The 72,089-nt window shown below is 45.4% G+C and overlaps 1 protein-coding gene across 4 annotated transcripts; it reads left to right on the plus strand.

Moving 5' to 3' along the window:
- The first annotated feature begins 653 nt into the window (after positions 1–653).
- On the plus strand, positions 654–58,235 carry STK25 (serine/threonine kinase 25). 4 transcript variants are annotated; one of them, XM_073581192.1, is made up of 11 exons: positions 654–762; positions 45,387–45,617; positions 47,079–47,135; positions 47,347–47,455; positions 47,569–47,726; positions 47,810–47,995; positions 48,171–48,316; positions 48,411–48,513; positions 48,911–48,982; positions 56,190–56,320; positions 58,017–58,235. In XM_073581192.1, exons 2-11 carry the CDS (start codon positions 45,396–45,398, stop codon positions 58,033–58,035), a joined length of 1,203 nt encoding a protein of 400 aa, XP_073437293.1. In that variant the 5' UTR covers positions 654–762; positions 45,387–45,395; the 3' UTR covers positions 58,036–58,235. The 4 variants fall into 4 exon arrangements, with proteins under 4 accessions (XP_073437293.1, XP_073437292.1, XP_073437291.1 ...); XM_073581191.1 differs by lacking the exon at positions 654–762 and adding an exon at positions 44,194–44,354; XM_073581190.1 differs by lacking the exon at positions 654–762 and adding an exon at positions 44,194–44,350.
- Positions 58,236–72,089: the final 13,854 nt, after the last annotated feature.

The raw sequence follows: 72,089 nt of genomic DNA on the forward strand, positions 1-72,089 counted from the left end.
CTTGTTGTTGGTTTGTGGCTCACCACCACTGTTGCCGTGCACGCTTGGTTATGTCCGCCATAATTTTTCTGTGTTCATTGTGATGGATTAGGCTGCTGTGCACACACACGGCAGCCCCACCCTGCCCCAAGCTTTATTTAATTGTGCACCTGTGTCTGGACCAACATCGCCCTTCATCTATGTTTGCTGGTCAGGCAATGTGTGGAGGCCATTCCTGATATGTCTGTGTTCAGACCTGGTTGGTCTTCATCTGCACTTGCTTCATCTGGCTTCATGGGAGCGATCCAGCAATGTTCAGGTACAGATTGCACTTGATGTGGTCATGCTCTAAATGTATTTAGGAGGCCGTAATGGCACAGCATTTATTAAAAATATATAGAGTAGGACCCCCCATATGAGATTGCCTTGGCGCGGCGGGGTGGCTCAATTGAATTGATCAATTTTTTTTGCTAAATATCTCATTTTTGAATACAGCTAGACATTATGTGCATATGCACTCCAATTTATGCGTTCTAACCTTAAGCAGTGCTGGCTTCCCCCCCTATTTTCTTATATTTGATAACTGCATCACAACTATCACCTGATCTGGCATTCCTTTCAAGGTTTTCCCTCCAGAAATGCTTCCTCCTTCTTTTAGTTCTGGCCTACTCGGTTTGCTCAGCAGATGGCAACATTTGGTCGTGAGTGCCATAGGACATTGGCGAACTACATCCAGCTCCAAGCATTAATATTAAGACTCTACTCCATTCCAGATATTACAAGGTATGCAAGAAAGTGATAATGTTTCTCACTTACTTCAATGTAAAATTAGACTTATTATTTATAATTTTGGGCAATGAAACCTCTGTAAAAGCTTTGGGCCTATAACATATAAGTTTAAATGTGTTTGTATGTGTATATGGGTTGCTCCCAGGGTCTCGCCAGGTCGGCGAGGTACTCGGAGCCGGGCCCGGTGGATTTTAATAGGAGTTGTCATGGTAGCTGTGACCAGGTCCATGGCCCTGGACGTCCATTGTAAAAGGGGGAAAATGTTGAGTGTGCGGATGATGATTAAAGTTTATTAGTGAATGATTCGTGACGCCACCTGTGGTGTTCGGCAATGAAAATGTTAAGCCGACGCTGCAGACAGATCCTCTGGGATAGGTGGTGTGGTGCAGTAATGATGGTGTAGCCCTCCACAGGCAGGGCTGTAGTCCCAGTGCAGTGTAGATGGAGAGACTGTCAGGAGAAGAGAGCGGTGTGGTGTCAAGCATAGAGATGTAGCAGTGCTGAGAGGGTTGGCGCAAGAATAAACGGAGGACACCAGGGCATGTAGTTGCAAAGTTTTACTCACAGTCTGTTGTGCATACAGGTGCCCGCATCCGTGCCGTGTCCTCCAGGTCAGGGGCTCAGCCAACCTCCAGGCAAGATGAAGTACTCCGTTCCAACACTCCGCCAACATAAGTGCCTTTTCTGAACGTCTCCCTTTTGCGCCTATAGTGAAGTACTCTCAGTACTGAGTTACACTGGAGTTCCTCCTGTCAGATGTTCCTATGAACTCTACTTGTACGGCAGACAGCTGTAGCCTGCTTCGAGTACTCCTTGCTACTAAGTCCCGGCTCACTCTCGTTGCTGTTGTGCCCCCAAGTCTTGTGTGGGACTAAAGTGGCGACAACTTCTATTCCTCCGGTGTCTGCTGCAGGACCATTAGTATCCATGCAACCTCGGGGACCGGACCCTGGCCATGCGCTGTGAACTTGGGAAGGGTTCTGCTCTAACCCTAATCCTTAGTCCTCCTCTCCTTACGTTCCGTACTAATCCTTCCTTCTTATGGAGAGAGTCAGGCTTTCCATTAATGTCTCTTTCTTGTGCCAGCGGACCCAGGTCACTGAGGTCCGCTCCAGCACCTCCTTCATCCATCCCACTCAGGGGGTCTTCACTCTTTCTCTCCCTCTGTCAGACTGCTGACTGACTGACTAAATACTAAACTCTTCCCGCTCTTTTGGTGCCAACTAACTCCACCCGCCTTCCAGCACCCTTAGTGTTCCAAGCAGGGAGCCACCAAAGGGTGCTTTGCTACACTACTATGTTGTGTGGGATGCAGGTGTTGGAGTGTGGTCAGGAGTCTCCACCTTACCTGAATGGTGGGGTACCACACCTCAGGAGGAGGTGCAGTACTTCTGTGGCGACTGAACCCTCAGGAGCGCCACATACTCCCCGTTAAACACAGCACGTCCGCGGGCTGCAAGTGAAACAAAGTTAGACAAATAAAGGAACATACAAAATTTTTGAATGCTGATAAACAATTCTTATCTAAATTTCCCAATGTGGGAGGCACTCACTCTTGAACGTTGCAAAACAGCTTAACAGACTATCTATAATTACCTAATTTTAAAGTACTATGGAAGTAAACTCACTACCAGTTCAAGTACTATCATCAACACGTTTTTCTTCTCTTTATCTTTCACATTTTCTTTTACTGTCTCTGCTAGACATGGGTGACAACCGCTGATGCCTGGTTCGTCACCTGCATTCAAATCTTTATTCAACATTATCAAATTCTGTAAAATATCCATTCCTAATCAAATACCTAAATACTACTATCAGAAGCTTTCTATAAAATCTGTCAACATTTTTATCATCAATAATTCTTGCATGTGCTGGACACCGCTCCCAGACGGGATTTCTTGCAGTGTCCTTGGGTTGGAGCTATGCTCCATGATGAGGTAGTTCTTATTCATAAAAGATCTATGTAAAACCAAGAGAGGGCACCTTGAGAGGTGCAACTATTTACAACACAGTTTGTGGATCATTCATTGTCCATGATCTCTGCAGTTCAGTAAAAATATGCTGCCAACGCAACTAGGCAAAAACTTGTAAAACCAAAGAAAGCATGATAACAAAGAAGGCACAACGGTGCAAATACCCTCCTGAGTAACAACTAGTTAGTGGAATGTTTCTTTATTGTGGGTCCCCTCCTGGGGTGGTAGAAGCTGGCTTCTTTGGCTGCTTCCAGGGGAGAACTGAAGGGCATCCTTTTCTTGTTGATTGTCCACAAATTGTAGGTATTCCTGCTCCCAAGGCGTTAAGTTGGTGGCTGCTGGTGCAGATGGAATGGCAACGGGAGTAACTGTTGTCTGTGAGGGTAGCACTTCAGCTGCTGCTGGTGGTAGCTCTGCTGCCAATGATTCCTCAGGGGTTGTGACAGGTACCAATAGATGTTGTTCCCCAGTTTCAGGTGGTACCACAGTTAGCACTGCCGCTGCCTTGATTTTTGGTCGGACAGCTGGTGCCATTTTTGCCTGTGGCCGCTTGTAGGGTGAGATGCGGGAATCATGAATCTCTGGAAGGCGGAACCCATGATGCATAGTAACACCAATCAGCTGCTCAGACTCCTCCGCTGAGATCAGAAGATGTCGAATGGGGCGCGCTTGCTCCAGCCTTATTCTTTTCAGCAGGGACTTCTTCCATTTCCCCATTGCAGTCAGCTTAGTGCTTTTGAATTGAGAACACAGCTCTTCCATCTGTCCCATGCGGAGTTCGAGCATGCCGGCCGCAGTGCGTGAAAACTCAGGGGGTAACCCGTTGGCAGGGGTGGCGGTCATACCTGGAGCCTCCCGGCGATGCACGATGTTCACCCGAGATGCCCGTCCCAAGATCGGAGACGATGGCGGGGCAGATGGCGGCTCCGGGTCTGCAGGGGCCTCCAGTGGGACCTGCGCAGCCACGCTTGGTCCAGGCCAGAGTCCAGCTTCCTCCTGCTCAGCTACCGGGCCCTCCGGTAACTCCTCCAGGCAGGCGGCGCTCAGTGGCGGTTGCAGCAGGGAGATGGAGACAGGCGCTGCCGATGACATCGCAGCAGCCTCAGGTTCCGCAGGTGCTGCCGGAGAAAGGACCAGGGCATCTTCAGTGGGTACCGGTGGTGCAGGTACCGCGGGCGTAGGTACCGGTGATATAGCAGCGGCGGCGGGTACCGATGGTGAGGGTACCGGTGATGGAGGTACCGACGGTTTAGGCCCCTCCTGCCCTCGCGCTGCCAGTTCAGAGTCCAGAGAGCCTTCTGTCTAAGCCACAGGCATTGTGTCACCTGGCAATCTCGTCCTCCAGCTCCCGGCGGTCCATCATGGAAGCAGGGTCGGAGCCTTCAGCCATTGCGCCGGGGAAGTTCAGCTCAACCTCCTCGCGCTCTTCGGGCCTCCTTCCTTCTCCCAATATAGCATTCTGGCTTCCTTCCACCTTCTTCCCGGGCTCTTTTACCGCCACCGGCTCTCGCTCCTCCTTCTTGGGGCGGCGTCTTCTTCCTACTCCTCCATACCAGGCCAGTATCCGAACCCCTCTGGGGGTGGGCCATGTTGCTGTTGCATAGAAGTTTAGGCAGGGAAGGCCCAGGACAGTTCGCGCTCTTTTCTTAAGACCACCCATGTTGTCACACCCTTCTTCACCGCGCCGGCAGCCATTTTGAGAATTCATTTTACAGTCTATTAATTTGGTTATTCTGCACATTCTCAGCAATGTTTAAGTCCAATAAATCTTCCGCACACAGAACCCGGTGGCACCGGGCTTCGTCATCCTGTTCGTGACGCCAGAAATGGGTCGCCCCAAGGGTCTCGTCAGGTCGGCAGGGTACTCGGAGCCGGTCCCGGTGGATTTCAATGGGAGTTGTCACAGTAGCTGTGATCCGGTCCGTTGCCCTGGGCGTCCATTGTAAAAGGGGGAAAATGTTGAGTGTGCGGATGATGATTAAAGTTTATTAGTGAATGATTCGTGACGCCACCTGTGGTGTTCGGCAATGAAGATGTTAAGCCGACGCTGCAGACAGAACCTCTGGGACAGATGGTGTGATGCAGCAATGATGGTGTAGCCCTCCACAGGCAGGGCTGTAGTCCCAGGGCAGTATAGATGGAGAGATTGTCAGGAGAGGAGAGCGGTGTAGCAGTGCTGAGTGCACAGAGATGTAGCAGTGCTGAGTGGGTTGGTGCAAGAATAAGCGGAGGACACCAGGGCATGTAGTTCCAAAGCTTTACTCACAGTCTGTTGTGCATACAGGTGCCCGCATCCGTGCCGTGTCCTCCAGGTCAGGGGCTCAGCCAACCTCCAGGCAAGATGAAGTACTCCGTTCCAACACTCCGCCAACATAAGTGCCTTTTCTGAACGTCTCCCTTTTGCGCCTATAGTGAAGTACTCAGAACTGAGTCAGACTGGAGTTCCTCCTGTCAGATGTTCCTATGAACTCTACTTGTACTGCAGACAGCTGTAGCCTGCTTCGGGGACTCCTTGCTACTAAGTCCCGGCTCGCTCTCGTTGCTATTGTGCCCCCAAGTCTTGTGTGGGAATAAAGTGGTGACAACTTCTATTCCTCCGGTGTCTGCTGCAGACCATTAGTATCCATACAACCTCGGGGACCGGACCCCGGCCTTGCGCTGTGAACTTGCGAAGGGTTCTGCTGTAACCCTAATCCTTAGTCCTCTTCTCCTTATGTTCCGTACTAATCCTTCCTTCTTATGGAGAGAGTCAGGCTTTCCATCAATGTCTCTTTCTTGTGCCAGCGGACCCAGGTCACTGAGGTCGGCTGCAGCGTCTCCTTCATCCATCCCACTCAGGGGATCTTCACTCTTCCTCTCCCTCTGTCAGACTGCTGACTGACTAAATCCTAAACTCTGCCCGCTCTTTTGGTGCCAACTAACTCCACCCGCCTCCCAGCATGCTTCGTGTTCCAAGCAGGGAGCCACCAAAGGGTGCTTTGCTACACTACTATGTTGTGTGGGATGCAGGTGTTGGAGTGTGGTCAGGAGTCTCCACCTTACCTGAATGGTGGGGTACCACACCTCAGGAGGAGGTGCAGTACTTCTGTGGCGAATGAACCCTCAGGGGCGCCACATATATATATTTTTTAAATAGCTATATCATAGAAAGATACATAAACATACTTCTGCACTGCAAAATAATGTGTCATCCACATTGATGACATCACTGGACTATGACTAGCAAACTAAATCCTTTACAATTACATCATGTTAGATAACATATGGATTGGCTTCTATATACAGTTTGGGCCTAAAAATAACCTGTCATGATGATTTTATTTCCTAAAATGGCATATATGCAAAGCTGCTTTAATGATGAGTAAATCCTCATGTTTCTTTTACTAATCCGTTGGGCTGTTTCAGAGAAATCTATAGCTGAAATTGTATCTCAATGAGTTGTAAGTGCAGAAAGATAAGGATTTACTCAGCATTAAAGAATCTTTACATACATGCCGATAGTTTGGGCTATAAAATTCTGCTGACAGATTCTCTTTAAATAATAATAATGAGTAATTAGCAAAATGGTGAAATGCAGTATTTTGGTTAAAATAAGTCTATCAATATTTTGTTTTGCTTGTAAACTTAAATAGCATTGTATCAAACGTAATCCGCATTCATCTATTCTCTCTGTTAAGTATCACATTCAGAGCCACATGTAACGGAAAGGTTTGCATTCTTTTAAGCTGAAGTATGAACTTTAAAATAAACTTTCCTAAATTAGAAACATACTTTTATATAACACCAGTATATCAAGTGAGGATTAAACGCCAATAAAGTGTTAAATGGAAAAAATCTGCCAGGAGACTTTAGTGGAAGAAACTGGAGACCATGAGGATGAAGTATAGCCACAGCAGACGTTCTGTTAAATATTTAGATAACAAGCCGTCACTGCTAAGCTGATGTCAAGAGAGTATTTAGAGTATGACCCTAATGGTATTCCATAATCCTGGAGATACAATAGCAAAATAAATCCTATACACAACACAGCCACAATCACATCTACTATTATGGTCTACTCTTTAGAAAACATTTTGACTATGCCCTTTTAGTGCACTTCCCTAATAATGCCCCTCATGTCCCCACACAATGCTGTTACCCCCTTTTGGACATCACACAATAACATTGCCTATTTGAAGCCCCAAGCACTAATAGTGCCCGCTTCGTCCTGCACAAAACCTACTTTGTGCCCCCCACAAAATAATAGTGCCTGCTCACAGTAATTACGTCCCCTTAGTGATCCCACATAATAATGAAGTAATGATTTCCCCTTACTACGATCACACATCAATTTTCCCCATTAGTGCCCTCTCTCTTTATTGTATTAATTCCTCCTTAGTGCCCCCCAACATTTATGAAGTCTCCTTGGTGGCAAACCCAACACAGTAATGATGCGACCATGCAGAGCCATTGAAGGGACCATATAGACTAGAGCCACAGAAAAAAAAGGGTGGAGCACAGAGCTGAATGTATCCTGCTCCACCGTAGCCTTGAACTGCATTAGCATCCAAGGAGGGAGATACAGAGGGTACGGACAGTATTCAGACCCTTTTTTCACTCTTTGTTTCATTTCAGCCATTTGGTAAATTCAAAAAAGTTCATTTTTCCAACAAGACAATGACCCTAAGCACACAGCTAAAATAACAAAGGCTGTGGTCAACTCTGTGACCATTCTTGACTGACCCAGTCAGAGCCCTGACCTAAACCCAATTGAGCATCTCTGGAGAGACCTGAAAATTGCTGTCCACCAACATTCACCATCCATCCTGACTTAACTGGAGAGGATCTGCAAGGAAGAATGGCAGAGGATCCCCAGATCCAGGTGTGAAAAACTTGTTGCATCATTCCCAAGAAGATTCTTGGCTGTACAAGCTCAAAAGGTGCTTCTACTCCATACTGAGCAAAGGGTCTGAATACTTATGACCATGTGATATTTCAGTTTTTCTTTTTTAATAAATTTGCAAAAATTTCTACATTTCTGTTTTGTTTTTTTTCAGTCAAGATGGGGTGCAGAGTGTACATTAATGAGACAGAAATTAACTTTTTTGAATTTACCAAATGGCTGCAATGAAAAAAGAGTGAAAAATTTAAAGGGGTCTCGAATACTTTCCGTACCCACTGTACAGTTGCCTGGGATATGGGACACCAGGCCAATGTCTACTGAAACCTAGAATTTCATAGTATTTAAAAACCTATATATTCTAAAAAAGAAAATAAAGAGATAAGAGAATACTGTGAACTACAAGAAAAGGGAAAGGTCCAGGAAAAATCTAACTGTTTTCAGACGGGTGCTGTGGCGGTTTTTGCACAGAAGGAATATGTAGTAGTAATCCAGTAGATATTATGGGTATGTGTGCATGTTGAATATTTGCTTGCAGAAATTTCTGCAAGGTTTCTGAATCTCTTGGCAGCTAAAACGCACGTTTTGTTGCATTTTTTGCGGTGGTTTTAAATTATTTTTTGCGTGCAGTTTTGTACAGCAATGAAGGCTTATTTGAGCTAAATAAAGATATTTTAAAAACTTATTTTGTGATGTAATTTCTTGGTTCAACACCTTTTTCATTCTGATGCAGTGGCATCAGTGTAATTGGATTAGGGTTTGTCAGCAGCTGTCCCTGACTCCAAGCCCTAGGTTTAGTAATGAAGAGATGTCAGCCAGACAGCCTCATTATTAAACCAGTACGTAGTTGACACACACACACTGTCACGAGCCTATGTAGGATTGTTAACAGAATGAACATATATAGGCTGGAACCAAACAGCAACTGTTAATTTTTACAAAAAATATATACATAGATACATAGATAGAGATAGATAGGTATAGAAAGAAATATAGATAGATAGAGAGATAGATATAGAAATAGATAGATAGATAGAGATATAGATATAGAGATAGATATATAGAGATAGAATAGATAGATAGATATAGAGATAGGCAGATAGATAGATTATAGATATAGAGATAGATATAGAGATAGATAGATATATAGAGAGATAGATAGAGGGATAGATATAGAGATAGATAGATAGATACAGTAGATATAGAGATAGATAGATAGATATAGAGAGATAGATAGATAGATAAAGAGACAGACAGATAGATATAGAGATAGAGAGACAGATAGATAGATATAGAGATTGATAGATACAGAGATAGATAGATATAGACATATATAAAAAAACAAAACATAATACTCACCTCTCCTCCTCGGTCCCACACTGATCCCGGCTTCAGTGTCAGGAGCTGCCCCGTCTGCCAGACACATAGCGGGTGCGCGATGTAGTGACGTCATCGCGCACCGGCTGTGAGTCAGCAGAGGGGACTGATGGGAGAGAGAACGTCAGATGACGCTCTCTCCCATTACAATTGAGGGTGGTGCCGGCCCTCACTGTCGCATAGCGGCTTACTTTGCTGTGGGGCGGGGCCCCTGGGGGAGTGGAGATGATGAAATGATATTCACTGCTTTCCACGCCCATGTGGGCGTGGGAAGCAGTGAATATTCATTTCTCTTTAGCAGCGGGGACAGGGGCTCCTGGCTGCTGCTCTGCTGGCACAGGGCCCCTAGCAGCTGCGTGGTGTGCCGCTATTAGCGACACACCACTGGCTGGGGGCCCCTGGAGCAGCGGGGGCCCTAGGCAACTGCAGGCCCTGTATGCCAGCAGGTGCCAGGGCCCACCGGAGAATCCTCCGGTTCTCCGGTGGGCCAGTCCGACGCTGGGGGGATCTCATAAAAACTGATGTAGGGGCCACCTATAAAATCTAAGCAGCAAAGGCTAGGCAGACAGCTGTGGGCTAGCCTAGAAAAGGGCCATGGTTATTGGCCCCCTCCCAGACTAAAAACATCAGTTCTCAGCCACACAAGAAATGGCACAACAGTAAGATGTGCCAAATCTGGTGCTTAGCCTTGCTCTTCCCATTTGCCCTGGTGTGGTGGCAAGTGGGGCGATAGTTCGGGGGGCTTGAAGTCACTTTGTATTGTCAGGTGATATCAAGCCCAAAGGTTCGTAATGGAGAGACATCTATAAGACGCCCCCATTGCTAACTCCATAGTGATATTGTAAAAAAAAACACACACACCCAGAATAAAGTCCTGTATTTGAAATAATGACACAGACTCCTTTATTGAATCTAAATTAAACCATAGTCACCAGATGCCTAATCCACCAAAGCTAAATTCTCCTGTAAATTAATTAAAATAATAAACAACAATATTCCTCACTTATCTGCCGAGAAGATAATCCATAAAGTCCCACGACGATCCTGATCACTTTGAGAGCAATCACTGTGCATTACACATTAACTATAAGATAATAGACATCCATTAGATATGATAATAATTATGCATATGTATATGTGCCCTCTATACAGCAGCCTCTTTCTTGTATTTTCTATTTTTCTTTCTGCTATGTATACATCTCTAGATCATATTGCTTTCTAATAAAATAATATTTTATTGTATCCGGTGACCATTATCTCAGTTTATTCGCTCTTCTGGTTGTATTGTTACATTTTGAGAATAGTTGGTGCTTTTGATACTTTGTTATATTTGCTACATTTATTTTCTTAGGCTAAACCACCAATTCACATTAATATTAGCTATAGTACCAGAGTGCAGCCACTACAAAGTGTGGATTTTCTCTGTGCACTGTCTACATCTGGCCACCAATGGCGATGCCAACAGCTGATCAGTGGGGTTGCAGTCAACACGTGTAAACCCAGCATAGGAGGTCTATAATAATATTTTAACATTTACTGTATGAAAATTGTTCCTTAATGGTAATGGCAAGCAGGGTAGATCGGGTACATGTCCAAAAAGTGCTGTACACACATCTTAAAATTCTACAATGTTCTTCTTTGTTATTGAGACTTTTTGATTTGACAAAAGTTTTAATATTTGCCACTAGGTGTCAGAATAACATAATTATTGATATACCTTCTTATCCTGCAATATTTCGGTTCTGGCAGCATGTCATCACGAAATATAGTCTATAAGTGTCATAACCAACAATTACAGAAATACTGTAAAAACTATTTGTGGTGCTTGCACTGCTGAGCTAGCTGTATTTGTGATCTACGTTTTGTCAAAATATTTTCACCAAACAGAATTAGCTCTTTTCTCATTTTGGGTAAACACATACAGTGGTGCTTGACGGTTTGTGAACCCTTCAGAAGTCTTTATATTCCTGCATTAATTTGACTAAAAAGACTTCAGATTTCTGCACAAGTCCTAAAAGTAGAACAAAATAAAACAAATGAGTAAAAATATTAGACTTTAAAATAGTTTAGAGAGGAAAATAATAGTAATTCTTTTATTTATATACAGCCAACATATTCCGCAGCACTTTACAATTAAGGCCTGTTTCATATTTCCGTTTTTTGACGTCAATCAAAACCCGCCACTTTTAGAAAAAAACGGATCCGCCCCTTTTTTGGCGGATCCATTTTTTTCACCCATAGACTTACATTAGCGGCGGATTTCGACTGACGACCGTCTGTCTCATCCGTTTTTTGACAGATCCGTCAGAATTCCAGCGGTTCCCGGGCGGAGGAGACGGACTCTGAAACATTTTTTCTGAGCGACGGTCCGGGAAGGCCGTGAAAGAAGGAGAAGGAATAAAATCTCTCTCTCTCTCCCTCTCTCTCTCTCTCCTTTTCCAGGCCGCGGTTGCTTTAAATTTCACCCTCTTGCCGGCTGCAGCGGATCCGTATACAAAACGAATCCAGAGGCATCTGTTGGGCCCATGACGGTGACGGATCCGTTTTTTGACCGCCTGGCAGATTTTGACTGACCTTGAAAGACGGAAATGTGAAACAGGCCTAAGCAGGGACATTTACATCCCTGTGTCCCCCTCGCAAGCTTACAATCTGAGGAAATAGGGGGTTAAACTAGGTAAAATGTGCTTTGCATATATGGTCCAATATCACAGATTTGTGAGTTGCAAAAGTATTCACATCCTCTCACTCCCCATACCTCCCTGGGCCTGAGTGGACAGGGGGTGTCTATGTAAAACTGTTCCAAGCTGACCTTACGTGTTGCCAGGGGGTGCAGAACATCACGTTGGTGCAAGTGAGAAGACCGCACTAGGTGATCTCTCCGATGTAATAGTGACTTCAGGCGGGATGGCGAGTTGCGCGTTCGTCACATATGAGGGCAACGGTGGGATCTGTGGGATCTCTCTGCTGCCATTCATCACATGTGGTGGCAACGTGGTGGGATCGAGATAATAGTGTGTGTGTGGGACCCATTCTCAACCCAGACACTAAATACTACCAGCAGTAGCTTTTTGCCGCTGGGGTCTTAAGATCAGCTCAGCAATAGACAGTCAGATTGCAAATACTGTAATATTTGTGAGTACATCAAGTTGCAACTCTGTGTCAGTGACCAAAGATTGCAAGGATGGCCAGTGTCACCAGGGGCAGTGCTAGGGAGATGGCCAAGGCTACAAGCAGAGAAAGGTGATGCCGCTCAAGCGAGGGGGAAGTCAGCCAAGACTCCCCAAGGAGCCAGTAGCGGATAGTCAGCCCAGCAGTGGGCACTCACCACCTGCTTGTCCACCCATCCAGGCATGCTCAAATGCTCTCCTGCAAGATGCCCTGGCTATTCTCCAGGGTGGGGACAAGGCCACCTACACGACCCTCATGGCAGAACATCAGCCTGAGCACCAGCAACAAATGCTTCAGCTCCAATCCCACGCTCAGCTTCTCTCCCCTCTTCTGATGGGCGGGGAAAGTTATACTTAAATCGGGCATGCAATGTATGTGCTACAGGTTGTCAAGAGACTTTCAGAGTTAGGGGCCCACCGGAGGATCCACTGATTTCCCAGTGGGCCAGTCCGAGCCTGCTACTAAAACTTTTTCTCAGTTTAAGGCCGGCGTCACACTAGAGAGGAATACGGACGAGTGAGAGGCAATAAAACAACGCATTGCACACGGATCAGTGATTCTCTATGTAGTAGCTCCCATCAGCCGTATTTTTCTCTCGTATTTTCTATGGTCCGTGCCAATCGCAGCATGCTGCGATTGTCAGCATATTACGACCGTCGTATGCCAATGCAAGTCTATGGGTGCGCAAAAAATCGCATTACTCAAAGACCACCCGTATGACTTGCGAGAAATACGCCAGACTTTTCCTGGTCACAGGAAATGGGCCAATCCATCATCAGGAAGCTTAGACATGCAAATTAGCTCAAAAAGCGCTCCAGACATACAGGAAGTATGCCTCCACGGAGTACAGCATCATTGCACCCTACCAGAATCTGAATGTGGAGCTGCTAATTGTTCTTGTACATGATCGCCCGGAATTATGGGACCAACTGGATGCACATTATTCCGACCGGGCAAAAAAGGAGGCTGCATGGAGGCACATATGTCGCAAAATGTTCCCTGATTTTGGTGATCGGCCACGTGAGGAGCAGCAGCACATAAGTACGTGCACATAAAATATGTATGTCAAATTACCTGCCATCCCAAAAAAATTTAACAAGTAGGCCCCCCACATCCTGTGCTTCTGATATTGGGCTCTTGTGGCTTGTAACTTATTTTTGGACCCACTGTTTGACCCTGAGAGAATGCTACCATGTCCCCAAGCTCCTTCCCCGTGAGGTGCGGCTACGTGTGCGAGGATCCATTCAGATCCTAATTGACGCAAGCACACCCCCCAATACCCCTTATGAGCTGTTTGAGTTTCTGGAGAGGTGGCAGCTGTCACTCAGGAATCTCATGCGTGTTAACCCACACCCCCAAGTGCTTGCTCAATCAGGGTCTGAGGATCCTCCTACATGTGGGCCTACACCCCACACCCTTCCCCCCCTACCCAACATTGGCAACATCATTCCCAAATGTCAGGGTATAACCCAGCACACCAATATGGCCACTTGTTCCCAGCCAATGTTGGAGGCTGGTCCCAATCTGGTTGGGGACGACATGGCCATTTTGGTGGTTTAGACTCACGGCCCTACCAGACTCAACAGGAGAGTCGTCTCCAATATAGTGCCCAGTATCCACCTCAAGCCCATGAGCCGGCCCACTACCTCCATCATGGGCAAGAGTATGCCCCCACACAGGCCGAGGGCCAAGGTGGCCACACTAGCCATCAGGCAACACAGGCTGGGCTGCCGCCTTCTCCCCCCCTACATACTACAATTTATAACTTTGTGTGTGTTTTTGTGGTTAAATGCTGTATTGTAACATTATAAAAATTTGTTTGTGTTCTAAGGGCAATTCTGGCTATTTTGATAACATAAGGCTTCACAAGGCCTTTAAAAAAAGGATGCATAAAAAGTTTTAACTTTCAATTGTTGTTGTCTTTATTAATGATGCACTTACATCACGACATGCTGCCATATGCTTACACATTGATTTATAAACAGAGAAAAGACATACGGGGTTGTAATATATATAGTTTCCCAAAGACCAAAAACAAACATTTACAACATAGACACTGCATGCTCTTTCCAAGAAGTTTCCCCCTCAGGTGACATAAAGTAATTTGTGAAAATATCACGCACTTTGAGCCCAGAGAGTGGTCTACGTTGAGGGTTGATAGGTGGTCTCGCCCTACGTACATTGTCTGACCCACGCCCAACACCAGCAGAGGAGGAACAATCATGTATCCTGGTGAAGTTATGGCCAACGCCACATGCTTTATTTACTTCATTTACATTTTGTTCACTCAGCTGAATGGCAGACTGGAGGACCCACCGTTTGGCCCAATGAATGCCAAAGGAACACTCCACCAGTCGCCGAGCACGAGATAGGCACAAGTTACAAATTCAGCGCCGGTGGTCCAGGTTGCGCCGGGGATATGGCCTCATGACATTGAGCGTTAACTGAAACGCCTCATCTGCCACAAGGACATAAGGGACTGATTCTTGAGTGGATCCTGGTAGCTGGCGTGGTGGTGGTAGATCCAACTGGTTGGTGCTTAGCCGCCAACCCATAATGGAAGTATTGAATACTCTAGAGTCTCCCGCCCTTCCATAGGCCCCAATGTCAACAATTATAAACTTGTATTGAGGGTCAGCCAGAGCCATCAATACAACAGAAAAGTATTGTTTATAATTGAAGAATTGTGAGCCAGAGTTCGGCAGCTTACGCACCCGGATATGTTTGCCATCAAGGACCCCAATACAATTAGGAAACTGGCATGCCTCCTCAAAGTCCCTTGATATCCTCAACCAGTCTTCCATCCTGGGCTGGGGCATGACGAGTTGATGTAGTCTTGACCATATTTCACTACAAGTCGACCTGACTATGCCAGAAATGATAGATCTTCCAATGAGAAACTTATGGTGGAGGGCGGCATAAGACAGGCCAATGGACAGGAAGCTGAAGAACAACAGAAATGGAACATTTTAGAATGCACAAATTAACAAAACACCAGGTACATACATACCAAACTTGTTAGTGATTCATATCTACTAACACACATATATTTTGTCGCACAATCACTACGTGATATTCAGTACATATTACACATAACATTCTGGTCTGTAAGTTTATATATATATCTGGAATAAGATGAGGGCGTTAAACTTAGGACAAAATAAAAACATACTTTGGGCAACACATCATGAACATAGAGAATCTGGTTGTGTAGTACATACCGTGATGTGAGTAGAAGTTGCTCCTCTGCAGATATAGCTTTGCGCATCCTTGTGTCCTGAAAGGTTATCACAGGATCCCAGGGCACACTGTCTCCAAGAGTAGATCAAATGTTGCAAGGCTCATGCGACAGTATTTGTAAAATTTTTCCGGATGATCTCGCAGAGAAGAATAGAGGGGATGAAAATGACCTCTTGTGAGTCATTGCCTCAAAAGTGGATGGACCCACATGCATCTCCTCCTCCTCGGATCCACAATCACTGGGTATGGCTGGCCAAAGCGCCTGGACAAAACTCAGTTGAAGAGAACACGGTCACTTGGGGTGAACTGAATTGTGTCAGACATGTTTGCTAACAACCAGCAAGACACCCACACAAGCAGAGCACCAAAATGGGCAGATTGGAGGCTGCCACCTGATGTTGAGGCAATAAATAGGGTTGGTGCTGATGATTTAAATTATGTGCAGGCCTCAAAGCCGTTAAATGTCCATTTTGCAAGGTTGTGAGAAAAAAACGGTATACGGATGCCATACGGATTACATACGGATGCTTACATGAGAAAAATACGCGGCCAGACCCTGACAACGGAAGACATACGGAGCACCATTTAGGCGTATTAAGTCTCAGAAAACCAGAGAAGTTGGTAACTATGCAGATTGCAGATCCCTGATCTTAACTGCACAACTAGCCGCAGTCGTGGAGCGTTCCTACGTTGGTCCTAGACGCCTCGTCTCAACCAGATAACTTCATAAGCCTAAAGCAGGAAAAGAGGAAAACTAACTGCCCCAGAGCAGACCCCAAGGGAAAGACAGCCCCCCACATGTATTGACGGTGAAACAAGATGAAAATACAAACAAAGGCAGGAAAAAAGGCTGAGCAAACGATGGGGCCTGGCTAACTAAAAAGGACAGAAAAGGAAAGACACTGTCTGCAATCTTCCAAAAAAAACCTACAAAAATATTATCCAACATTCTGATAGCAAAATTAACCCTGAAGTCACTAGACTTCTAAACCTATATCAGCACTCTGAAATATTCTGAGACAGAGCAAAAAAGAGGCCAATCTAATAAGGGACAAAAAGCAGATTGGCAAATACTGATTAATAGGAGTGGAATTTCAGCATAGCCCCAGCAGGGGCAGGCTGATTACACAAAAAACTGAATTGACCAACAAGCGCAAGTGTGAACAATAGCAAAAAACAAACTTAACTTGAGAAGACTGGAAGAGAGCTGAAGTCCAGGACCTGAGAAGCAGACTGAATCACCAGCACCCGGATAGGGCGTCGGCTGTCTTTTATCCAGTCTGATACTCCAGAGATCCAATCGTTATCTTCCTCATCAGGTGAGATCACTACCACTTAAACCAACCGCACTACCTCCTGTCACCACCAGAGGGAGAACGGAAGGGGAACTCTCAACTGGTGGAGCAGAAAATGAGTTCATGACACACTTCTTGGCGGAGAGAGGGCCACCAGTAAAACCGGGAGATGAGGTCCAGTGTCTTTCTAACCCCGACATAACCAGAGATCTTGGAGGAGTGTCCCCAACACAACACTTTTGTCCTATCAGCCTCAGGAACGAAAGTTTTACCTGGTGGCGGAGTAATTAACCTCACGGGAGCCAACGTGATGATTTTGACTGGATCAATGATGTGAGAGGGCTCCTCTTCCAAGTCAGGAGGCTGCAGAAACCATGATAACGCATCTGCCTTGACATTCTTCTGACCAGGATGGAAATTTAACACAAAGTTGAAGCGAGCAAAGAACAGGGACCACCTGGCCTGTCAGGGGTTGAGCCTCTGGGCTGACTGAATGTATGCCAGGTTCTTATGGTCAGTAAAGATGGCAAATGGATGGATGGCCCCCTCCAGCAGATAGCACCACTCCTCCAGGGCCATCTTGATGGCTAACAGTTCCCAATCCCCGGTAGAATAGTTGCACTCCGCAGGAGAGAAGGTCTTAGAAAAGAAGAAAAGAATCGGCAGGAGACCAACTGTCTTGGTCACGTTTGACTGGACACACCGCCTCCAGCAGGGTGAATTTATATGACACGTGTGACACTGGATACACCGCCTCCAGCAGGGCGAATTTAAATAATAGAACGTGCAGCCGGATACACCGCCTCCAGCAGGCGAATTTCAGTGGTACACGTATGTCTGGATACACCGCCTCCAGCGGGGCGAATTTCAGAATAAAGGGGAAAACCAGGAAAACAATTACAATGGTGGCCCTGCGATAGGGAACGGGGACGTGGAGACATCCTGCACTCCCCTGAGTCAGTGTCTCTACACTCCTAACGATCCCTAGGCCGGTTCCGCACCGGGCGCCGATCAGGATACCTGAAATCCCTAGCTCGCCCTGAACCAATCCCTTACTAGTGAAGTGAATGGTGCAGAAACTAATCCCACCACTGCACTAAAAACACATTGAGGAAAGTGACAAACAGGGAAACACCACTTAGCTTTGCTCTGTTGCTAATGCTCCCAGCAACAGAGTCCGACACCTGAGTGCATCTTTTCCTCCAACCGGATCCAACACCTGAGTGCAGCTTTCCAGCAACAGAGTCCCGAATGTGAGTGCAGCTTTCCAGCAACAGAGTCCAGCATCCGAGTGCAGCTTTCCAGCAACAGAGTCCAGCATCTGAGTGCAGCTCTCTTCCAGCAACAGAGTCCAGCATCTGAGTGCAGCTTTCACCATAGCTGCCACTCCACCAAGCTTTGCAAGAACTCCTCGCTGACAACATAGCTGCCACTCCACCAAGCTTTGCAAGAACTCCACACTGACACCATAGCTGCCACTCCTCCAAGCTTTGCAAGAACTCCTCGCTGACACCATAGCTGCCACTCCAGGATTCTGACTGAGCTGCCCAGGACTTCTCTCAAGTTCCTTCCTTCTCCAAGGATGGTTGGAAAAGACCAATATCACCAACAGTGAGTGAACACACCTGACACTCCTTTATAGGAAAGCCAGAGCAATAACACCTGCTAGTGATTCCCGTGTAATAACGCTAGCAACCACCGGGGGCAAACTAGAACAAAAGACACCACTGTGTAATAACCCTAATAGCCACTGGGGGCAAAACCAACCCTGAGCAACCAGCTCAAAGGAAAAAAAAGGTTACTTATTCAAAACCTGTCATATCCAACCTGGATCATGACACCAACCGACCAGAAGAAGACCTCTGAGACAGCACTGTGCCGGCCCCCGTGGAAGATGCGTCCACTTTCAGGACAAACGGTTTGTTCGCCTCGGGCCAATGGAACACAGGCGCAGCTGTAATAGTTTGCTTTAGGCTTAGAAAGGCTTCTTCGGCCTCTGGAGACCAGGTTGCGGGGCTGACTCCTTTCCGAGTGAGGCACGAGATTGGCTTGGTCACAGACGAGAAATGCGGGATAAACTGTCGGTAGTAGTTGGCAAATCCGAGGAAGCGTTGGATAGCCTTTACCCCTACAGGACGAGGCCACAGGAGGATCGTAGACAATTTTTCATCTCCAGTCCAGACTCAGAGACGATATACCCTGAAAAGGGTAAGGAAGGCTACTCGAAGAGGCATTTCTCCATCTTCAATTTAACAAAGCGTATCATACCTATAATTGATCAGTACATTGGAAACCAATCTAAAGGGGGGGCAACTCTATAATAAAATCCAACCTCCAAAGAACCAAATGAGTTAAAAAAAATGCCCAAAAGTCAGTAGTATGTTTTTATAAAATACAATGTTAGGCTATGTGCACACGTAGCGTTTTAAAACGCTTACTAAAAACCGGACTCCTTCCCAGAAATCGCGCGTTTTTTTCACCGCGATTTTACCGCGATTATGATCGCGATTTTGCCGCGATATTCGCGTGCGATATTCAAGCACTTTCCAAGCGATTTGAAGCATCGCTTGGAAAGTGATTGACAGGTTGGTCACACTCGTCAAACATATGTTTGACAAGTGTGACCAGGTTTTTACTATTGAGGCCGCCTATGCGGCATCAATAGTAAAAGATAGGATGTTAACATGCTAAAAAAAAAAATAAAAAATTGGGGTATATTTACCTTCCGGCGTCCCGCTCTGCATTCCCGGGCCTCAGCGTTCCCAGTAATGCCTTGCGAGACCTGTGATGAGGTAGTCTCGCGTTGCTATAGCGATCTCGCGAGACCGCTAGAGTCACGCGAGACTACGTCATCACAGGACCTTGCCGCAAGGCATTACTGGGAACGCTTAGGCCGGGAATGCATCGCGGGACGCCGGAAGGTAAATATACCCCGATTTTTTATTTTTTATTCTTTTTTTACAGGGGGATGGTACCCAGGGCCTGGAGGACAGTCTCCTCTCCTCCACACCGTGGGTACCAACCGCACATGAGACGCTTAACTTCCCGCATGGTGGGCATAGCCACATGCGGGAAGTAAGCGGTTCTCATGCATTCCTATGGGTGCGGAATCGCGGCAATTCTTTGCGATTCCGCACAAAGAATGAGCATGCTGCGATTTTTTCCGCGATGCGATTCCGCCGTGGAAAAAAGCGCAGCATTAGCACAGCATGTGCGGAATGCCATAGGAATGCATGGGGGGCGTTCTGTACACGATTTTTAAGCGTTTTCGCAGCGTTTTCGTGCCGAAAATCGCGGCAAAAACGCTTAAAAATCGCTACGTGTGCACACAGCCTTAAACACACAAAAGCATTGTTTATGCAAAAAGTGTAAACATTTTATTCATAAATACATTTCCATAAAATATCAGTAAATACAAAAAAATTAGTCATACATGGTGGAAGACAACGCGGCCAGGCCGCCCAACACAAATGGTAATCACAGCTACCGTATGGTAAAAAATCAGAGATATCGTTCAGAAAAGGGATAAGGGTTAAATAGGAATAATCCCTGTAACCTAATAAGGCAGGGTTCCCCAACTCCAGTCCTCAAGGCCAACCATCAGATCATGTTTTCAGGATTTCTTTTGTATTGCACAGGTGAAGCAATTATCACCTGAGCAATACTAAGGAAATCCTGAAAACATGATCTGTTGGTGGGCCTTGAGGACTGGAGCTGGGGAACCCTGTAATAAGGCACTATTTGGGTAAAGTTCCCAGTCTCAACACATAATGTATAAGTGCCATGGAGTAGGGACAGATTCCTACAGAAGGCAAGTGCAAGGCTCAATAGCCAGCCACAAATCCCTGACGCTAAACCCTATACCTAATCATTATACCACCGATATAAATGCAAAAGGGGAAAATTTCTTACCCATAGTGGGAGTCGGGAGGTCCAGCCTTTGCCCCATGGTATAATGATTAGGTATAGGGTTTAGTGTCAGGGATTTGTGGCTGGCTATTGAGCCTTGCACTTGCCTTCTGTAGGAATCTGTCCCTACTCCATGGCACTTATACATTATGTGTTGAGACTGGGAACTTTACCAAATAGTGCCTTATTAGGTTGCAGGGATTATTCCTATTTAACCCTTATCCCTTTTCTGAACGATATCTCTGATTTTTTACTATACGGTAGCTGTGATTACCATTTGTGTCGGTCGGCCTGGCCGCGTTGCCTTCCACCATATATGACTCATTTTTTTGTATTTACTGATATTTTATGGAAATGTATTTATGAATAAAATCTTTACACTTTTTGCACAAAAAATGCTTTTGTGTGTTTAACATTGTATTTTATAAAAGCATACTACTGACTTTTGGGCATTTTTTTAACTCCTTTGGTTCTTTGGAGGTTGGATTTCTCCATCTTAGCATAAAGTCGGTTTTCCTGCAGGTGCTGCAGGACCAGGCATATGCTCCTCCTGTGAGATGACAAATCCAGAGAGAAGGCGAGGATGTCATCTAGGTACGCCACAACGCAGGAGTATAGCAAGTCCCGGAATATGTCGTTGACAAATTCTTGAAATACTGCGGGAGCGTTACACAGACCAAAGGGCATGACGAGATATTCATAGTGTCCATCCCGAGTGTTAAAAGCAGTCTTCCACTCGTCTCCGGAGTGGATATGAATGAGGTTGTAGGCTCCACGTAGATCCAACTTAGAGAAGATCCAAGCCCCTCTCAGGCAATCGAAGAGCTCCGGGATTAGCGGCAGAGGATACTTATTTTTTATCGTACTGTCATTCAGGCCTCTGTAATCGATGCACGGCCGAAGAGAACCATCCTTCTTTTTTACAAAAAAAACTGGCACCGGCAGGCGAGGAGGATTTTCGTATAAATCCCTTGGCAAGGTTCTCTCGGACGTATTCAAACATAGCAGATGTCTCGGCCAGCGAGAGTGGATAGATTGGGCCCCTAGGCGGGGTGGTTCCTGGCCGTCGTTCGACTAGGCAGTCATAGGGCTGATGTGGTGGAAGGGTCTGAGCCTCCTTCTTATCAAACATGTCTGCAAAGGACCAGTAGGCGGGAGGCAACCCCACAGGACCAGAAGAGGGTTGAGAGGCGGTGATCGGGCGGACAGACCCTAGGCATCTCTCTTGACACGGATGCCCCCACCGGAGAATCTCACCGGAACGCCAATCCAAAACGGGCTCGTGTGTCCGAAGCCAAGGAAGGCCAAGAAGCAATACATGCGACAAGTTGGGCAGAACATAAAAGGCAATCTTCTTTCGATGCAGGGCCCCAATCTGCAGAAGCACTTTCTCAGTAACCATAGAGACGGACTCTTGCAGGGGTTTACCATCCACGGAGGCAATCATGCAGGGCACTTTAAGGAGATCATGGGACTCCGATATTTCTTCACCTCCTTAAGCCTAATAAAGTTGCCTGCCGCACCCGAATCCACATATGCCACCTCAGAGCCACACCTCTGACCCTGGACAATCAGAGCAGAAAGAGTAAGAGGAGGAGAGGAATCTGGCACACCTAGGGAGTCCACTCTTACCTGACCTAGGTGGAGGCATTTCCCGGCCTCCCTGGACATGAGCGCAGGAAATTAGATGTACCACCGCAATATAAGCACAGGCCCTGTGTTAACCTCTCACTCCGACGTTGTTCCGCCGTCTTAACCCGGTCTCCCTGCATAGGCTCCGGTGCAGAACTGCCGGAGAAGCCCGAAGGCCGAGGGCTGGGTGGTCTGTGACCTGAAGAAGGAGGCCTAAAAGGACTCCTCTCCCTGGCAGCTTCTCGAGAGAGTTCCTGAAAGCACAAATAAATGCATGTGGCAAGTGAAATGAGGTCCTCCAAGGTGGCCGGAGTATCCCGTCCAGAGAGCTCGTCTTTAATCTTGCCAGACAGTCCTCGCTAAAAGGTCCCCACCAAAGCCTCATTGTTCCACCCCAGCTCTGAGGACAAGGTGCGGAAGCATATGGCATATTGTCCGACCGTGAGAGTGCCCTGATGGAGGTTAAAAAGGGACTCCGTGGTGGAGGCGAGCCGCTCAGACTCGTCAAAGACCCTCCGGAAGGTGTCCATAAAGGTCACAATACTGGACATAATGGGGTCGTCTCGTTCTCAAAGAGGATTCACCCAGGAAAGGGCCTCACCTTCCAAATGGGACACTATAAATGCCACCTTAGCCCGGTCGGTGGGGTACTGCTGGGGCAACAACTCAAAGTGCAGGCGACACTGATTGAGAAAACCCCAGCACAGCTTGGGGTCGCCGCCATAGCAAGGCGGTTTACCAAGAAGGGGAGAGGGTGCAGACGCAGAATCAGAGGCCCGGGAGGATACCTGCGAGAAGGCCGACTGTAAGAAAAGCAGGCGGTCATCCACGGAGGCCATATAGGGCAGGATGTGAGCCTGGGCATCGCGCTGCTGGATCAGCTCCTGCTGGAGGCTGGCTAACTGGGAGGCATTCCCAGGATCCATGGCCTGTAAGGCAGACAACCGGGAATCTATTGTCTTCATGAAAGACATGATGCGAGTTTGGTTCTCTCGCAAAAATACCAGCTTCTTCTGGGCAGAGGCCCCGGCAGGGTCCATGGCCTGATTACGCTTACGCCAGAGGCGGCGAGTACCAAGAGTGGACCCACTGGCCCGTGATACCGAAACTCCCCCGAGCAAGCGCACCAGGTTTGACCAACCCTTTTGCAGGGATCGTTAGGGAGCAGGCTCAGGGACCACTAGTACCATGGATGCCAGGACCAGGGGTCATCTCAGGGAAAAAGAACATAAAAAACGGAGATGAGACTGGGTGGAAGGGAGCGGGTAAGAACAGAGCAGGAAAGGAGCAAGAGAGGTACGGAGGCGGTAAGGAACAGATAAGGGGTTACAGGGCTGAGGAGAGCGGAGGTGGAGATGGTAGCTGGACTGAGGAGCGCGGAGGGGAGATGGAAGGCAGGCACCAGGAGGACACAGGGCAGGAGCAGACTCTGGAAGAGAAGGAGGAAAACTAGGGTTAGGATGCAGGCTGTGCAGGACAGAGCAATTTGCACTGTTCTAAAGAATTTTTTTCAGTGTATATGATTTTTTTCGTTATATGCACAGCCAAAAAAACATTTAATTCTTTTATTCCCCATCATACACCAATCATAAAAATCCGTTCTGATGCATTTATTGAAAAGTCGTTATCATAAACTTTTTTTTTGTTATATTTAATTTTTAGTTTATATCTGAAAAAAAAACAAAAAAAAAACTTCATGCACTGAAAAAAACCGTTCTAATGCATATATAGAAAGATTATTGTCATAGACTTTCCCAAATAAATGAAGTATTTCTTAAGTAACTGTACAACATAAAACTATGTCGAATATTTTGGTTTTTGTATTTTAAACATGCAGATTCGAAAAACGGCATGAAAATACAGTTCTGTGCACAAAAAATACCCCATGAAAAACCTAGCAAAAAAACTCTGCCATATTTCCACATATTTTAGTATGTGTTTAATCAGAACATGAAGATTCATTATAAATGTGATAAGATAGATGTTTCAAAGAGGAAAGGGTTAATAAGTGCTAGTCTAATAAAAGAGCATGGTATCTTTTCTTTTATTCAAGCCTCGTGGCATACTGGTGTTTAATTTGAACATCCACCACGCCTCCCTATTCCTAAGCACGGGTTCTAAATCCCCACCTCTAATCCGATTGTGGACTTGTGGATGGTGCTTTTCTGGAAACTATCCTTAGTCCTTTTTTTATTATTTTTTCAATATCTGGATCTTCTTTTAAAATTGCCAAGTTATCCTCAACTATTTTTTTAATATTGGAAAACTGATTACTAAATTGTAACACCATTGTTATAGGATTAGCAGAATTTTTGTACAGTTTGTGCGAGTCTTTAAAACGAGATTTTTTTGAAACAATCTTTTCAGCCCTATCCAGACTCCATCGATCATAACCTCTCCTACCCAAACATTGTCTAATGTCAAAAACTTATTTTTTATAATCAGAGGGACAACTACAATTTCTCTTAGCACGCGTCATTTCACCCACAGGAATACCCTTAATTGTGTGCCTGGGGTGATGACTTTTTGCATGGAGAATTGTGTTCCCAGCTGTCTCCTTGCGATATGTACGAGTAATAACGGATTTGTTAGGTATGCCCGTCAGATTTAAATCCAAAAAATCAGTAGTGGTCTTTTCATGTCGTGTTAGAAATTTTAGGTTCAGAGAGTTGCAATTGATATACGCATCAAACTTCTGTACTGTTATTATATCTGATTTCCAAATGATGACAATATCATCAATGTATCTACCGTAAAACTGTATACAATCAGTGTAAGGATTATCAAGATTGTAGATATGCATTTCTTCCCACCAACTCATAACGAGATTTGCTAGGGAAGGGGAATATTTAGCTCCCATGGATACGCCATTTACTTGTGTATAGTAATTCTCATTGAATATAGAATAATTGTTGGAAATCAACAAAAAAGTGACATCCAAGATGAAATCCTGGAAGTCACACGAGAAATTACTATATTTTTGTAGATGAAATTTTAATGCGCTAATTGCTACTGTGTGTGGAATCGATGTGTAAAGAGAAATAACATCAGTAGTTATCCATGAGAATTTGGAGTCCCAGATTAAACCATCCATTGAATTTAATACTTCTGTACTGTCTCTAATAAAACCAGGGACCCTCTGAACCAAGGGTTGTACAAGCAGATCTAACCATTCCCCTAGTTTCTCACTTACAGATCCTATCCCTGATAAAATCGGTCTCATGGGTGGAGGAAAGCTTTTTTTATGGGTTTCTGGTAACGCATAAAGCGTTGGTGTAACTGGATTTAACACCTTTAGATAATCCCTCTCTCTCATAGTAATAAAACCCATACAAAAGCCTTCATTAATAATCTGAAAAATACGCTCTTTGATATTATGAGAAGGATTCTCTAAAATACGTTTATAAATCATGGGGTCATTAAGCATATTTTCAACCCAGTTCACATAATCATCCCTATTCATAAGGACAATCGATCCACCCTTATCTGAATTCTTTATTATAATATTTTCATTTGCCTTCAGTTCTAACAATGCTTTTTTCAGGGATGGCCTCAAGTTACTGCAGGCACAATTCACACCATGCGTTTTTTCAGATAATAATCTTAGGTAATTTTCAACAGCACTTTGAAACCTATCCATCACAGGTCTCCTTGCTTTAACCGGATAATAGTTTGGATTAGGAATACTCATGCCTTTTGCTAAAGAAGCAGCAATATCAACATTTGGCACGCTTTCATTTTGTAAAGCCTGCAAATTGATAATAGACATTTGTTCTGGAAAGGAATAATTACTATAAGTATTTTCAAAATTCACATAATTTTCCACAAAAATATCAGGGTTATCTTCAAAATGCAATTTCAAAGTAATATTCCTAATAAATCTATTAACATCACATATTGTGGAGAAAAGATTAAAATTACAACTAGGAACAAAAGAAAGTCCAAATGAAAGTAACTCACGTTGATCAGCAGTTAGACTCAATGATGAAAGATTAATAACATCAAAGTCACCTAACGTGGATTCCTCAGATGATATCTTTGCGTTATTCTTGATGTTCCTATGCTTCCTTCCCTTTCTCCTTCTTTTTTTCTTGATCTGTTTCTCTTGTAATATGAGTTTTTTGACTGCCTCGTCACATCCATGTCAGAGTCTGATGTAGCTCCATTCGAAGTTTCAGCATCAGATGAACTGAAAGTCACTTGTCGGGGAGTTTGATTAGCACTGGTGTGTCGTTTAGGTCTTCGTAGTATAGACCTGGGAGACTTATAAGCATTTTCCCATCTCCCCCATTCGTACACCTGCTCTTTGGAATAATCAGATAAATCACGCTCCAGTTTTCGTTTTTTAGTATCCATAATCTTTTCCTCAGTTTTATTAATCTTGATAGTAGTATTATGCAAAAATTCCTCATAAACTTCTTTTGATAATTTATCTTGAACATTTGATTTCAAGATATCAATTTGTTTTTGTAAATCTTGCAAGAGAATTTCTTCATTTCTTATGATTAGGGAGATTTCAAGGAGCAGTCTGATAATATATTATTCCATTCCTGTACAAACCCATCTGAGTACACTGTACTAGGGACTTTTTTAACTCTAAGTCCTCTTGGAATAATGTTTTTATCTCTATAATTTCTTAACGAACTCACATTCCACCATATCCGATTTTCCTTTAGCATAAGTGCTAACAAATCCTCTAGCTCCACATTCAAGCTTGTTGAAACATGTGCAGATTCAGCGGTAAACCCAGCAAACAGTTTGGCAGCTTTATTCTGCCTAGCTTCATTTTCCATGGTCAAATAGCCAAATAAGAAAGTCTTTTATGATGCCAGCACTTACTTTAAAACCTCTTGTGAAATAGAGAAAGGAAGCCTCTGGGTGCACGGAGACACTTGAAGCAATACCCATGGACAAAGCTGCGTATCATGATTAAGAGTGCCTAGCCACTCGAAACGCGTAGATCGATCGCATGCCTTGTAACTCATGCTGGTTTTTAAACCTCATTTCTATTGAGTGAATAAAGAATATTTTTCACTACATCGTGGAGCTGGATAAAGTTTTTTCTCATTTGCCTTGGATTGTGCGCTTTGACACAGTGGTCTCGTGCTCCGATGTTGGAATGCCGTATCTGGTGAGCTGGATTTGTATCCTGAATAGGAAAATATACATGATGAAGTGCAATAAAATATAATTACCAATAATGTGATTTAATGCACAGAAGATAAGTGAATCGTGATGTGACCAAAAGCCTACTGCTTAGTAAGGACAACATAATTATCTATTAGGTCAATGCAGACAATGGGAAGAGAAGTCATCAACAAAGGTGTAAAAGAGGTAAGTACTTCATTTTGAAAGTTAAAACATTCTAAAATGAAATATGTGTGTTCCAAAACAGGAATAAAGTGCAGAAGTGTAAAATTGGAATACATATACAGAGCTTTGCGAAAGTATTCGGCCCCCTGGAATTTTTCAACCTTTTCCCACGTATCATGCTTCAAACATAAAGATAAAAACATAAAAATGTAAATTTTTGGTGAAGAATCATCAACAAGTGGAACACAATTGTGAAGTTGAACAAAATGTATTGGTTATTTTAAATTATTGTGGAAATTCAAAAAATGAAAAGTGGGGCTTGCAATATTATTCGGGCCCTTTAACTGAATACTTTGTTGCGCCACCTTTTTCTGTGATTACAGCTGCAAGTCACTTGGGGTATGTCTCTATCAGTTTTGTACATCGAGAGACTGAAATTCTTGCCCATTCTTCCTTGGCAAACAGCTCGAGCTCAGTGAGGTTTGATGGAGATCGTTTGTGAACAGCAGTTTTCAGCTCTTTCCACAGATTCTTGATTAGATTCACGTCTGAACTTTGACTTGGCCACTCTAACACCTGGATACGTTTATTTGTGAACCATTCCATTGTAGATTTAGCTTTATGTTTGGGATCATTGTTTTGTTGGAAGACAACTCTCTGTCCCAGTCTCAGGTCTTTTGCAGACTCCAACAGGTTTTCTTCAAGAATGGTCCTGTATTTGGCTCCATCCATCTTCCCATCAATTTTAACCATCTCCCCTGTCCCTGCTGAAGAAAAGCAGGCCCAAACCATGATACTGCCACCACCATGCTTGACAGTGGGGATGGTGTGTTCAGGGTGATGAGCTGTGTTGCCTTTACGCCAAACATATCATTTGGCATTGTTGCCAAAAAGTTCGATTTTGGTTTCATCTGACCAGAGCACCTTCTTCCACATGTTTGGTGTGTCTCCCAGGTGACTTGTTGCAAACTTTAAACTACACTTTTTATGGATATCTTTGAGAAATGGCTTTCTTTTTGCCACTCTTCCATAAAGACCAGATTTGTGCAGTGTACGACTGATTGTTGTCCTATGGACAGACTGTCCCACTTCAGCTGTAGATCTCTGCAGTTCATCTAGAGTGATCATGGGCCTCTTGGCTGCATCTCTGATCAGTCTTCTCTTTGTTTGAGATGAAAGTTTAGAGGGATGGCCGGGTTTTGGTAGATTTGCAGTGGTATGATACTCCTTCCATTTCAATATGATCGCTTGTACAGTGTTCCTTGGGATATTTAAAGTTTTGGAAATCATTTTGCATCTAAATCTGGCATTAAACTTCTCCACAACAGTATCACGGACCTGCCTGTTGTGTTCTTTGGTCTTCATCATGCTCTCTGTGCTTCAAACAGAACCCTGAGACTATCATAGAGCAGGTGCATTTATACGGAGACTTGATTACACACAGGTGGATTATATTTATTATCATTAGCCATTTAGGACACGTTGTATGAAAAAGGGATGGCACTCACCGTTCTGAAGAAGTGAATTTATTTTCAGATAAAAAGCATAGGCTCGGGAGAGATGTGTGAACTGTGGACAATGGCCGTTTCACGCCAACTGCGCTTCAACGGGTCTTGGACCCGTAAAGGGGCCGAATAATATTGCACGCCCAAGTTTTCATTTTTTGAATTTCCAAAAAAATTTAAAATAACCAATAAATTTTGATCAACTTCACAACTGTGTCCCACTTTTTATTGATTCTTCACCAAAAAATTTGGTATCTTTATGTTTGGAGCATGATATGTGGGAAAAGTTTGAAAAGTTCCAGGGGGCCGAATACTTTTGCAAGGCACTGTATCAATGGTGAATGGTGAAAGAAGGTACATTTGTGCAGGGGACGTACATTTTTAGGATACAACTGTGCAATATAATAATCTTTTTGTCTCAGCATTGTGCATCCTAATGGCTTACAAATTTGTATATTGTATGCTTTTTTAATCTCTAATAAACTATTGTTTGTTTTTTATCCGTTCTATTCACGTCTCTCTCTAGATGTTCTCACCATACTGTGAGCAACGGCTGTAAGTGCAATCCAATCAACACAATGTAACTCCAAGTCAATCACACTTCTGTGAAATCAAACTGTCCACTTAGGAAGCAACACTGATTGACAATCAATTTCACATGCTGTTGTGCAAATGGAATAGACAACAGATGGAAATTATTGGCAATTATCAAGACACACTCAATAAAGGAGTGGTTCTGCAGGTGGGGACCACAGACCACCTCTCAGTACCAATGCTTTCTGACTGATGTTTTGGTTATTTTTAAATGTTTGTTGTGCTTTCACACTCGTGGTAGCATGAGAAGGACTCTACAACCCACACAAGTGGCTCAAGTAGTGCAGCTCATCCAGGATGGCCCATCAATGCGAGCTTTGGCAAGAAGGTTTGCTGTGTCTGTCAGTGTAGTGTCCAGAGGCTGGAGGCACTACCAGGAGACAGGCCAGTACTCCAGGAGACGTGGAGGGGGCCGTAGGAGGGCAACAACCCAGCAGCAGGATCGCTACCTCCGCCTTTGTGCAAGGTGGAACAGGAGGAGTACTGCCAGAGCCCTGCAAAATGACCTCCAGCAGGCCACAAATGTGCATGAGTCTGCACAAATGGTTACAGTAGAAACTGACTCCATGAGGATGGTACAGTATGAGGGCCCGATGTCCACTGATGAGGGTTGTGCTCACAGTCCAACACCGTGCAGGACGCTTGGCATTTGCCACAGAACACCAGGATTGGCAAATTCGCCACTGGCTCCCTGTGCTCATCACAGATGAATCCAGGGTCACATTGAGCACATGTTGCAGACGTGACAGAGTCTGGAGACACCGTGGAGAGCGATCTGCTACCTGCAACATCCTTCAGCATGACCGGTTTGGCAGTGGGTCAGTAGTGGTGTGGGGTGGCATTTCTTTGGAGGGCCGCACTGCCCTCCATGTGCTCGCCAGAGGTAGCCTGACTGCCATTAGGTACCGAGATGAGAGCCTCAGACCCCTTGGGAGACCATATGCTGGTGCGGTTGGCCCTGGGTTCTTCCTAATGCAGGACAATGCCAGACCTCATGTGGCTGGAGTGTGTCAGCAGTTCCTGCAAGATGAAGGCATTGAAGCTATGGACTGGCCCGCCCGTTCCCCAGACCTGAATCCGATTGATCACATCTGGGACATCATGTCTCGCTCCATCCACCAACGTCACATTACACCACAGACTGTCCAGGAGTTGGCGGATGCTTTAGTCCAGATCTGGGAGGAGATCCCTCAGGAGACCATCCACAACCTCATCAGGAGCATGCCCAGGCATTGTACCGTAGGGAGGTCATACAAACACGTGGAGGCCACTCACACTACTGAGCCTCATTTTGACTTGTTTTAAGGACATTACATTCCATTTAAATTTTGGGGGTGACTCCAAATCCAGTCCTCCATTGGTTAATAAATTTGATTTCCAATGATAATTTTTGTGTGATTTTGTTGTCAGCACATTCAACGTTGTACAGAACAAAGTACTCAATGAGAATATTTCATTCATTCAGATCTAGGATGTGTTATTTGAGTGCTCCCTTTATTTTTTTGAGCAGTGTATATTATATTAATATATGGTATGAGCAAGTGGGGCTTAAAAAGGTTTTCGAGGATGAAAATATTGATGACCTATCCCTTTGTTAGGTCATTAATATCAGATTTGTGGGGGTCCAGCATTCCCTCAGATCTGCTGTTTGCCAAGATGGTGCAGAGGTTGGATAATAGTTGATAATAATAATGATAATAATAATTTTATTTCTATAGTGCCAACATATTCTGCAGCACTTTACATCATAGAGGGGACTTCTACAGACAATAGACATTACAGCATACCAATAAACACATACATCAAAACAGATACCAAGAGAAATGAGGGTCCTGCTCGAAAGCTTACAATCTATAAGGAAAAAGGGGAGACATGAAAGGTGGATGGTAACAATTGCTTTTATTGTTTGGACCAGCCATAGTGTAAGAATCGGGTGTTCCTGTGATGCTGCATGAACCAGTTAACAGTCTAAATAAGTAACAGTACAGACACACAGGGCTATTAAATGCATAATGCATGTGAGAACATGATGTGAGGAACCTGATTATGGTAAAAAAAATTTTGAATGAGCCACAAAGGGATATTTAGGTTAATGCGTTGAGGCGATAGGCTAGTCTGAACAAATGCGTTTTTAGGGCACGCTTCCAGGGGTCATCCGAGAAGAAAGAGGAAGGGACTGACCCGGATTTAACCCTTATGGGTGTGGCGGGCGCCCCATCCCCATGGCGCCCATTGGTCAGTCGGGGCATCCGACCCACTTGTGCATCACCTGGGGAGTAGAGGGAGGGGGGAATTGGCACTACATTGCATCCCTCCAGCTTTCAGTATAGGGGCTCCACAGTCAGAGGCACACTCCTTAAGCAATGCCGTGCCTAGCAGACTACGGAGACCCGTGTGTCGTAAACAGTGCCCCCCCTCCCACCAATCCCGTAATGAGACACGGAGAGACCTAGATGGGTTGAAACAGGTCGGTCACAGTTTATTAAATTACATGCGCAGAGAAAGGCAATTACATTTCATAACGGGCTCATTGCCGAAGGCCCTGTCTACAAAAGACATGCGAGCCGGCCAATGAGGGTTACGAACCTTTGCCCCTCTCCGCATTACCGCCAAGGAGGATCATGTGTATGACCTACACAGGACTCACACCCCAACCATCAGTATTAGGGTCTGTTCGACTCCATCCTGCAAGCCGGACATGAATATGTCAAGCCCGATGTCTGTGAGGTGAATTCCGTCTGGCCTCAAAAGTGCTGAGCTATCTCCTTCCAGTTGGTGGTGGCAAACCATGATGCCGTATCTTGCTGTTACACATTTGCACACGGGGGGAGGGCGAATCCAAACAACAACTAATGGTCCTAATAAAATTGCTTTATTTCACATAGTGAGGCAAGGTACAAATACAACGTGATGAAGAGCCATAAAAATAATAAAAACAATGAATAAGGACACAGGGGCCCAAGTAGCCAAAACTGCACATAAGTACATTAAGAATTACCGTATATACTCGAATATAAGTCGAGATTTTCAGCCCAAATAATTGGGCTGAAAGTCCCCCTCTCGTCTTATATTCGAGTCATATACACCGGGGGGTCGGAGGAGGAGGGGGAGCGGGGGTGTCAGGTCATACTTACCCGTCCTGACGCTGTGTCTTGAGCCCCCAGCTTCTCCCCGTGCTCTCTCTTCCTGCCTTCAGCGGTCACGTGGTGCCGCTCATTAAAACTCATGAATATGCGCATATTCATGAGTTTTAATGAGCGGCACCACGTGACCGCTGAAGGCAGGAAGCGAGAGCGCGGAGAAGCTGGGGGCTCAAGACACAGCGTCAGGACGGGTAAGTATAGCGATACTCACCTGTCCTGCGTCCATGGCTGCTTGCTGCTGTCGATGTCTGTCATCGGTCAGTGACTTCAGACAGCAGAGAGCGCGGTGACGTGGTTAGTGCGCGCCGCGCCCCCTGCAGTCTGAACGTCACTGACTGATGACGTTGCAGATAGCGGGGAGCAGCCATGGACGCAGGACAGGTGAGAATCTGACACCCAGCGACGGAGAGGTGAGTATATCATTTTTTTATTTTTACATGCAGCAGCAGCATGGGGGCAGCATATGGGGGCAGCATATGGGGGGCATAATCTAAGGAGCTTCTTATGGGGGCAGCATATGGAGGGCATAATCTAAGGAGCTTCTTATGGGGGCAGCATATGGGGGGCATAATCTAAGGAGCTTCTTATGGGGGCAGCATATGGGGGGCATAATCTAAGGAGCTTCTTATGGGGGCAGCATATGGGGGAATAATCTATGGAGCATTTCCCACCCTAGACTTATACTCGAGTCAATAAGTTCTCCCAGTTTTTTGTGGCAAAATTAGGGGGGTCGACTTATACTCGGATCGACTTATACTCGAGTATATACGGTACAAAATGTCCATATATACCCAACAAGTAGTAATTATCTATTGTAGTATTCATGACTATCCAAACTGTGGGCATACGGACGCCTGCAAAAGGCAAGATGTTAGTTGAGCAAATCAGGTGTTACCTAGCGAAGCATGAGGATTTCCACCGACCCATTCTCTGCACTTCGGCCTCGGATACTCCTGCTCTAGCTGCTTCGGTGGCGGCCCCAAGTCTAAAGGAATGCGTCCCGTATTCTGCTGGATTAACGCTGACTTTTTCAAGGCACTGTTTAAAAATTGCGTGAAACTGATACTTGGTAAGGGGGGACCCGTCCGTGTGTGAGGAAGAATTTGCTTTCGTGTCTTAAAGTCGCATAGCGTGTGACTAGTTTTAGTGGGCATACTGGGCCATCTGATGAGTTTACCACGACCCACTTACCCCTGACGGTGGGATCGCATTTGGATTTCTGTACGCGAATGCGCAGGGTGTTGCATACGACAAGATCTTCATTGACTAAGCCGCCTTACGACGCATTTTTTTGGCCGTGGCACTAATTCGCTAATGCGAAGTGCCTCGAAAAAGGCGGTAGTGAAAGCTGTAGATACCAGTGCCGCTTCGAATTGTGACTTGCACACCGATGAAGAAACTGCTATGATATTTTGCAATAGACTCAACAAAATAGGGCGATGACATTCTTGACTAGGTTGAAGTCTTTTCCAGCCTTTAACGGCTTGTTTGATGAGAAAGTGTTTAGTTACATCCGCCCATCCCAATAGCTGGAAGAAAACGGCTATGCTCGATAAGCTGTGTTGCGCTGATGCACCCGAGGCGCCTCTTTTCCTGAGCATGTTTAAAAATTTTACTAATAGCTCGCATCTCGCACGATCCCATCTATCGAATGGCCTACCCTGAATTAACAAGCACCAATCCTCCCACGCTTTACCATAAACCTGCCAAGTAGCCATTGGTTTTTGTAGATAGCTGCGAAACCAACACTGACGCTTCCCCCCACTGCTAGCCCTAGATCCTTGCTCAGCATTTCTGGTGCCATGACGCACGTATGACCATTGTAGGATTTTAGTAATGTACTCCAAAATGGTAAGTCTGCTTTCAAGGAATGGGTGACTCTAATTCTATGGCTAGGGTTGATAATGCCCATTGTTGTTAGCGATAATCGGCAAGTGAAGGCTCTGCCGGCCGGCAGTACACTGCAAGCGAAATTGAGTAAACCGAGCAGAGACTGCATCTGTTGAAGAGTGACTTTTTTAACTTCGCAGAAACTTTCAACCATGTGCAGGGTTTTTTGCATTTTATCGGCTGGCAGGCGAAAAACCATTGCATTGGTGTCTATCTCAGTGCCAAGAAAATGCAGCACATTGCATGGACCAAGTGTACAGTCATATGTTAAAGTTTGGGCACCCCTATTAATGTTAACCTTTTTTCTTTATAATAATTTTGTTTTTTGCAACAGCTATTTCAGTTTCATATATCTAAAAACTGATGGACTCAGTTATATTTCTGGATTCAAATGAGGTTTATTGTACTAACAGAAAATGTGCAATCTGCATTTAAACAAAATTTGACCGATGCAAAAGTATGGGCACCTCAACATAAAAGTGACATTAATATTTCGTAGATCCTCCTTTTGCAAAAATAACAGCCTCTAGTCACTTCCTGTAGCTATTATTGAGTTCCTGGATCCTGGATGAAGGTATTTGTGACCATTCCTGTTTACAAAACAATTCCAGTTCAGTTAAGTTTGATGGACGCCGAGCATGGACAGCCCGCTTCAAATCATCCCACAGATGTTCAATGATATTCAGGTCTGGGGACTGGGATGGCCATTCCAGAACATTGTAATTGTTCCTCTGCATGAATGCCTGAGTAGATTTGGAGCGGTGTCTTGGATCATTGTCTTGCTGAAATATCCATCCCCTGCGTAACTTCAACTTCGTCACTGATTCTTGCACATTATTGTCAAGAATCTGCTGATACTGAGTTGAATCCATGCGACCCTCAACTTTAACAAGATTCCCGGTGCCGGCATTGGCCACACAGGCCCAAAGCATGATGGAACCTCCACCAAATTTTACTGTGGGTAGCAAGTGTTTTTCTTGGAATGCTGTGTTTTTTAGCCTCCATGCATAACGCCTTTTTGTATGACCAAACAACTCAATCTTTGTTTCATTCAGTCCACAGGACCTTCTTCCAAAATGTAACTGGCTTGTCAAAATGTGCTTTTGCATACCTCAGGCGACTCTGTTTGTGGCGTGCTTGCAGAAATGGCTTCTTTCGCATCACTCTCCCATACAGCGTCTCCTTGTGCAAAGTGCGCTGCATTGTTGACCGATGCACAGTGACACCATCTGCAGCAAGATGATGCTGCAGGTCTTTGGAGGTGGTCTGTGGATTGTCCTTGACTGTTCTCACCATTCTTCTTCTCTGCCTTTCTGATATTTTTCTTGGCCTGCCATTTCTGGGCTTAACAAGAACTGTACCTGTGTTCTTCCATTTCCTTACTATGTTCCTCACAGTGGAAACTGACAGGTTAAATCTCTGAGACAACTTTTTGTATCCTTCCCCTGAAAAGCTATGTTGAATAATCTTTGTTTTCAGATCATTTGAGAGTTGTTTTGAGGAGCCCATGATGCCACTCTTCATAGGAGAATCAAATAGGAGAACTACTTGCAAGTGGCCACCTTAAATACCTTTTCTCATAATTTGATACACCTGGCTATGAAGTTCAAAGCTCAATGAGGTTACAAAACCAATTTAGTGCTTCAGGAAGTCAGTAAAAAGTAGTTAGGAGTATTCAAATCAAGAAAAGGATAAGGGTGCCCATACTTTTGCACCAGTCAAATTTTGTTTAAATGCAGATTGCACATTTTCTGTTAGTACAATAAACCGCATTTGAATCCAGAAATATAACTGAGTCCATCAGTTATTATATATATATGAAACTGAAATAGCTGTTGCAAAAACCAAAATTGTTATAAAGAAAAAAGGTTAACATTAATAGGGGTGCCCAAACTTTAACATATGACTGTATTTTTTGGGGGATAGTGGAACACCGAATTTTTGAGAGATAAATTGAAATTTTTCCAGGAGGAAGGTGCAGAGTTTAGTGTAATTTGGACCAACAAACAAAAAATCATCGAGGTAGTGAATTGTTGAATCGCTGCCTGTTTCGAAGCGGACTACCCAGTCCAAGAATGTGCTAAAAAGCTCGAAATAGTGACACGAAATGGAGCAACCCATCGGTAAGCACATGTCAAAGTAAAATAGCTGGTCCACCTTGCAACCTAACAAGTGGAAGCATTCGGGATGAACAGGTAGTAAGCCAAATTCAGACTCAATATCTGATTTTGCTAGGAGGGCACCGGGCCCGGCTGTGCGTACGAGTTCTACCGCCTTGTCAAAAGAAGCATAAGTGACAGATGCCTCCTCTGGAAGAATAGCATGGTTGACCGACTCGCCTCTTCGGTGTGAGAGGTGACGGCGAGATTCTGAAGTTTTTGAATGGCGGCAATTTAAAAGGGCCCGCTATTCTACTCATCTCTACCTCTTTTGAGATTTTTTCTTTTAAGATCTCGGGGAATTCACATGCTGACTTTAGATTATTGGCTATTGTTGGTGTTTGACTCGATTTATAGGGGATGAAAAAACATATTTAAAGCTGTAATACAGCTGCTGTGTGGATTCTTTATTGGGGTATAGACTTAGCCATGGGTCCATCGTTGCTACGTTCACCGGGGTTCTGCCTTGTAGGCGGTTTGTTTGCTTGGCGGGTACACCTTGCACTTGGGTGTCCCCCTCCGCAGGCTGAGCAGTTGTGCCTCATATCTACATGACGCCTGGAAGCGGCAATTTCCCTCATTAAATAACAAGCAGGCCCCTGGTCTCCGTACGATCACTGAGTTCTGGCCTGTGGCTGTTGAGAAACTAGTGGCCGTTGATGAAAAGGGGGGGATGTTTTTGTGAAAGCATTAGTCGTAGCCAGACATGTTGCTTTTACTCCCCAGCCTAAATCTGGTTGCAGGGCTAGCCACCTACGGAACTCCTCGTCATAGCGCCTCCATGCGAAACCGCCATGAGATTTGTATGAGTTGTATATTAAATTCTGATAAATAAATAACTCGGAGCAGCGTTCTGGATGTTTTTGACCCATAATGCAGCTGAGGACTGCGAAGGCCTGTAGCTAGTTGTTCATTGTATGGGCTATTTTTTCCCTATTTCTATCGTATGACCATTCGCCTGTCCTCCTCTCCTTATCCACGGTCTGTTGGTCTGCTGATAGAAGCGACCATATATCCACGTAGTCATTATTCCAAATTTTTTGTTTTGTTTCTAGGTCTATGTGTGCCTCCAATGGGCTAATTCCGCAGAAAAACGCGTCTTTATGTAGGCTAGCTGATTGAGATAATGTCCTGGTGTCGGCTGACCTGCCTGGGCGATTCAAGTGCTGAACTAGCGCCCTGATGGCAGATGCTAGTTCGTTCTCTCCTGTGTGGTGTACGGTGTTGTGCTCATCGATTAAAGAAAACTCACTGCTGTCTGGCGCAGACCGAGTGTCTCCTGGGAATGGAGGTACTGTAAACAGAGTACGATTGCCATACATCACCTGTCCGTTCACTGTTCAGTACTTGAAAAAGACCACGATATGGTCGAAACGTTGTATTAATGGCTGATTAAACTATTTCTTCACCTGGATTGGATGCTGTTCCGCTTTCATTTTTCCTGTAAGTTATGGTCCCTATTGGATCCTGGGACTCTTGGAACGTGCATCCTAGTGAACATTCTGTGTGCTGTTGGCTGAAATTGCTGTCTCCACTGTTCAGTGTCTGTCACCAGGTATTTCACCAGAATCTTGACAGCATGCCCACCGGGCGCTGTCATAATTTTGTAGTTAAAACTGACACAGACTGCTTATGTTGCTCTCAAACGTTGAACACCCCTTTAAACACCAGTGTTATCCTAGCCTAAGGGCTACTTTACATCGTAGAAATTCTGCAAAAACTACTACTATGAGCATGATGACAAATGATCAAAGTGATTACGCCAGTATTTTGTCATAAGTCGCTTTGAAAAGTCGCACAATTTCTGCGTAATGCGGAGTTAGTTGTGCTAAACTTTCTCAGCTTTTGATGCTTCCATGTGTATTACCAAATTATATAGATATAGTGTACAGAAGAGAAGCTCATAGAAATAATACTACAATTAAAAGCTAAATTTTTGTCACGGCTCGGTTTCCATCTGGTAACCTTCTGCTGCATGGTTGGTTTCCCACTCTGCTGGGCTACAGTCTTGTTTGTCTTTGTCCAAATGCAGATGAATTCTTTTGTCTTGGTTTAGATTTCTTGGTTGGCTTCTCTCCAGATGTTTTCCATTTTGGCTCTGTCCTACCACATTTTGGGATGGCTTTTATATGTTCACCTTTCACTTCAGTGGCGGATTAAGTGGACTATGGGCCCGGGGCTGTTCATAAAACCTGGGCCCCTGTACCAACCTTCCAACCTAAGCGCTGCGGTCCCCGTGCGGGAATTGACAGCCGTACGGACCGCAGCACTTGGTTTGCTGCGGGTCCATACGGAAAACCCGCCACCATTCCACCACGTGTGGACATGGCCTAAAAAGACGTTGCACATAAGCTGTAGGCCTACGGCCAATACGCACAAAATCGCCCAACGTGATCCTGGCCATAGGGGATCCACTTTAATGTCCCCACTTTAATTTGAAGTCCCCTTACTTCATCCATTGCAGTCCCCTATCACCCACTCACTTCATCTTCAGTGCTGCTTCATCATTTGCAGCCCCTTATCCCCCCTTCCATTTTATCATGTGCAGTCCCCTTCCCCCCCAACTTCTTGTGCAGCCCCACTCCCCCATCATCATGTGCAGTTAATTTTACCCCCACATCATGTGCAGTCCCCCTTACCCCCAATTCATCATGTGCAGTCCCCCTTACCCCCAATTCATCATGTGCAGTCCCCCTTACCCCCAATTCATCATGTGCAGTCCCTCTTACCCCCAATTCATCATGTTCAGTCCCACTTACCCCCAATTCATCATGTGCAGTCCCACTTACCCCTTAATTCATCATGTGCAGTCCCACTTACCCCCCCTTCATCATGTGCAGCCCCACTCACCCCACTTCATCATGTGAAGCCCCCACTCATCCCCCCTTCATCATGTGAAGCCCCCACTCATCCCCCCTTCATCCTGTGAAGCCCCCACTCACCCCCTTCATCCTGTACAACCCCAGTCACCCCCCCTTCATCATATACAGCCCCCAGTCACCCCCCTTCATCATATACAGCCCCCAGTCACCCCCCCTTCATCATATACAGGCCCCAGTCACCCCCCCTTCATCATATACAGCCCCCAGTCACCCCCCTTCATCATATACAGCCTCCAGTCACCCCCCCTTCATCATATACAGCCCCCAGTCACCCCCTTCATCATATACAGCCCCCAGTCACCCCCCCTTCATCATATACAGCCCCCAGTCACCCCCCCTTCATCATATACAGCCCCCAGTCACCCCCCCTTCATCATATACAGGCCCCAGTCACCCCCCCTTCATTGTGTACAGCCCCCACTCACCCCCTCCCCCATTTAATTCATTTTATAAATAAAAAAAGATAAAAAAAGTTCCCCATACTTACCTCACAGCCGGCTCGCTCCCCAGCAGCGCCTCTGCTTTCAGCATCCTCCGGGACATGTCGGCGCGTGCACGATGACGTCATCGCGCACGCCCGACATCTGACCCGGAAGTACAGCCGGAGTTGAGCAGCCGTCAAGGTGACGGCCGTGCACAGCTCCCGGCCCCTCATAGAATGTGACGCGGGCGGCTGTCTGCTGCCGGCGGCGTCACAGCACAGGGCACGGCTGGCCCTGTACAGGTGCTGGGGGAGCGGTCCGGGGGGCATTTGCCTCTCTGCCACCCGGCCCAGCCCACCCCTGCCCCTGCCCCTGGGCCCCCAAAAAACCTTGGGCCCGGGGCGACCGCCCCATCCGCCCCTATTAAGATCCGCCATTGTTTCACTTACATCACTTGCTGTCTATTGTTCCATATAGATTAGTGTATGGAGTTCCAGCTCCTCAGCTAGTGGTTTACCTTGTCCGGTAAGCCCCACTTGTTTTTCCTGCTGCAGTAATGTGAGCTTTCCTCCCCAGCAACTTTGCCTTCTTCTCCACGTTTGGGGTTCTGGGAGGTTTCACTTATTTTGTTTTATTTTTGGTTTGCCTTATTTATCCCTGTCTATCCTTTGTGAAGGTGCTTTAGTTTCTCACCCTGGGTTTTTGTGTCTCCCTGCATGCTTTGCTCCACCTTTGTTGGATTCATGTTGTGGCCAACACTTGGGGACCCAGGAGATACGAGAAAGCCCTCAATGCCTTTTTGGGTAGCCAGGTCAGAGGAGGTGTATTAAGTTGTGCGGCTAGTTTCTTTTCTAGTCTATACAGGAACCCGTTGGGTACAGGGGCGGCTTCTCTCCTTGGTAGTGCTTGCCCTCCTCTGTTACTCATGTGAGCATGATCCTAACAATTTTATTGGATATGCAATAAAAATGTCTGTATAACAAAACTAAAATAATATATAAAAAATCTGGAAAAACAATGTATAGGTCTGTCTAATGTCTCTTTATGAGGGTGAGTAAGGGTGTTATGAGGACAGAGAATAAGTATCCAATAATTGTTAGTAACCGCACACCGAACTGCCCTATAAATCCCTCATAGGAGACACCCTGCCTGACGACGGAGGTTGGCACACTTGTAATGCAAATGGTGCCCCCACACAATGAAGACTGACCCTCTTATAGCCCTAGTAGGCCCTAAAGCTACTAGCATGAGATACGTTACCCAAAAGACCACATATGCTGCGGAGCTATATAAAAGTTCCGTGTTAACAGCCTAGACCAGTAACTATAAATTAAGTGACCACATCAAAGGCGACACCTTAGGGTATGTGCACACTTTGCGGTTTCTGCTGCGTTTCCGCAGCGGTTTTGGCTCTGCAGAAACGCAGCAGATTCTGCTGCGTTGTACAGTACCTTTATTTCCTATGGAAATAAAAAAAAAGGTGTGGACATGCTGCGTTTTTTTCCGCGCGGTTTTCAAAACGCAGCATGTCAATTGTTTGGTGCAGAAACACTGCAGTTTTACACCTCATCCATTATGAGGTGTAAAACCGCAGAGCTAAACCACAGGCAAAACTCTCTACAAAATCCGCAGAGACAAAAAAACTACAGTCATATGTTAAAGTTTGGGCACCCCTATTAATGTTAACCTTTTTTCTTTATAACAATTTTGGTTTTTGCAACAGCTATTTCATTTTCATATATCTAATAACTGATGGACTCAGTTATATTTCTGGATTCAAATGAGGTTTATTGTACTAACAGAAAATGTGCAATTTGCATTTTAACAAAATTTGACCGGTGCAAAAGTATGGGCGCCTCAACATAAAAGTGACATTAATATTTCGTAGATCCTCCTTTTGCAAAAATAACAGCCTCTAGTCGCTTCCTGCAGCTATTAATGAGTTCCTGGATCCTGGATGAAGGTATTTGTGACCATTCCTGTTTACAAAACAATTCCAGTTCAGTTAAGTTTGATGGTCGCCGAGCATGGACAGCCCGCTTCAAATCATCCCACAGTTGTTCAATGATATTCAGGTCTGGGGACTGGGATGGCCATTCCAGAACATTGTAATTGTTCCTCTGCATGAATGCCTGAGTAGATTTGGAGCGGTGTCTTGGATCATTGTCTTGCTGAAATATCCATCCCCTGCGTAACTTCAACTTCGTCACTGATTCTTGCACATTATTGTCAAGAATCTGCTGATACTGAGTTGAATCCATGCGACCCTCAACTTTAACAAGATTCCCGGTGCCGGCATTGGCCACACAGGCCCAAAGCATGATGGAACCTCCACCAAATTTTACTGTGGGTAGCAAGTGTTTTTCTTGGAATGCTGTGTTTTTTAGCCTCCATGCATAACGCCTTTTTGTATGACCAAACAACTCAATCTTTGTTTCATCAGTCCACAGGACCTTCTTCCAAAATGTAACTGGCTTGTCCAAATGTGCTTTTGCATACCTCAGGCGACTCGGTTTGTGGCGTGCTTGCAGAAACGGCTTCTTTCGCATCACTCTCCCATACAGCTTCTCCTTGTGCAAAGTGCGCTGTATTGTTGACCGATGCACAGTGACACCATCTGCAGCAAGATGATGCTGCAGGTCTTTGGAGGTGGTCTGTGGATTGTCCTTGACTGTTCTCACCATTCTTCTTCTCTGCCTTTCTGATATTTTTCTTGGCCTGCCACTTCAGGGCTTAAGAAGAACTGTACCTGTGTTCTTCCATTTCCTTACTATGTTCCTCACAGTGGAAACTGACTGGTTAAATCTCTGAGACAACTTTTTGTATCCTTCCCCTGAAAAGCTATGTTGAGTAATCTTTGTTTTCAGATCATTTGAGAGTTGTTTTGAGGAGCCCATGATGCCACTCTTCATAGGAGAATCAAATAGAACTACTTGCAAGTGGCCACTTTAAGGCTATGTGCACACGCTAGCGTTTTTAAACGCTCAGGAAAAGGATCCCCTTCCCAGAAATCGCGCGTCTTTTTCCGCGCGTTTTTTGCGCGATTTTTCACGCGTTTTCTGGGATCATTGGGGAAGGCTAAAAACGCTCAGCAATGCGGAAATTAATGAGCATGCTGCGTTTTTAGCCGCTAAGCGATTCCTGAGCGGTTAAAAACGCATGCATTGGCACAGAAAGCCAAAAACGCATGCAAATTAATTTGATGCATCTTTTAAGCGTTTCTGCAGCGTCTGAGCCGGCTCAAACGCTGCGGAAACGCTTAAAAAAACGCATCGTGTGCACACAGCCTAAATACCTTTTCTCATGATTTGATACACCTGGCTATGAAGTTCAAAGCTCAATGAGGTTACAAAACCAATTTAGTGCTTCAGGAAGTCAGTAAAAAGTAGTTAGGAGTGTTCAAATCAAGAAAATGATAAGGGTGCCCATACTTTTGCACTGGTCAAATTTTGTTTAAATGCAGACTGCACATTTTCTGTTAGTACAATAAACCTCATTTGAATCCAGAAATATAACTGAGTCCATCAGTTATTAGATATATGAAACTGAAATAGCTGTTGCAAAAAACAAAATTGTTATAAAGAAAAAAGGTTAACATTAATAGGGGTGCCCAAACTTTTACATATGACTGTATGTGTGCACATACCCTTATAGATACAATCAGAGGCCATTCAGATAGATTCCAACAAATGCCCAGGCATCTTCCGGAGTTTCGGTAGCCTTCCCATTGACTTGTAGGCATTTTTTTTTTTTTTAGCAGAAAACCTGAAGAATGATCTGATCTCTTCTTTTAACATAACAGCAAATTCATTCTTAAGTAGAAATAGTCTGGTCAGCGATTTTTCAGACGTTTGCAGGAACGGAGCCACTCAAAAAATGCCTGAAAGAAACCCTTGTGTGAACACAGACTAAAATGTGAAACCACCCTAAATCAGCAGTGCATGGGTTTCTTGTGGTCACGTGATACCAGTTCCCCTTATTCCCTCCCACTTTCCCGGAGCGGTCTCCATAGGCGTGACGTAACGCCTAACTCCGGTCACATGACTTAAATGTCTACTGTTTACGCTCAGGCCTAGCTACTACATCTCCCAGAACACCGCGCGCCATTAGCTTGTGGGATTTGTAGTTCTGGGTGCCGTCAGGACAATAGACACCGGCTTCCGAAATAACTACATGCCCCAGGATCCCGGGCGGGGATGACGTAAGTACGTGTGTGGCATCAGGGAGGACTGTTCTCTGTATAGAGCAGGCCAGCTGTTAGGACCCTGTGGATTGCAGTGCTGTGGCTATGGCTCAGCGCTATGGGTTGCCATAGCTTAGTATAGGAGGGAGCTGCGGATGTAGTGTGCTGTGCTCAGCGCCCCCTCCATACATCCCAGCAGTAGGGACACATGTTATCTCTGCACATTGCAGCCACTGCCTATGAATATTGGTAGCAGAACAGTCTCACAGCTGCTGCTTCGTGTCAGTGTGTTGCATTCAGGGCTGTGCAGATTATAGAGGGGGCGAGCGATGTGGGGCAAGTTGTGTGCGCTGTGCCGCCATCCCCAGTCTACGGGTCACTGATCTGTCGCTGAGCGGGATCAGATTGCTCCAGAATGGCGCACCTGCGGGACTTCCCATCACAGGTAATTCTCACTCTTATTGCAGTACACCGCTATTGGGTCGCCACCAAGAAGCCGCGCTAACTCCGCCAGCCTCCAGGTCTGATGGGTAACGTGGCTTCTTCACGGGTCTGTTTTCGTTGCATCGTGTCTGTTGTGCACTAGTCAGGGTCTCGTCTCGCTTCTCCTGAGCTGCACCTGCACTAACCAGCTCCAGAGTTGCGCACTCAGCACTGATCCACGTACTGCAGTACAGAATGAGCCTCAGGGATCAGCTGAAAGAATGTCGCCTTCAGGCAGTCGTTATTTTTACCATGCGGATTGGAAAGTGAAGACAGTTTGTGGTTGATTTCAGAAAAACAAAATTGATTGTGATTTAATATCAAAGGTGACTGCTGTCTGTACACGGAATCCACCACTGGTTATTGCTACACGAGGAGGACTGTGACCGGTATAACTGCCCGGTGCAGCCTGCATTTCGCCGTCACTCGCCCCGGGCTTTGTATACGGAATTCAGTAAAGGAAATGGGACAGGGGGGAGGGAAGCAGCTGCTGTCATGTGACGGCTCATCTAGAAAGTAAATGGTAAAGGCACTAGGTATTGTGGCTTTCTGATTATTTCTTCCTCTGTAGGGATCGAGAATGGACCCAGAACGCCTCTTCACCAAGCTGGAGCGCATTGGGAGGGGATCATTTGGAGAAGTGTACAAAGGTATAGAGAATCGCAGCAAAGAAGTGGTGGCCATCAAGATCATAGACCTGGAAGAGGCAGAAGATGAGATTGAGGACATTCAACAAGAGATCACTGTTCTGAGCCAGTGTGACAGTCCTTATATCACTCGCTATTATGGCTCCTACCTGAAGGTAACGTCCTAAACCTTTATTAATGCGCTCTGTACTAGGAAACCGAGTCTCGATGGGAGACTTAGGCCGGCGTCCCACTACCGTGGAATATGGACACGTGCTATGCTAGAAAACATTGCATAGCACTCGTTCCAGTGTTATTCTTTGGGGCAGATCACATCTGCGATTATTTTCTCATGCCGAATCGGTCGCAGCATGCTGCGATTGGCAATGAGACTTGGCCGAGTCTCAGCTCACTTGCATCTGTGGGTGCGAGTGACACAACGCACATCACTCGGATATCATCTGAGTGCGGTGCGATATCCGGTGACGCCGGCAATGGAGGAGATGGAGAAACTACTTTCTCTGCCTCCTCCGCAGCTGTGCTCTGATCAGCTCTGTGTGAGAGGATGGGAGTGCAGTAGCAGGACACTCGACTCACACTCGCAGCAGAGCTCTCGCATCGGATGCCATACACTAGTGTGACCCCAGCCTTAAAGGGATTGTTCAGCCCAAAGTGTTGCAAAGCACAAAGAAATTAAACGTTCTTATCCTTGAAGTGTCCTGATTTCTATGTCAGTTCAGGGAGCTTCACTTCCATTTTGAACCAGTAGAGCACTCCCTATCTCTGCGCAACACGTTGGCTAATATTATGAGCAACCAGATCTCTTAAGACAAGCTGAAGGCTGCTATCAAAGCAACCTGGGCTTCTATAACACCTCAGCAGTGCCACAGGCTGATCGCCTCCATGCCACGCCTCATTGATGCAGTAATTGATGCAAAAGGAGCCCCGACCAAGTATTGAGTGCATTTACTGAATATACATTTCAGTTGGCCAACATTTCAGATTTTAAAATATTTTTTTTCAAGCTGGTGTTATAAAGTATTCTAATTTAGTGAGATAATGGGCAGCACGGGCGGCACGGTGGCTCAGTGGTCCCACCAAGGACAACATCTGCAAGGAGTTTGTATGTTCTCCCCGTGTTTGCGTGGGTTTCCTCCGGGTACTCCGGTTTCCTCCCACATTCCAAAGACATACTGATAGGGAATTTAGATTGTGAGCCCCATCGGGGACAGTGATGATAATATGTGCAAATTGTAAAGCGCTGCGGAATATGTTAGCGCTATATAAAAATAAAAATAAAGATTATTATTATAATGACTTTTGGGTTTACATTGGCTGTAAGCCATAATCATCAACAGAAATAAACACTTGAAATAGATCACTCTGTGTGTAATAACTATGAGTTTCACTTTTTGTATTGAAGAACTGAAATAAATTAACTTTGATGAGATTCTAATTTTGTGAGAAGCCCCTGTATGTCAGCCATGACACAGAGAGATGCGCACTTCGATAATAAACGGAGTCATGTAGTTAAGGAGGAGGGTGTGTGTATATGAATATTTTATTATATATTTAAATTTTTTTCAATCATATATTTTTATTACCAACATTAACATATTACAATGTCTTTGTTACAGGGATCAAAGCTATGGATCATCATGGAGTATTTGGGTGGAGGATCTGCTCTAGATTTGGTAAGAGCGCGTGGATTGTTGTTTTTTTTTTTTTGGAGGGGGTTTATACAGCAGACTATTTCCTGCTGTATACCTCCAACAGAAGGATGAATGTAGAAGCAAATAATACTGCGCTACTCTTTTTTTCTTTTTTTTTGCTAGTAACTGTCTGTCGGTGCCGCAGACTGCAGCTACAGCTACCTCATCTTTGTTCTGCTCTCTATTGCTGTAGTTAAAGCCCGGCCCCCTGGAGGAGTCCTACATAGCCACCATATTACGGGAGATCCTGAAAGGCCTAGATTATTTACACTCTGAGAGGAAGATTCACAGAGACATTAAAGGTGAAGCACCGGTGCAACATTTATGGAAAAATTCATATAATGCTTTGTCATGGGGAAAAGTTTTACTTCCAGTGGGTTGTCGGTTCTTATAGTTGTCTTCTTTGTATTTTCAGCTGCTAATGTGCTGTTGTCCGAGCAGGGGGATGTGAAGCTGGCTGATTTTGGGGTAGCCGGTCAACTGACAGATACTCAGATCAAGAGGAACACCTTTGTGGGAACACCATTCTGGATGGCTCCTGAGGTCATCAAGCAGTCCGCCTATGACTTCAAGGTTGGATTCTCTTACAGCTTCTGTGCTTATTCCCTAAAGTGTTTTTTTTTCTTTTTTAAATTTATTTCTTTTTTTTATTCCAGGCTGATATCTGGTCCTTGGGCATCACAGCCATTGAGCTGGCCAAGGGGGAGCCTCCGTACTCTGACCTCCATCCTATGAGAGTCCTGTTCTTAATTCCTAAGAATAACCCTCCTGCTTTGCAAGGGCAGCACAGCAAACCGTTCAAAGAATTTGTAGATGCTTGCTTGAACAAAGACCCCAGATTGGTGACTATTTTTACACTATAACCCCATTCTTTAACAGGCTTAGATTTGAATGGTCATTGGAAAAACCAACACTATAATATATAGTAAATCCATATTTTAAAAAAAAACAACTTAAATTGAGTATTTTGAATTGTCATATTCCCTTCTGCGGTCTCATTTATGTCCTACGTTGTAGAGGCCTACGGCAAGGGAACTGCTGAAACACCGGTTTATCTTACGATACACTAAGAAAACCTCCTTCCTGATGGAGCTCGTGGAGCGTTACAGGCGCTGGAAATCTCAGGGCCACCGCGACGACTCCAGCTCGGACGACTCTGATTTGTGCGTGCAATTAATAAAGTCTGGAGTGTTTGTGCATGATACTTATATAAAAGCTTTGTTGTACAGTACTGATCACTTCTATCTTTATACCCAGAGACAACGAAGATGACAAAAGTCAGTCCCAGACTCCACACTGGTCATTTCCGGAAACCATGCGCCCCTCCTCCATGAGCCGACTACAGTGGGGATACCAGCAGGTGAATGGCTTTCATCTACTTTGAGTTTACTAACTTGTCACTCCGAATATAGAAAAATATCTCAAAATATATATCTAACATTACAGCAAAGATGACGATGTAGGCAGCTAATGGTCTGTCAATGTATTTACCTTCTGTCAGTATGATAGAAGAGCTGTGAGCCAATCTGAATTCCTTTATTTATTCTTTAAGAATCAGCCATAGGCATGGCATTATACTCAAGAACATACTTTTATGGAAAAAAAAAAATTACCACTAAAATTTCCCATGTAAATCTATCTGTATAGTGTTCCTTGTAAAGCAAGTTTGGAGACTGCTATTTGGATTATGTATTGACAATTGTTTAAATGTTTGTGATAAATTTAGGAAAAGACTTACATTGTACTTGTATCTGCAGCCAGCAGAAGCGATAAAACGCTTGCCAAGATCCCACTGCTTATCAGCTCTTGTTGCTCCAGTTTTCCAGGAGGTGAGACTCTTACTTTATGGACTGAAGTGCAAAGGCATAGCCAGTAATGGTGTCCCCTACTGTTTGTGACTCAGTATTGCTTTAAAGCAAAACTAGGTGGCATGCTGCACCTTTGATTCTTCATTCATTCATACGCATTGCTGCAAATTGATTTGCACTAAGTACAACCTATTGCTTTCATTAGTCATGTATATCGCTTTATTTTACCCGTGGGGGCCAGGGTTGTGGAGTCGGTAAGCCAAACCTCTGACCCCACAGCACTGGTCACTAGAGTTGAGCGACTTTGGTCGGATCGGGTTTCATGAAACAAAATTTGTTTCAGATGAAACTGGTCCGACTAGGGAAAAAAAAAGTTGGAGTTTCGTCCGAAACCTGACCCCAATGCAAGTCAATGGGAAATAAAAGTCGGCTTTGAGTGAATGAATGATGACTTTTATTTCAAAGTCGCTCAACTCTACTGGTCACTACTGAGCATGTACATATGAATCTGTGCTGCACTCTCATCTATGACTCCACAGCACTGGTAACCACTGACCATGTACATAAAGTGCAGCACAGATTCATCTCATCTACGACTCCACAGCACTGGTCACTACTGAGCATGTACATAAAGTGCAGCACAGATTCATCTCATCTATGACTCCACAGCACTGGTCACTACTGAGCATGTACATATGAATCTGTGCTGCACTCTCATCTATGACTCCACAGCACTGGTCACCACTGACCATGTACATAAAGTGCAGCACAGATTCATCTCATCTATGACTCCACAGCCCTGGTCACTACTGAGCATGTACATCAAGTGCAGCACAGATTCATCTCATCTATGACTCCACAGCACTAGTCACTACTGAGCATGTACATAAAGTGCAGCACAGATTCATCTCATCTATGACCCCACAGCACTGGTCACTACTGAGCTTGTACATAAAGTGCAGCACAGATTCATCTCCTATATGACTCCACAGCACTGGTCACTACTGAGCATGTACATATGAATCTGTGCTGCACTCTCATCTATGACTCCACAGCACTGGTCATTACTGAGCGTGTACATAAAGTGCAGCACCGATTCATCTCCTATATGACTCCACAGCACTGGTCACTACTGAGCATGTACACGCAAACACAGGTAGCCCCATCACTGTCCCCGATGGGGCTCACAATCTATATTCCCTATCAGTATGTCTTTGGAATGTGGGAGGAAACCGGAGTCCCCGGAGGAAACCCACGCAAACACGGGGAGAACATACAAACTCCTTGCAGATGTTGTCCTTGGGTGGGATTCGAACCCAGGACTCCAGCGCTGCAAGGCTGCAGTGCTAACCACTGAGCCACCGTGCTGCCCACACAGATTCATCTCAACTACGGCCCCACAGCACTGGTCAGTACTGAGCATGTACATAAAGTGCAGCACAGATTCATCTCAACTAAAAGCCGTGATCCTTAGATCAGGAACAGAACAGACACAGACATTTATAGGATATTTTATAACTTTCCCAAATTCTTATTCATTTTTTTACAGCACATCCTACACTGAACTACTGTACCCAATTTATTATATATTTAAGGAGTCAGTCCGTATTATACCAAACTCAAATAGCAAAAGCCAAGATTCATGTCACAGGCATTTGATTTGGCCAAAAGCATGCTAGGATACCTTTCAATTTCTCCGGTCCATTAACTGCATCAGATCAAACTGAATTTACTCTTGGTTGGTTTTTTTTTCTGCCATCACTGAGGGCCCCCATCCCATGTACATGTAGCATCCATTTTTACAAGTACGGAAACACGTATCTACCCATAAACTACTTATGGGGTTGCGCACCTTGTGTCTGTGTGATCCACACTTAGACATGTCCCTTTTTTTTTCCCCCGGCAGCATGGATGACAAGGGCCAATAAAAGTCTAGGGGTCCGTGTAACCACGTATAGCACAAGGGTGGCATCCGTGTGACACGTACCGGAATTGAATACAGAATAGAAATCACAGATTTTTATGTGTTTAAGATATGCAAAGATAATGATAATAGAAATATAAATAGATTTCTGTGAGATATATAATTAGTGCCGTGCGTGTCTGGCTTACTGTACATGTATAACCAAATAAATGTTAAAAACGTCTCCCATTTTTTGATAACCAGCAAAAGTAAAGCAGACAGCTGATATTATCAAGTAGGAAAGTTCCTAGCCTAAAAATACCAGACCGAAGCCACCTAAGAACTGCAGCACTCCAAGAGATGCTCCAATTCTGGTGCATCGTCTTTGCTCTTCCAAATGCCCTGGTGCATTGGCAATAGGGGTATTGGTGCTTGGGATTGATGTCAGCTGTGAATTGTCCAAACCCATAGTTGACATCAAACCCTGGTATTAGTAATGGAGAGGTGTCCATCAGACACCACTTTTACTAACCCAGTAATTAAAAGCAAACGCACAGAAAAAAATGCTTTATTTAAATAAAAACTCCCCACTACTTTCTCTGGTTCATCACTTTATTAAAAAAAAAAAAATTCCACGCAGTTCCGACATAGTCCAGTGAATGGAAACCTGAAAAGAATCCACACAGAAATAAAACACATTCCCTCGTGCAGAATTTAAAAAAAAAAAGTTCCCACGCCAGTCCGATGTAATGCAAGCGAATCCATCAACTCGTCTATACAGACCCTCTAGATATTCGTTCTGAGGCTCCACTTCTAGGTCACGCTTTGCTGCGCAAGAATCGGCGACTCTGAAAAGCGGTGACATCTGTAACTTTACGGCTCATCAGAGTCGTCTGGTCGCGCTGCCCTCTGCGTGACCCGGTGACTGTTGAGCAGTAACCTTACTGATGCAAACGCTTTTCAGTGTTGCCAATTCTTGCGCAGCAAAGCGTGACCCAGAAGTGGCTGTTTGCAAAGACCATGGAGCCTTCGATCGAATATCCAGAAGTTTTTTACGAAGGATTCGATGGGCTTTGCTGAATTTTCTTGGGACTACGTTGGACCTGCTTGGGAACTTTTTTTATTTTAATCAAGTGGTGAACCAGGGAAAGTATCCTTGTTTTTTTTCTGTTTTGTGTGTTCTTTTCAGGTTTCCATTCACTGGACTACGTCGGACCTGCGTGGGATTTTCTTTTTTTTTTTTTTTTTTATAATATGGTAAACAATTGAAAGTGTGGGGGAGTGTTTATTTAAATAAATCATTTTGTTTGTTTCCTTTTTATTACTGGGTTAGTAGTGGGGGTGTCCGATAGTAATGTAGAAGTGTCGAACACCAGGGCTTGATGTCAGCTGTGTTTTTGGACCATTTACCACTGACATCAACCCCAAGCACAATTACCCAGACCACCAATGCAGCAGGGCATCGGGGAGAGCCAAGGTGAAGTCTCACAGTTGGAGTATTTCATGTGATGCCCCAGTTCTGGCGCAGCTGTGGGCTATTATTTTTAGCCTGGGAAGAGTCCAATAACAATGGACCTTCCCCGCCTGATATTTGCTCTCAGTTGTCTGCTTTTCCTTTGCTGGTTACCAAAAATGGAGGACTGCACATCCTTTTTTTTAATTAATTAGGTTTATATATGTACGGTAAGATACACTTGCAAGGCTCAAATTATATATTTGACGGTTATCTATTATCTTTGCGCATCTTTTAACACATAAAAATCTGTCATTTGTATTCTGCATTTTATTCCAGTACGTGGCACACAATGGTACACACAGACGGCCAACAGAAAACCACACGGATACTAAAAACTGACTGTCTCACGTGTATGTTTTTTTAGGCGGACGTGTGTAAGGGGCCTGAAGCAGATTCAGGCTATGGGTACACAGAATTTTTGTAGCGCTACTGGCTGATACAGTTAGGTCCATATATATTTGGACAGAGACAACATTTTTCTAATTTTGGTTCTAGACATTACCACAATGAATTTTAAACAAAACAATTCAGATGCAGTTGAAGTTCAGACTTTCAGCTTTCATTTGAGGGTATCCACATTAAAATTGGATGAAGGGTTTAGGAGTTTCAGCTCCTTAACATGTGCCACCCTGTTTTTAAAGCGACCAAAAGTAATTGGACAATTGACTCCAAGGCTATTTCATGGACAGGTGTGGGCAATCCCTTTATGTCATTCTCAATTAAGCAGATAAAAGGCCTGGAGTTGATTTGAGGTGTGGTGCTTGCATTTGAAAGGTTTTGCTGTGAAGGAAACATGCGGTCAAAGGAGCTCTCCATGCAGGTGAAACAAGCCATCCTTAAGCTGCAAAAACAGAAAAAACCCATCTGAGAAATTGCTACAACATTAGGAGTGGCAAAATCTACAGTTTGGTGCATCCTGAGAAAGAAAGCACTGGTGAACTCATCAATGCAAAAAGACCTGGGCGCCCACAGAAGACAACAGTGGTGGATGATCGCAGAATAATCTCCATGGTGAAGAGAAACCCCTTCACAACAGCCAACCAAGTGAACAACACTCTCCAGGAGGTAGGCATATCAATATCCAAATCTACCATAAAGACAAGACTGCATGAAAATACAGAGGGTTCACTGCACGGTGCAAGCCACTCATAAGCATCAAGAATAAAAAGGCTAGACTGGACTTTGCTAAAAAAAACATCTAAAAAAAGCCAGCACAGTTCTGGAAGAACATTCTTTGGACAGATAAAACCAAGATCAACCTCTACCAGAATGATGGAAAGAGAAAAGTATGGCGAAGCTCATGATCCAAAGCATACCACATCATCTGTGCTGCTGCGGTCCGATTTCTGGGCTGGGCATCTTGGTTACCTCGGAGACCCGGAGGATGATGTCAATATGGAGTGCCGACTGCCTATGTCAGCGTCGGGGGCTTGGCATCATGGCTACACGCGCCGACTGATGTACCCAGCGTTCATATGCTACAGCAAGCTCCTTCACCTTTCATCTAAGGTAATTAATTATACATCTGTGCAGCTCTACAGGACTGCATGTTGATTGCAGCCTAGGACGACACCCTAAGGCTAACACATACCGGCTGCGCTTTTTCTCAGTTGTTCCATAACGTCCTATCCATATTTGCTGTATAAGACACCCATGTTATCATCAAGCCACGCCTCCTGACGAAGCTGCTTTTGGCGAAACGTACGTCGAGGTTGCTGAGTGGGACTCCAGTAGGGGCACCTACCTTCACCTGCTAACACCATGACTTCAGGTATACCTTTTCCCCTATTCTAAAAGGTTTTTTTTGCATTATAGCATAGGTTACCACTTATTAAATGAGAGCAGGCTAATTGTTTCACATAAAATTTTTGTGGTAACCATCTTACCATTTAACCTGACTATCCATCTGATATGCTGTATTTTTCTGGCATCATAAAAATTTTTTGGGATAGCATTGGTGTCTGGGGGATTTGATCTGGTTGTTTTATTATATGGAATTGTGTATTAGCAAACCAGTCATATTGCACTGTCTTTCTGTTGAACCCCAGTAGGTTCATGCTCCTATTTTGTAGTCCCAGTTGTTTATGTTGTCTCATTATCTATCAGCCCTCACAATTATTGTAATCCATTATTAAATATACTGTAAGTATTTTTCTAATAAATTTTGTACTATTGATTAACATCCTTTTATGGTGACCTTATTTCTATGTAGCTAATTTACTCTTTAGATTAAGTGTTCACATCTTGGTTGCTTGATTAACACTCCTGTATGTCCTTGAAGCTATAGCTTCAGATTTAGAGGATTAGCTTTGTTGGTGTATTATAAAGCCAAAGCAACCCAGGAATTTATTAAAGCAAAGAAGTGGAATATTCTTGAATGGCCAAGTCAGTCACCTGATCTCAACCCAATTGAGCATGCATTTCACTTGTTAAAGACTAAACTTCAGACAGGCCCACAAAAAAACAGCAACTGAAAACCACCGCAGTGAAGGCCTGGCAGAGCATCAAAAAGGAGGAAACACAGCGTCTGGTGATGTCCATGAGTTCAAGACTTCAGGCAATCATTGCCAACAAAGGGTTTTCAACCAAGTACTAGAAATGAACATTTTATTTACAATTATTTAGTCTGCCCAATTACTTTTGGTCCCTTTAAAAACAGGGTGGCACATGTTAAGGAGCTGAAACTCCTAAACCCTTCATCCAATTTTAATGTGGATACCCTCAAATGAAAGCTGAAAGTCTGAACTTCAACTGCATCTGAATTGTTTTGATTAAAATTCGTTGTGGTAATGTCTAGAACCAAAATTAGAAAAATGTTGTCTGTCCAAATATATATGGACCTAACTGTACTAAGTGACACATGGTTGCATATGCTTTTTTGCAGTTTTGACAAGTGTTCTCTATATATGGAAAAGTAACTGTACAGGGGGATTCACTTTATCTGGAAAAATTGCTGTAACTTCTAAAAGATGGTCAACCATATTGAAATTTGGACTGTATGTACTTTGATTCATGAGAAGTGAGTGCAATGAACTTCAGCAACAGCGAGGAGAAACATCCTCTCTCCGAGTGGTCTTTTCAACTTATCACCCTACCGGTTGTCTCCACTCTGAGATTAACTTGCTTCACGCCTTTCTGCGTGTCAGTAGTTTATGTGCGTTGCTTGCATTTCACTCCTGCCGAATTCCTTCATTTGTTAACAATGTCCAGATACAGTTTGGAGAGAACGAGTCCTTAAAGAGGTGCCAAAGTGAGCTTCTAAAGAAGCTTGGAGGTGGAAATCTGCCGTCCAAGCAATGTATTGAAGCCACCTTTGATGAAAAGAGTAATCTCCAAGGGAATGTGGCCACCAAGATCGCCAGATTTTTAACTCTGGAGCCATTTGTAAGGTCGAGTGCACAGTATCAATGCTGTAACATACAGAGATAGATTCAGGCTGTGACCCCAGACATCCTGCAGAATACATTTGACAATATGGAACGGTGCGTCCGGGCATGCTTGGATGCAAACGGTGGACATTTTCAACACCTGCTTTAAAACATTCTCATGAACCTAGGTATGTATAGTCCAAATTTCAGTACGACAGATTGTCTCTTTAAAAAGTTAAAACAATTTTTCCGGGTAAAGTAGTGAGTGAATCACCCTGTATTTGACATAATAGTTGCCGCCATCAGCCGCACTCTGTACCCTTTACATCAGCAATTCTTCATTGCTGTTTGGTGAACGGCGCACTGTATAGTTTTCAGGGTTTGCAGCAGTTGCTCCATCTTCATTATACATTAATGTTCTTTCCCTGTGTCCTCATACAGCTGAGGGAACAGCGCTGCGCTGGAGCATTTGGATCCGTACAGGAATTAGAGAACGCTTTTAGCTTAGCGGAAGAGTCCAGTCCTGGAATCACAGACCAGCTCATTTCTCACTTGGTTAAGCGTGTGCAAAGGTAACGTAAAAAAGTGATATATATAAAATCAGATATTGGGTCCCAGACACTAGCGCAGATCAGTGCTGCCCATAGAAATGGCTATCATTCACTCTCCATTTATGACTATAGCATATCCTTTATCATGGATTATGTTCACATCTCGCGTTATTACTATGAGGGGTGTGTTAGAGAAATATTCAGTACTAATATTTGGTTAGTCATAAGTGATTCTTCTGACACTTTGCCGTCATGAGAAATGATTTTTCCATTTAGGAGTTTAGATTCTGCAAATACCTGTTGATTGAAGTTGTATAGAGCTTTAATAGCCCAGGGTAAAGGGATTGTCTTATGAAGACAATTCCATAAGCCGGATTCACACTTCCATGAAATGTAGACTTTGCTTGCATCAGAATACCCTATCGCACTGCCGGGTGTCCAGACCTGAGATAATAGCCTTATAACCATATATGAGGTGCTCAGGCCCAGTGTTGTGATGTCAGCACAATCTTTGTTTCAAAGTCATATGAAGTAAGGCCAGCAAATTTATTGGCTAAACGCTGAAGGTCAGGCTTCTAAAACCCCCAGCATCAGGAGACGTTATGTCATTCATACATTACCCCTGAATTGTGAGTGAGATATAATGGAAATCGATGAGCCCTCTCATGCTACCTTAACCATGGGCAGCTGGAAATTTGCTGCAGCATCGCAGAGAAATCATAGTTTTTGATGGAACTGAGCAGAGGGAGAAAAGTCCCTGTCCAACTTGATTGACAGGTCTCTCCCTTTTTGGCCATCATGCCACTGCTGCCAGGTTCCCTTTAAGGCATGTTCACATAGTGTGGGATGAGCCTTCCTATTAGTCTTTTTTTTTTTTTTACTTACACAAGAAAAAAAATGATCCCTAAAAACTAACTTATTTCTCAGGAGGTGAATGTGTATATAAGTTCTCCCTAGGTCTCCCAGATACTTCCTCCATCGTATATGGTACCAGAATAAAACATTTAAGGTCACTGTTCATAATCCAAAGTGTGGTATCAGAAATTCCAACCATTAGATATCAAACATCCCCATTATAAATATGGTATCAGAAAATAAGTCACTTATGATTTAAAAGTCCCTTATTCATAGTCCCTATGGGATTGGACGGCGGGAAGGTCCGATACCATATCGGATGGCCGGAAGTTCTGATACCATATCGGCTGGTGGGATTTTGAACAACGGACCTTTAATGATTAATGTGTATACTTCCCTGATACCATACTGATGGTTGCTATTACATTGATTGGGGATACTGATATTATGCTTACATCTGAATGCCTTTTTAATTATGTGGGTGTGAATAATGCCCCCCCCAATGGTGGTGTTTAATGTGGGAACAAACATTTATGTGTTCCATGTGTATGATCCCTAATAGGAACTCTATGCCCCTCTGGAACTCCATTATTTAAAGGAGGGCTCAGTTCTCTCACTACCAACAGGTATAACCTAATACGCGATCCCTGCGCCTCAGTCATTTCCATCTCTATATGGTACTTGTTTACATGTTGGAGATTCCAAAAGAACCAGGCTGTCTACATAAGGATGCCCAATAGAATAAGTTGGGGACCTTGATACACATACACTTTTTAATTTTTAGGGGTCAATTTTTTCTTATGGTTGTAAAATTTGACTTTGCCCTCACCTAGCTATTTATGACTTGGCGTTTTCTTTCTAGGTTCTCCTCTGCATCATGAGTCCACTACTTGGTGCTCCACACTTTTTCCCTCCTCATGTCTCAGCCTGGACCAGGACGACACTGTGAACACTGACAGGACCAACATGGCATTACTTCAATTGTATTATTCTTTATTTTATTGTAACATACAAAAATGTTTACCAATGTTTCTCATCAACACTTGCTGTAAAAAAGAATAAACTGACATTTCATACATAATCCTGGATTTGTTGTAGCCAACGTGAAAATTAACCTTTTTTTGTTTTTAGGGAGTCTCGGCTCCTCCTTTACAATGCAGAACTATGGAAGTTAGGTGGTTCTTAATGTGTAACTCAAAGTAGTGACAGCGCCACCTGCAGGCAAGGAGTTGAATTTTCGTGCTGCAAACAGTACCAATTGTAAGAGGTTTGTGACAGTCCAGGTTTAGTGTATTATTGGATTTCTTTAAAACACTGTATGCAATGAAATAGCACTTTACCATCCAGTCAAGTGTAGATTGGTCAGCCCCTGTAGGCACGGAAGATCATGGCTTTAAACAAGGTTTTCCAATGTTGATCTACCCAGCTAAATCATGTTGGACAGGATATAGACCGCATGTCTCCATGCATAAACTGTCGGGTGCCACAGTCTTCTAAAGAGATGTTCCTTGGGGAGAATGCCTCCATAATACATTTTGCAATGCTGCAGTCTGTGATTTTTTTTTCATTTTTTCACAAACTTCATATAAGCAACCTGTGTGTAAAACTGGAGGTACCGTATGAAGTCATAGCGAGCTATAAGCCCCACAATATGGATCAGTAGCCACATATTCATAATACAGCCATGTACATCGAATTACTTTCATAGTAATCACACTTTTGAAAATACCATTACTTAAAGTCAATGAGCCCAAATTTTGTGCAAATCTGCTTCATTCCCCGCCATGTATTCTTGAATTTTTTTTGAACACTTTATCAGAACATGTGAATTTAAGATTTAACCCCTTCTCGAAATTTAGCGTATATTTACGTCAAAGGTCATGTCCCTGCCTTTGATGTGGGATCGCAGGCCAAGCCCACATCTTTCCTTGTACATAGTGACTGATTTAATCAGTCACCATGTGCCTTTAACAGATGCAGGTGGAGCGGAGCTCCATCCCTGGCTGTTATCCAGTTAATTCCCGCTGCCAATCACTGACAGCGGGATTTATCATGCGGCAGACAGAAGCGCATTATTCATCCTCCCCATTAGCACCCTTGTCATGTGATCGTAGGGCGCCGATGGGTTACCATGACAGCCAGGGGTCTGCTGAAGAAGCCAGCCCCCCCCCCCCCCCCCCCCCCCCGTGCGTGCCATTGTGAACCTCCTCGTGGCCGGCGTTCATAGGAGATAGTCATTTCTGCTATACATAGTAGTAGTACTGAAGCACTGCTGAGTACAGCACAAGCAATCGGTCGTCTAAGGGGACTGTTAAATACAGTAAGAAGTTACAATAAAAAAAAATATGAAAAAAATAAAACCCGTTTAAATCGCCCCCCATTTAAAAATAAAACAAAAGGAAAAAAATAACACATTTGGTATCAATACATCCAAAAAAAGTCAGATCTATCAAAAGATAAAATAACCAATTGGTAGACGGCATAACGAGAAGAAAAAAATCAAAAACGCTGGAATTACTTTTTTTTTTTTGGCAGCCGCAACATTGCAATAAGAGGCAATTAAAACATCTTATCTACCTCAAAATAATATCAATAAAAATGACAGCTCAGGGAGCAAAAAAATAAGCGGTCTCAGAAAATGGTGACACAAGCAAAATTATTTTACCTTACAAATTTTGGAATTTTTTTCACCAAAAAAAAAAATATATAAATGTTTGGTATCTGTGTACACCTAATGAGCAGGAGAATCATAATGGCAGGTTAGTTTTACCATATAGTAAACATGGTAAATAAAAGAAAAACAATTGTAGAATTGCACTTGTTTTTTGCAATTTCAACGCACTTGGAATTTTTTTTCCCTTCTCCAGTGCATCACAGGGTAAAATGAACGAGGTCATTCAAAAGTACAACCACCCTGCAAAAACCAAGCCTTTATGCAGCTATGGGGACAAAAAAAGTTATGGCTCTTAGAAGAAGAGGAAAAAATGAAAGTGCAAAAATGGAAAATCGCAGGGTCATGAAGGAATTAAACAGGTGTAAAAAAAAAAAAAAAAAAAAAAAGACTTCCTGATTTCGCACAACGTTCATGAACCACATGCACTGTTTGTGAAAATTTGGAGTTAAAAATAGCAACAAATACCACAAAAAAGAAATATGAACCAAGATTAAATGCAAATGATTAATCACGTCCTCAATATTCTTATTGCTGCCTCCATTATTATGCAAAACTAAAGTATAAGGCTCATACTCGAAAGAAAAACAGATGAGTGCAATCCGATAAAAAAAAATCAGATTGCACTCTGACTAATGTCAATCTGAGTCTCTGCTCATCTGCCTTTTTTTTTTTTCTACGCTCAGATTGGATTGAGAAAAAAATTGCAGCATGCATCTCATATATTGGTCAAGACTCACCAACTGGTGCGATAAAAATAGAATTAGTCTTACCGGTAACTCGATTTCTAGGAACCTTCCACGACAGCAGCATTGGAGGATGTCTCCCCGCCCTAATGGGGGACAGGAAATACAAAAGAGGTTAAATACCCCTCCCCTTCCTACAACCTCCAGTGTTTTTTCTGGACACACTAGCATGTATAGTTACCACCAAAGTGCAGGAATCATCCAATAAGAACATCAGATGGGGGGGAAATTAGTGCTGTCGTGGAAGGTTCCTAGAAACCGAATTACTGGTAAGACTAATTCTATTTTCTCCAGTCACCTTCCACGACAGCAGCATCGGAGTAATACCAACAACTAATTTCTTTAGGGAGGGACAACAGCCTGCAGAACTCGTCTGCCAAAGGTTAAATCCCTATTGAAATTTAGTCTGTAGTGTCTGGTGAACGTGTGGATAGACGACCAGGTAGCGGCTCTGCATATCTGCTCAGAAGATGCGTTCCCTCTTTCTGCCCATGATGTTGAAACTGCGTAGGTGGAATGAACCCTTCAGCGAAGTAGGAGGAAAATTCTGCTATGAATATGCCAGACAGATAGCTTGTTCGATCCAATTAGCAATTGTGTTTTTTGCCGCCTTTTTGCCTTTATTCTGTCCCGCGAACTGAATGAATAGGTTTTGGTCAATCCTCCACTCTTCAGTTTGTCGGAGGTAATGGAGAACTACCCTGTGGACGTCAGTTGTGTGAAAGGTTTCTTCCTTCATGCTGAAAAGATTTGGGCATAATGAGGGTAGGACGATATCCTGACCTCTGTGAAAGTTCAAGACTACCTTAGGCATAAAGGAGGGGTCTAACCGAAGGATAATGCTGTGTGACATTATGGATAAGGTTCCTGTACTGACAGGGCTTGCATTTCTCCAATGTGCCTAGCGGTAGAAATCTCCACTAAAAAGATGGTTTTGAGGGTCAGGTTCTTTAAGCTTATGGATGGTAGAGGTTCGAATGGATCGCAGGTTAAACTGTTAAGGACTAGATTCAAATCCCACGTGGGAACCTGACTATGGAGCCTAGGAATTCTAGCTGCGGATGTCATAAAGCATTTAATCCAATGGTGACCAGTTAAGTCTTGATCAAAGAAAGAGCTAAGAGCTGATACCTGAACCTTCAGTGTACTGGGTGTAAGCCCTAGCTCCAACCCCTTCTGGAGAAAATTCAGAATTTGTGCGATATTGGGATGGAAGGGATCAGGAGTACTTGGTATGAGAACCTTTTTCAAACTTTGCCATAGATGGCGTTAGTCACTGGCTTTCTGATCTTCTGGAGGGTTTGGATTACTCCATCCGAGAGCCCTTTAGCCTTTAAGATTTTGGCTTCAGTAGCCAGGCCGCAAGGTTCAATTTGCTTAGGTCCGGATGCAGCAGGTCGACCTTCTGGGGCAGAAGCAAAGGACTTTCCTGAGCTATGTCCAGCAATGCACAGTACCAGCTTCTCCCTGGCCACATGGGAGCAATTAGGATCGTGGTGACTTGATCCATCCGAATCTTCTGCAGTGTTTTCGCCAGCATCGGTATTAGTGGGAAGTCGTATGCCAGGCTGAAGGTTCATGGATGGGAGAAGGCATCTATTCCTCGTGCAGGACAGAGGGAAAAACAGGATTTTTGGGTTGCTTACCGTAAAATCTTTCTCGGAGCCTTCATTGGGTGACACAGAGACCTTGGGTGTATGCTGCTGCCACTAGGAGGCTGACACTATGCACAAAAAAAGATAGCTCCTCCTCCGCAGTGTACACCCCACCGACCGGCAGAGAATTCCTCAGTTAGTGAGAAAGCAGTAGAAGTAACAGAATAGGTTGACAACATAAACAACTCAACTGTAACCATTCAACCAAAGTAAGAACAGGAGCTGTAAAACATGGGAGGGTGCTGTGTCCCCCAATGAAGGCTCCGAGAAACAGATTTTACGGTAAGCAACCCAAAAATCCTGTTTTCTCGTTCGCCTTATTGGGGGACACAGAGACCTTGGGACGTCCCAAAGCAGTCCCTGGGGTGGGAAACAAACTTCCATCAGGCCAGCGGACTCACCACCGCGGCCTGCAGAATCCGTCTACCTAGGCTGGCGTCCGCCGAAGCGTAGGTGTGGACTCTGTAGAATTTCACAAACGTGTGAACCGATGACCATGTTGCAGCTTTGCAAAGCTGCAGTGCGGAAGCTCTGTGGCGCACCGCCCAGGAGGCACCCACTGCTCGAGTAGAGTGGGCCCTGATACCCGGAGGGGCTCCGCGACGCTTAACACGGTAGGCTTCCAGGATAGCCGATCTGATCCAGCGAGCAATGGTGGCTTTTGACGCCGGGTGACCTTTCCGCGCTCCATCAGGGATAATGAAAAGAGACTCTGTCTTTCGCAAGGAAGTCGTCCTAGACAGATAGACTCTTACCGCCCTAACCAGGTCCAGCTTGTTCAAGGACCGCTCTCGGGGATGAGTTGGATTCGGACAAAAGGACGGGAGCACGATATCCTCGTTGAGGTGAAACGAGGACACCACCTTCGGAAGGAACGAGGGCGGAGGCCGCAGAACTACCTTATCCTGGTGGAGAACCAGAAAGGGAGAGCGGCACGAAAGAGCTGCCAATTCCGACACGCGCCGGACGGAGGTGATGGCCACCAGAAAGGCTACCTTCCAAGAAAGGAGAGAAAGGGAAATATCCCTGAGGGGTTCAAAGGGCGGACCTTGCAGAACCTCAAGAACCAGATTAAGATCCCATGGATCCACGGGCGCCCGGTACGGCGGGACCGTGTGAGCCACGCCCTGAAGAAAGGTCTTAACCTGAGGACGGGAAGCCAACGTTTTCTGAAACAGAATGGACAGCGCCGAAACTTGACCCTTCAGGGAACTGAGGGCAAGCCCCGCATCCAATCCTGCCTGAAGAAACGCTAGGACTGAAGGGAGCGAAAAGGACATGGGCGCGACGTCATTGGTCTCACACCAAGTGAAATAGGCCTTCCAAGTACGGTAGTAAATCTTGGAAGATGATGGCTTTCTGGCTCGGATCATGGTCTGAATTACGTGGTCGGAAAATCCTGCTCGTTTCAGAACCTCGGTCTCAACAGCCACGCCGTTAAATTGAGCGGCCGAGAATTGGGGTGGCAAATCGGACCCTGAGACAGCAGATCTGTTCTGTCTGGAAGCTTCCAGGGGGCGTCCGCGAGAAGGTTGACAATGTCCGCGAACCAAGACCTTCTGGGCCAATTCGGGGCGATGAGAATGACCGGAAGTCCTTCTGCCTTGATCTTCTTCAACAGCTTGGGAAGAAGAGGCAGAGGAGGGAACAGGTAGGGAAGTTCGAACTGGGACCAAGGAACGGCCAGGGCGTCGGCGCCCACTGCCAGAGGGTCCCGAGACCTGGACACGAATTGTGGGACTTTCCTGTTGAGGCGAGACGCCATGAGGTCTACATCCGGGGTTCCCCACCGAAGGCAGAGCAGATGAAACACTTCCGGATGTAGGGACCATTCTCCCGCCGCGAGACCCTCGCGGCTGAGAAAATCGGCGGCCCAGTTGTCTACGCCGGGAATGTGAACCGCGGAGATTGTCGGGACGGAAATCTCCGCCCAACGAAGAATCTTGGACACCTCCGCCAGGGCTGAAACACTCCGTGTTCCCCCTTGGCGGTTGACATATGCCACCGCTGTGGCGTTGTCTGTCTGAATCCGTACCGGCAGTCCCTTGAGGAGCCTTTCCCAGTGGACCAGAGCAAGATGGATCGCTCGAATCTCCAGAATGTTGATCGGTAGCGCTGATTCCCGATCCGACCATCGACCCTGAACAGTGTGGTTGCGGAACACAGCACCCCAACCGAGGAGACTGGCATCTGTGGTTACTATCTGCCAGTGAATGGGAAGGAAGGATCGACCCGATAGAATGAGAGGTGACGACAACCACCAGTTGAGAGACCGCTTGATCCGGTAAGAAAGATGGACAGGGCGATCCAGGGACCGAGGCGACCTGTTCCATTTCGACAGAATGGCCTGCTGGAGAGGCCTGGCGTGAAATTGGGCAAAGGGAACTGCCTCTATTGCCGCGACCATCTTTCCCAGGACCCTCATGGCTGTACGGAGGGATGGGAATCGCGAGGTCTGCAGCGATCGTACTTCCTGCTGCAGAGAGAGAATCTTTTCTTGTGGGAGAAAGACCCTTGACCGACGAGTGTCGAACAGAAGACGTAGAAAGACCAGGCGTTGGGTAGGAACCAGACAGGACTTTTTCCTGTTGACGATCCACCCGAAATTGGAAAGAGTGTCCAGGACGATTGACAAACTTTGGTGAGCCTGTTGGAATGAGGGAGCCTTGATCAGAATATCGTCTAGGTACGGGAAAAGAACGAGGCCTCTGACTCTCAACAAAGCCATCAACGCAGCCATGATCTTCGTGAAGACTCTGGGAGCGGTGGCAAGACCGAAGGGCAGTGCGACAAACTGGTAGTGGTGCTGTCGAATCGCAAAGCGCAGGAACTTCTGATGTCCGGAGAAAATTGGAACATGTAAATAGGCATCTTGGATGTCTATTGAGCACATGAATTCCTGCTCCTCCATGGAGGCGATGACCGAGCGAAGCGACTCCATGCGGAAGTGGCGAAGGCGGACCCTCTTGTTGAGCAGCTTGAGATCCAAGATGGGTCGAACTGCGCCGTCTTTTTTCGGCACTACAAACAGGTTCGAGTAGAACCCCGTGAAGCGCTCCGATTCGGGAACGGGCACAATCACCCCGGAACTGAGGAGAGCGGCGATAGCTGTAGAGAACCCCGGGATCAAGGCTGGATCCTTTGGAGGCCGGGATTCGAAGAAACGATCCCGTGGGAGAGAGACGAACTCTATCTTGTATCCTGAGGATACGACCTCCCTGACCCAGGCGTCCTCCACGGCGGCCAGCCAAACGTCCCTGAAGGAAAGAAGTCGACCTCCCAATTGGAAAGGCCCTTCGCGTGCCCGATGATAGTCATGCTGAAGTAGACCGTCCAGATCTAGATCTGGTCGGTCTGCCCTGGGAGGAGTGGGGTCGCCAGGAAGGAGTGGGTCTGAAGGAAACTTTCCTTCTCTCCTGGCGAGCCTGCGGTCTCTGTTGGCTGGAGGAGTTGTCCGCCGTATTGAAACGGCGGAAAGTCCGAAAGGGTCGAAACTGACGCCTTAGTGGGGGTCTGCGAGGCTTGGACTGAGGGAGGAGTGAACTCGTGCCTCCGGTGGCGTCCTTAATAATCTGGTCCAATTGGGACCCAAAGAGGCGCACCCCCTGAAAAGGCAGGTTAGTGAGGGACTTTTTAGAAGACAAGTCCGCTTGCCATGCCTTTAGCCAAAGTGTACGTCGAATTGCAATAACGTTGCATGACGCCTGAACTGCACAGGATGCAGCATCCAAGGAAGCGGAGAGAAGATAGTCCCCAGCATGGGAGATCTGATTGGCGAGATTTGCCAAATGCTCCGGTTGCGCCTTATCTAAGATGCCCTGCCGAAGGTCGTCTGCCCACGTGGCTATGGTCTTTGCTGTCCAGGATGAAGCAAAGATTGGACACCGCCGCTGAAGCCGCTTCAAAGGCAGACTTCGCCAGGGATTCTATAATCCTGTCATTAGAATCCTTTAGGGACGCCACGCCTGAAAGCGGGAGAACCGTGTTATTGGATAGCCTGGACACGGGCGGATCGACCGAGGGAGAGGCCGACCAGTTGTCCGTGAGCTCCTTAGCAAATGGGTAGAGTATGCCGAGACGTTTTCCTCTTTGAAAGCGTCTGGTCGGATCCTCTCTTTCCTTGGTAAAAATTTTCCCAAACTGGGAATGGAAAGGAAAAACCCTGGAGGGAGTTTCTGCCCGTCTGAACGAAACCTCCTGATCTGAGGATTTCGCAGGGGAGTCAGCAATATCGAAGGTATGATGGATCGCAGCAATGAGGTCCTGCACTGTGACCTTCATGCTTGCATCCTGGTCTGAATCCAGCTCTAAAATCCCCTCAGATGACCTGTCCGAAAGCGCTTCCCCTGACTCGGGAGAGGAGGCCCGAGAGGGAGACTGGTGAGAAGGGCTATGCGGTGAGATGGGACTAGGAGAGGATTCCGGCTGGGAATCTTGCCTGGGTCTTTTGCGACTACCGCTGGCTGATTCAGATGGAACAATTTGGGACCTGCTTGGCCCTGCTGAAGAGTCCAGGGGCAACTTATCAAGAACGGCCACCAGGGACTGAGACACCCTGGTGAGGTCTGCCACTGATTGAGATAGCGAGGAGGCCCAGCCAGGCATGGGGGGCTCACTCTCACCTGGGGCCGCAGATGGCTCCTGGACGGCGTCAGGCTGAATTGGATTGCTACAATCCAGGCAGAGGGGAGTGGACTGGCCTGAGGGAAGTTTGCGATTGCACGAAGAACATGCAAAGTACTTGACTAAAGTGCAGGGGGGGGCGGTAGAGCGGGTACGATCAGACTTAGACATAGTGAAAAGCTGAGGTAATGCCGGAAGGTTGGGGGACAGAGGGCGGAGAAGGGTCAGTCTGCAGTGCAGAGCTACTCACGGTCCGGTGTCCCCAGAAGCGATGCTCTGCGACCTGTCAGTGGATGCAGGTCAGAGCGAAATCCGGCCGACAGACCTCCTGAAAAAACCTGCTGGAGAAGATGCTGTCCAGTGAGGAGCTGGTGCCCGGCTAACAGGCTGGGAAAATGGCGCCGTCCTGAGAAAAAGTGCGCCTTAGGAGAGGGAGGGCGGAGCACCACGCAGGGTTAACGATTCACCGCCCTCTAGCCAATAACAGGCTGGGCAGGTGAAGGACAGGCGGTGGGAGGGCCTGGGAAGAGCGGGAGAGAAGCCCGCTTAGAAGAAAGGGGCGGGGGGCGTGGCCGCGACGCAGCGGTAGGCCCGAACTGAAGCCGGGGCCTAAATTAGTTGCGGCGGCCGCCTGTCAGCAGGGGGTCGGCGCGGAGGTCCGAAAAAGTGGGACGCCGCAGTCGCAAGTCGCTCCCAATGGGAAAAAACCCTGTGCTCCCTGTACCCAGAAAGGGGGGAGGGAAGGGGGGGATGCCCAGCAACATTGAGCTGCCTATAGCCTTGTGGCGACTGCGAGCGACCGCAGCGCCTACCCCTGTGACCATTGAAGAGGTGACCGTCGGGAATGGGCAGCAGGTAAATAAATATGAAGCCGGGGCCTAATACTCACCTATCCACGATCCGTTACCTGTCTGAAGAAGTCTTGCGTCTCATCCAACCGACAGGCTCTGGTAGGCGAGTGGGAGGGAGACTGGCGACAAGGACCCCTGGAGTCGCTGGCACGTCTTGGTGTCGGTGTCCGTCTGGCTGGTCCTGCCGCGGAGAACTGCAAGGATACGGGGTGGCAGTACACGCCGTACTTGCAGACTCCATGTGGGAGTACAGATGTGACTTTTCACTCTGTATCCCTCCGTAGAACCTGAAAAGGAACGACGCACGACGAGGTAGATATGGGTCTAATAAAAGACCCGTGTCCACCTCCTACTGACACTAAGCTAAACTGAGGAATTCTCTGCCGGTCGGTGGGGTGTACACTGCGGAGGAGGAGCTATCTTTTTTTGTGCATAGTGTCAGCCTCCTAGTGGCAGCAGCATACACCCAAGGTCTCTGTGTCCCCCAATAAGGCGAACGAGAAAGAATGTTTCCACCTTTGCGTTTTGACCATTTGCAAACAGGTCCACATCTGGACTCCCCCATCTCGAAGTCAGAAACAAGAAGACCGCTTCATCCAGGCACCATTCTTCCGGATGGACGTCTTTCCTGCTGAGGAAGTTTGCTTGGGTATTGTCTGCTCCCTTCAGATGAATCGCTGATATGGACAACAGATGTCTTTCTGCACAGGAAAAAATCCTTGCCGCGATCAATTTTAGACTGGCGTATCTTGTGCCTCCTTGATGTCGGAGGTAGGCCACTGTGGTCATGTTGTCTGAATAGACGCGTACATGGTGATCCTGGATAAGAGCTGATGCAGCTTTTAATGCCTTCTCCACTGCTTTCAGCTCTCAGATTCGAGGAGCTGAGCTGATGTCTAGGGGCCACAACCCTTGGAAGTAAGGTCCTTCTACAACTGCACCCCAGCCCCTTTGACTGGCATCTGAAATGAGAGTCCTCAGGGGAAGCTGATCCGCCTCTGGAGGTTTCGATAGTCTAGCCACCATGACAGAGCTGATTTCACATGACCGGGAAGTGGAGTTCTCTTGTTCAGTGTATTCTGATGAACTTTCGCATACCATGTACATGGGATTGTAGGACATGTGTATGGGCTTGGGCCCAAGAGACCGTCTGGATGCACACAGTAAGAGATCGTAGGATGGACATCGAATCCCTTAAGGATGGAGACCTCCGGTCTCTGAACCTTGAGATCTTCTGGATGAGGTCGAGCGGACGATCCCTGGGTAAGTACCACCGTATTTTTCTGACCATAAGACGCACTTTTTTTCCTCCAAATTTGGGAGGAAAGTGTGGGTGCGTCTTATGACCGGAATGTAGCATGTGGGGAGAGGGCAGCGGTGGAGTGAGACCGCACTGGGATCGCAGGAGGCAGAAAAATGTTGCCTGTTGTAGGAATCCAGCTGGTCCCGATGCTTAAAGTGAAGTGAATATTCATGAGCCGCTTCCCAGTCAGCTGAGCAGTGAGTGGGGAGCAGCAAATGATAGACCCACATGGTTTCCCCAGCACCAATTCCTGCAGCAGCTGGGGAGATCTGTGTCCGGTGGTGGAGGGGGCAGGAGCAGGGTGCAGGAGCAGAGTGCAGCAGGAGGGATTGCCACATACCTTACAGGCAGCACAGCCAGGGCTGTGCTGATGGATGCAGAATGCTCCTGTGGAGGACCTGTGGTGAGGTCATGAAGAGGGCGGGCTGGAGCAGCACATGACCGCACAAAGCCCTGCCTCTTCATGATGTCATCACAGGTCCTGCAGACACCGCACTACAAACAGTGCAGCATCCTCTTGCATGACCTGTGGTGATGACATAAGAGGGCACTGTGCGGCCATGGGATGCTGCATTACCTCACCACAGCGTGGCTTCCTAACTGCAGGACCTGCACTGAGCACAGTGAGCAGCAGCCTGTACAAGAATAAATTATAAGGTTAGTAATTGCAGCACATAAAAATCACTGACATCCTGCGGTGAACTATAACTCCCAGCATGCCACAGGATCTGTAGGACATGCTGGGAGTTATAGTTCTCCCATGGGATCTTAAGGCAGCACCCCAGTGTTATTTTTCAGTGCTGGAGTGGTGCTTTATATATAAGCCCTGTGCCCCCATTCTTATATTCACCCTCCAGCGTCTTCATACAGTACTTTACAGACAACACACTAGTCCCACAGCACCATCTTCTACCTGTAGCTCCTAACATAATAACATACTATTATATATACATTAACGCCACATATAATAATGTTATTTATGTTATTAAATAGGGACCTTTTCTCCCTAACAAAAGAGAGAGAAGGCATACAAAGTAACCTGTAGGTGATGACGTCTGGATAGCAAGGGACCATCACCCACTACTTACGGCAGGAGTGTGAATGCTGGGCTCTGCAGATGCAGATAGGGAGGGTTTCTCGCTGTCCAGTCACAGGGGAACATATATAACACAGGTCAACGAAAAAAAATTTTTTTTCTGGTGTCCAAAATATTTTAATGAATTTGGGGTATTTTTGGGGTGCTGATTCTGAATATGTCATCAGTTTTGCCAGATTGGCTCAAGTTTTTGAGATTTTTGGTATCTTATTTATAGCACTTGTTGGTAAATGCGACGCATCATCTCATTAATTTCTTTGGATTAGTACTTGAACTGAGCAGTTCTCAATATAGTTTTGTGTTAATTAGTGTTCTAAAAGTTTGTTCATAGCTTGATTTTTGCACTAACTTTATGTTGTTGTCTGTTTTCCAGTGAAAAGCATGAACTCATCATGAAGAAGTTGTCTTAACGATCCAGACTCATTCTGTTACATTTGTGGTGAATATACACTGCCAAAACATAGAAGAAACATAACACACTTCGTAAAAAAAGTGTATTTTGCCTATTTTGGGGTTATGCTTGGGGACCAAGACAAGTTTTGGGCACCACACATAGTCTGCAAAGCATGTATCGAATTATTACGAAAATGGAGCAAAGGACAAAGAAAAAGCTTCAAATTTGGTGTTCCAATGGTGTGGAGAGAGCCAAAAAATCATCATGATGACTGTTATTTCTGTGCAGTGCAAGTGCAAGGATTCAATAAGCATAAGAAACGAAAATGGGAGTAACATGGAATCTGCAAGAAGGCCTGTCCCTCATTGTGAAGATGTGCCTGTACCTGTGTTTACCATAAATAACAGTCATCATGATGATTTTTTGGCTCTCTCCACACCATTGGAACACCAAATTTGAAGCTTTTTCTTTGTCCTTTGCTCCATTTTCGTAATAATTCGATACATGCTTTGCACACTATGTGTGGTGCCCAAAACTTGTCTTGGTCCCCAAGCATAACCCCAAAATAGGCAAAATACACTTTTTTTACGAAGTCTGTTATGTTTCTTCTATGTTTTGGCAGTGTATATTCACCACAAATGTAACAGAATGAGTCTGGATCGTTAAGACAACTTCTTCATGATGAGTTCATGCTTTTCACTGGAAAACAGACAACAACATAAAGTTAGTGCAAAAATCAAGCTATGAACAAACTTTTAGAACACTAATTAACACAAAACTATATTGAGAACTGCTCAGTTCAAGTACTAATCCAAAGAAATTAATGAGATGATGCGTCGCATTTACCAACAAGTGCTATAAATAAGATACCAAAAATCTCAAAAACTTGAGCCAATCTGGCAAAACTGATGACATATTCAGAATCAGCACCCCAAAAATACCCTAAATTCGATGAAATATCTTTGGCACCAAAAATGCTGTTGACCAATGCGTCTTACCTGGTGGCTCCCTCAACCAGGATTTAAATAAACCGCGGTCTCCAGCTGGTTCTGTGCTCCTCCCCCCAGGTCCAACGGGGGGGGGACCCCAAGGTGCGCCCCAAGTGTGCAGGAAGTAGACAGGAAGTTCGGCCTGACGCCACTACTGGTGCGCGCGAACTCCGGATTCCGCAGCACAGAGGGAGGAAGATGCCGGGGAGCTATGGGAGGACCCTGGCTGCACATCACTGCCCCGCTTTACCCCCCGAGGGAGCGCAGGAGGGGCGGGAGAGGTCCCGAGCTGCACGGATCGTGGAGATGGGAGCAGCCCATAGAGGAGGAAAGCAGAGGCCTGACCTCGTCTGCCGGGCATGATAGGTGAGACGTAGGGTGCTCCAGATCGCCGGCCACGGCAACACCATTAGAATCTCTTCATGCCCCATAGGGGACAAGAAAAACACTGGAGGCTGGAGGTTGTAGGAAGAGGAGGGGTATTTAACATCTTTTGTATTTCCTGGGCCCCATTAGGTCAGGGAGACATCCTCCAATGCTGCTGTAGTGGAAGGTGACTGGAGGAAAAAAAATAAAAAAAATCACTCAGCGCAGGGACCATGCATGT

This window comes from Dendrobates tinctorius, unplaced genomic scaffold (assembly GCF_039654945.1).
Source record: "Dendrobates tinctorius isolate UK_male_01 unplaced genomic scaffold, ASM3965494v1 ptg000069l, whole genome shotgun sequence".
NCBI lineage: Eukaryota > Metazoa > Chordata > Amphibia > Anura > Dendrobatidae > Dendrobates > Dendrobates tinctorius.

Bases quoted from the DNA above. Each gene is read 5' to 3' on its own strand.
- STK25 (XM_073581189.1), top strand. From the start codon at position 44,748: ATGGCGCACCTGCGGGACTTCCCATCACAG. The intron at 45,618-47,078 runs GTAACGTCCTAA...TCTTTGTTACAG, and splicing joins ATTATGGCTCCTACCTGAAG to GGATCAAAGCTATGGATCAT. The intron at 47,456-47,568 runs GTGAAGCACCGG...TTGTATTTTCAG, and splicing joins GATTCACAGAGACATTAAAG to CTGCTAATGTGCTGTTGTCC.